This window comes from Salarias fasciatus, chromosome 2 (assembly GCF_902148845.1).
Source record: "Salarias fasciatus chromosome 2, fSalaFa1.1, whole genome shotgun sequence".
Lineage (NCBI taxonomy): Eukaryota > Metazoa > Chordata > Actinopteri > Blenniiformes > Blenniidae > Salarias > Salarias fasciatus.
In genome coordinates this window covers 11,159,431-11,229,287 of record NC_043746.1, presented here as the reverse complement: position 1 = coordinate 11,229,287, position 69,857 = coordinate 11,159,431, and the positions used below count along the sequence as shown (strand labels likewise).

The 69,857-nt window shown below is 44.6% G+C and overlaps 4 protein-coding genes across 5 annotated transcripts in view; 3 read left to right on the top strand and 1 right to left on the bottom strand.

Moving 5' to 3' along the window:
• Positions 1 to 6,527, top strand: part of sh3rf2 (SH3 domain containing ring finger 2) — a 14,399-nt gene extending 7,872 nt beyond the window's left edge. The window contains exons 6-11 of the mRNA XM_030104932.1: positions 4,078 to 4,199; positions 4,340 to 4,510; positions 4,771 to 5,045; positions 5,149 to 5,453; positions 5,537 to 5,841; positions 5,955 to 6,527. Of these exons, the coding sequence (XP_029960792.1) occupies positions 4,078 to 4,199; positions 4,340 to 4,510; positions 4,771 to 5,045; positions 5,149 to 5,453; positions 5,537 to 5,841; positions 5,955 to 6,135 (1,359 nt within the window). The 3' untranslated portion in view covers positions 6,136 to 6,527. The remainder of the gene's footprint in view (positions 1 to 4,077; positions 4,200 to 4,339; positions 4,511 to 4,770; positions 5,046 to 5,148; positions 5,454 to 5,536; positions 5,842 to 5,954) is intronic.
• Positions 6,528 to 7,499: 972 nt separating this feature from the next.
• On the top strand, positions 7,500 to 19,446 carry kif3a (kinesin family member 3A). The gene is made up of 17 exons (XM_030104941.1): positions 7,500 to 7,670; positions 9,251 to 9,524; positions 9,713 to 9,857; positions 10,015 to 10,099; positions 10,834 to 10,939; positions 11,189 to 11,328; positions 11,453 to 11,650; positions 12,599 to 12,773; positions 12,876 to 12,974; positions 15,275 to 15,431; positions 15,534 to 15,714; positions 15,914 to 16,024; positions 16,693 to 16,818; positions 16,934 to 16,987; positions 17,095 to 17,163; positions 17,261 to 17,391; positions 18,460 to 19,446. The coding sequence occupies exons 1-17, from the start codon at positions 7,665 to 7,667 to the stop codon at positions 18,506 to 18,508; spliced, it is 2,106 nt and encodes a 701-aa protein (XP_029960801.1). The 5' UTR covers positions 7,500 to 7,664; the 3' UTR covers positions 18,509 to 19,446.
• An 11,347-nt stretch (positions 19,447 to 30,793) lies between these two features.
• Positions 30,794 to 57,202, top strand: atrx (ATRX chromatin remodeler). Of its 2 annotated transcripts, none has more exons than XM_030102270.1 (34): positions 30,794 to 30,998; positions 32,242 to 32,303; positions 32,403 to 32,452; positions 32,547 to 32,668; positions 32,766 to 32,846; positions 33,002 to 33,111; positions 33,200 to 33,267; positions 33,383 to 35,556; positions 35,800 to 35,866; positions 36,033 to 36,181; positions 36,264 to 36,425; positions 36,519 to 36,633; positions 36,723 to 36,822; positions 37,114 to 37,296; positions 38,386 to 38,527; positions 38,609 to 38,718; positions 38,934 to 39,080; positions 39,188 to 39,365; positions 40,489 to 40,626; positions 40,768 to 40,943; positions 41,042 to 41,159; positions 42,019 to 42,149; positions 42,389 to 42,483; positions 42,575 to 42,711; positions 42,912 to 43,059; positions 43,139 to 43,239; positions 44,079 to 44,187; positions 44,287 to 44,464; positions 44,583 to 44,774; positions 52,463 to 52,612; positions 54,181 to 54,297; positions 55,051 to 55,146; positions 55,229 to 55,357; positions 55,496 to 57,202. In XM_030102270.1, exons 2-34 carry the CDS (start codon positions 32,247 to 32,249, stop codon positions 55,718 to 55,720), a joined length of 6,255 nt encoding a protein of 2,084 aa, XP_029958130.1. In that variant the 5' UTR covers positions 30,794 to 30,998; positions 32,242 to 32,246; the 3' UTR covers positions 55,721 to 57,202. The 2 variants fall into 2 exon arrangements, with proteins under 2 accessions (XP_029958130.1, XP_029958122.1); XM_030102262.1 differs by having other exon boundaries at positions 36,516 to 36,633.
• A 3,664-nt stretch (positions 57,203 to 60,866) lies between these two features.
• Positions 60,867 to 65,386, bottom strand: fgf16 (fibroblast growth factor 16). The gene is made up of 3 exons (XM_030109721.1): positions 64,875 to 65,386; positions 62,877 to 62,980; positions 60,867 to 61,142 (listed from the first exon to the last, which is right to left on the bottom strand). The coding sequence occupies exons 1-3, from the start codon at positions 65,176 to 65,178 to the stop codon at positions 60,897 to 60,899; spliced, it is 654 nt and encodes a 217-aa protein (XP_029965581.1). The 5' UTR covers positions 65,179 to 65,386; the 3' UTR covers positions 60,867 to 60,896.
• Positions 65,387 to 69,857: the final 4,471 nt, after the last annotated feature.

Below are 69,857 nucleotides of genomic sequence, written 5' to 3'. Positions count from 1 at the left end.
AAAAGAATATATATTTATAGTTATAGTTATAAAGATATAATGACGGAGTGCAGTGCTTCTGAAAGACTTAATAATGGCTACTGCCAAGTTTCCTGCGCTCTATCTGATGATTATTTAATTTGATTTATTTTAATTCTCATAGCGCTTTCCTGCATTTTTATATAGCCGGGCAAAAAAAAAAAGTCAAAGCTCATACAGATTTGATAAAACCAGGAGGGGAAAGGGAGGGGGGGAGTTTGAACTTGAAAACAAGACGAGGAAAGAGGAAATGGGAGGGAAAGGGCAAGAAAAGGAAAAGGTGAGAGGAAATACTGGGTGGACTGCCTGCTGTGAGGAAGAGAAGGTGAAAACAAATGTTCCAAGCTGCAAAAAATGGCAAACTGGAAGAAGGAGGAATGAGAATAAAAAATGAGAGTGGGAGGCTTGGAGAGTCCCTTAGTGTGTCTGCTTATCTCCCTCATGCTGATGATGATGAGTCACTAGTGAAGTTAGTTACATAACGGACCTCTCTCTCCCTCTCTCTCCCTCTCTCTTTTTCCTTCAAACTCCTTCCTCTTCACTAAGCAGGTAAAACTCACTTTCACATCAGTGGGCCAATAATGGCAGACGAGTCACACACTTCCCCTTTTTAAAGGAGCGCAGGGTCGTTCCCTGAAGCCGAGGCCGAGCTCCCCAGTGACCACGCCAGGGCGTGTGCTATTCTTAGTGCTGCATCGCCTCTCACCTCTGGCCACGCTGCAGCTTCTCCTCCCACTGTGGATGAAATAATGCATATTAGTGTGTATATCACCACGGTTATGTAAGTGCAAAAATAGAGGTCTCATGCTTCACTGTGAGATGAGTATATCTAAAAAAAAATATTATCAGGAACAAACAAAGCCAGGGAAGGAATGGTATTAAAGAGTTGGAGCAATTAAAGTTATTAATATAGCACCTTTAATTTGGAGAATACCACAAAGTGCTTTGCAAGAAAAAAAAATGTAAACCAAAGAAGAGATGAAAAAAAGTAACAAAGCAACTTGAAGTCAGACCAAAGTGGAGCTGCTGCCCCCAGATATCAGCCTAATGAGACCCTGAGCAGAACATCTCAGTCCTGGAGTAGAGATGAGGCAGAGCTTTAGTTTGGGATGCTGTCTGACCGAGCATATCTTTTCAACTTTCATTATCAGTTTATATTTTGTTAGATTAGAAGTCAGTATTGGTGAAAGGCATGGTGAGAAGTGCTAAATGGCGTTGTCAAGGTGGCAGTTTGCATCAGCCTCCATGGATTATACGTCAGATGAGGTCCTCCATATGGCTGAAAAATCATAATTATTATATGTTGTGCTTGATTTTTTCAGTAGACAGATTAGAAATTTTCACACATAACTCTAAAAATTAAACAGAAAATGAAGACTTCAGATAATGGGGAACAGCCAGGCTTTTCCCAACTTTTCCAGAGGTCAAGCAGTCAATAGAAAAACAACTGCAGAAAACGGCAGCGACCGTGAGACCATGGCATTAATGTCGGGATTGTCCGTGTGATGCCGCTGCGAGTCAATGTCAAGCTGAACAGAAGTTGAAATGTCACGCCGCTGCGATCGCTGCCTCTGTGCAGGGCTGGCTCACCTCAGACGAGCCTGATGTGAACAGTTCACGGCGATGGGCATGCTCAGATCATTCCAGCGTAGCCCGACTCTCTCGTTCACCAGGGTAATCAAAAACAGCTGAGAGAGAGAGAGAGTAGGGCGTTTACACCAGTAATTAACTCTGACACATTTTCTTCACGTCACTGTGTCAGAATGTTACAGACACATCATATAGTCACGCTGGCTGGTTCACAGGAAGATTCATTGCTGGCTTTGTTGTTACGAAGAGTAGATGAAATTTGATCACATGAAAAACTTGTTTAATGAAGATAAATGCAAGATCGTGTTAGTAAAATTCATAAAATCTATTGTTTAATCAGTATGTATTTTTTTAGACTAATTTTTTTTAAATTCACAATTGAAACTTGCAGATCTTTGTCGATGTGATCTAAAGCTAAAATGTGGATGATAATATATTTTTAATATATTTATATTAAGGATATTTGACACCGTAGAAACCATTTCATACCCAGTAATATTTTATACGTTTCCTGACTAAAAGCTGAGTTACTCCTTCCATTTAAATATAACCATCAGCGCTACTGATTCAGGGCACCTGGACTTTGCGTGACTGAAAACTGAAGCAGGCTCTTTGTATCTGGAGGGGGAAAGAAGAAAAAAAAAAAACACAACCCAAGAATAGATAAAAGGACTTGGATTGATGGAAAAAGCTAAATAATTGAACATGTGTAAAGAGTTACATCTTATGTTATTGTAGATCAGAAAATACAGCAATTAATAAGAAATAAAAATATTTCCGCTGCCCTCTAAAAGTAAAATGGAGACTTCTAAACAGGATAAGGCTATTCGTGGTGTAAGAAACAGGAGTACAAAAATATCGCATCCACTCGTCTCCTGTGTGATGGGAAGCTTGTGTGTCTTCAGGACGTACTGCATGCGTCCTGACTTTTTTATTTTTCCCTCACTGCACTGCTTTTGACAAGTGACACTGTGGACACAGCCCAGGATGCCTCCTAATTATCACGGTCTCCGTGTTTCCACGTTATAGTGTGAATGCAGTGTGGCGTAACAGTCAGAGAGCTGCAGGATTCACGCACATAATGAATACTATATATATATATATATTGCATGGAAAGAACCCCAGGCCAACATTAGAGCTTGAAAACAGGAGCTGAGTGGTGTTGCTGTAAAAAGAAGGAAACTGTAAGAGCGGTGCAGCAAACATAATGGATACTTGTTTCTTTCTTTTTTGAATCGACAGCAGCAAGACAACATTAGTGTGTGGGACTCCTTTGTTCCCAGGAGATACAAAGTATAATAATAAAAGAAAACCTCCTCCAGCTCCTTTTCAGTGTAGAATTAGGTAATTAGGGATCATGCTTCTTATTATATCATCAACGGTTGAAAGACACACCTTTGTGTCACTCACTGATGGTGGCTGAATCACCGTCTGCTCACTTCAAAACTGTCGGTTTCTCAGCTCTCAGCCTCAAGTGGAGACGCTTTGATCTCACATAAAACACACAAGAAGTCTCTGTAAAGTTTTTTTTAACTGTATTTTATATTGTTTGAAAGCAGAAATCTTTAAATCACCGGTGAGTGGGGAAAAAAGAGAAATCATTTTTGAAAGAAAACCCAACAAAATATATGATTATAGACCATTTTAACATTCAGTGACTGTGGCTGTGAGGAAAATCTTGTTATCATCTGCTGTGGCTCTTGTAAACATAGAGCACAACATGAATACACTATTATGAAAAATGCATTGGTCAGTGTGCTGAAGCGCTCTCTCTTCACATGAAAACACAATAATTAGCATATTTAGTGGTCATTCTGTTAGTGCCAGATATAAAGGGATCCTTTTCAGCCTGCTTTCAGTGAAGTGGATGAATCTCCATTTCTTCTGTAACTGGAAAAAAGAACAAATAAAATATATCACAGGTTAATGAAGCGTTGGATTCATTGGGCGACTGTCCACATAAATCTTTGTCCATCCAGACATTCCCTTTTATTACCTTAGTGATGGCCTTACTCATATGCTGATTGAGAAAAAGATTTGTACATCCATGGAAGTGTTTACGTGACAGTAGATATTCATTTTCATCCAATTATCTTCTAAACCTGCTTAATCCAGAGCAGGATCACAGGATCTGGACGGTCTCCCAGCTGATACTGGGTGAAAGGCAGGGTCCACCCTGGACAAGAACTGTCCGTAGAGACAAACCATCACACTGACAAAGTCATACCTGTAACGTCCATAATGTTCTTGTTTTGAGATCACAGTGAGAACTACTGAGAGGTCCTCTTTTTTCACTGACTAATCAGTTTATTTCCAGTGCTTTTTTTTGTCCGGTCGAAATGTGAGGCAGCAGCTGTAACCACGGCTCCACCGTGCTGTGTCATGTTTAATTGATGCAAATAAATAATGTGCTTTGTCTTTTGCCTTGCATATGAAGAATTGATAACCGTGTCTCCACCCTTTGCTCAGACCACAAAAAAGATGAGCAGCGAGACTCCACCCAGCATTTCGATGGCTCTGGTGAACCCCCAGATGCCCTCTGCCGCCGCGGACGGCAAAAACTCCTCCACGCAGCAGCTCTCCATCAGCGTGTGAGTCACTGTTTAAAATATTATCATAATGACATGGAAATGCGCGGCCATTTATGCAGGACACAAGCAAAACGACGACAGAAAGGCTGCATAATTGAGGATACATTGTGGAGTGTGAAAGCCTCCGTGTGACTCCCCAGGTGTGCCGTCCTGTACTCCTACAAGCCACGGCGACCGGAGGAGCTGGAGCTGAGGAAAGGAGAGATGGTGGGAGTGTACGGAAAGTTCAACGAAGGCTGGCTGCGTGGGTTATCGCTCAGAACGGGCAAAGTGGGCATTCTGCCCAGCAACTACATCACGCCTGTGCTCAGGTGAAAGGCTGTGCTCTCTGACGGCAGAAAGTGGGAGACAATTCACTTCTGGATTCCGAATGCAACTCTGTGTGGGCAGAAATACATTCAATTATGCACATATTTAAAAAATTAAAAAGGCAGGAGTCTGAACCTGTAGCGCTGGGGCTGGTGTTTCATCCAGTTCGAAGTACTCAGGTTAAAAACTTTCTTGACAGTAAATCATGATGTGGATAGATGCCTCACAAGTCATACTAATGTGCCTCTTTGTTCAACAACAGAACCTCCGCCAGACTTCTGGAGACCAAAGCTGCTAATGCGCCCTCGCACTACAACACAGTCGCTGGAAAGAAACCAACAGCTGTCAGGAGTCCCGCTGTGGTCCTTGCTCTTGATAAGGTGAACGCTGATGGAACGATACACTCAACAGGACAGGCGGCGTCTGTGCCAAACGGAGCTCAGCACGCAATGCCGGCCACTGGCACCGGAAAGCCATCCTTCCATGGGGGCTCACAAGGTTGGGAGACAGTAAGGCGTATTTTTAACCCACATAGAGGTGAGTAGTTGACATGTCGTCCCAAGAATTTGTGAAATAAATGATTATATCATGTTCTCAATTATGTCTTTTGCGGTTTTTTTTTTATTTGGTTTTTTTTTAGCATCAAGCCGATTTACACACATGTCCAATTTCAACGTCCCGTCCAACTCTCAGCACTTTGCACAAGTTCAGGCATCCGGCTTCTCACCTGCTCTGCAGAGGAAGAAACACGCCAGCATCTTGTCCAAGTCCGGTAGGCCACACGGCTGGATGACTGAGCCAGCAGCGCCCCCTACTGCTAAAATCTTGAAGGACAGAGATTTCACGGTTTTGCATGAAGCAACAGTTCAGCCTGACAAACAGCCTGCCAGTGGGCCTCATTCCATTCTGGTCAGACCAGATACGCACAAGAACATTGCAGATAAGGTAAGGTCATGCAATACACTGCTGGGTTTTTTTTTTCTCCACTGTTTGGAATTTTATACACAGTAATTTTTTGACTTCCACAGCCTGCAAAGTCGGTGCGCTTCCTCGCAGACGAAGACTCTCCACCTGCGAGACATCGCACCTCCTCTTGGTCAGGAGGGAGCCATGTTTCATCCAACTCTCGTCCCGGCCCCCCTCCTTTAGAAGTGTGGGCCCCATCGCTCACCCTGGGAAGAGATGGGCCAGGCATCATCCTCAGAGAGGGGAAAGGCCCCATTCTTAGAAAAAGCATTGAAACAGACATTCTAGAGTCCACCTCTACCCTGCAGAAACCAGCACTCGCGCAGCCGTCGCTATCGGCCATATCAGCTCAGTTCAGCCCCAGCAGGTGCGTTAAATTTGTGTCATTGATGACCATACCAGACAGGCAAGATTTGAAAAACTGCTATTGATTTTGATGGACTGCACAAAAACCTCCGGCATCTTTTTTTTATTTTCCAGACACAGAGTGACCACAACACATCTCGCCCAGACGGACTCTGAGCTCAGTCTCCTTCAAGGAGAGTTCGTCCTCGTCCACAGGCCTCGACCGGACGGACGGGTTCTTGTCACCCAGGAGAGCAGCGGGCAGACAGGCTTATTCCACAGCAGTGTCCTTCAAGCGCTTGAGAGGCTCAGCTGACTCTGTGTTTTACCTGTAGATGTGTATGTTTGTGTTTTACATGTTTTCAAACTGCCAAGTAACTTCGTTGAGCTGCCAAACAAAATGTGTACTGAGATCCAAAGGTTAATACTGCCAGAAGACAATCCTATGAAAGGTGTTTATTTTTATCCCCAGTCCAGATGAGAGTGTGCTTATACTCTCTGGAAATGTATTTTGTGTGCATGTTTGTGACACATCTGATAAAAGACTTTGCACAAAAATGACTGTTTATGGTTTCATACCCATGTTACACATTGGTGAGTGCCTTTGTCAAAACCTGTTAAATTCAAATATATTTTGTTTCTTTATTTTGTGAAATTAAGTAAAATATTGGTACTGTTTATGTGGTAATAAAGCCTACTTCCAAAGCATTATGACTTTTGGTTATTGTACCTTAAGGAAACAAAGACATTCTTGAGGATCTAAAATGTTGCTGAGTTACAAATTGCACATATGTACACGTACTGTAAGTTCAGATATAATGTTAAGTGAGTTTCCGTTGTAAGTCAAAAACAGTCAAAACTTTTTTGGGAAACCTGGGGAAGACATGCAAAGTCCACACAGATAGACCTGGCCAGTATTTGAACCCACAACCTTTTCAGGTGAGGGCAGCAACACCTGCGCCACCATGCAGCTGCAATCAGTGAATCAAAGTAGACCCGAATCCTAACCCATCAAAGTACATCCACATTTCAAGGACACAAGTAAAGAGAATTATTTTTATATTGCAACCAAATACAGCCGTTTGGCCAGTTTGCACTGTGCAAATAATAAATGTGTTACTTGTGCAAAGATTGACTGCAATGTGCATTTTTCCAATAAAAATTAATGGTCACACAAGTTTATACTTGCACAATCGATCGATCTTGGGCTTTGTATTGATTTTACATGGATGGGATGCCCTCTCATCTAAACTTTAGTAAGAATTCATTATTTGCTCTGCGCGATCAGTAGATCTCACCCATCACCCCAAAAGAAAAGGACATAAACATGTCATTCACAATGTGGGGAAGATGGTTATCAGTTGAATTTTTTATTTGGTTGCAATGAAGAGAAAATCTGATCCGAGTGACGAGAAGCCTGTTTCCACCTCTAACAGCTGATTTTTAACCAGTGATTATGCCAATCATTACACTTCATCAGCTTAGTAAGGCTAATGGCCAGTCAAGGCACTTATGTGGAGAGCAGTGATGTCTTTTCTTAACTGCACTACAATGCATCACCTGGAGTTCATTATTTACTGATATTCCCAATCGGTGCTCACATAATAGCCGTGAATAAAACGATGCATTTAGCACAGTGAAGTCAGCCCTCACGCTGTCGCTGCTGTTGCGCATGCGCGGAGCAGCAGAGACCTGGCAACCAGCTCTCCGCTGTGAGCCTTTGATGAAGGGCTCATAGCGCTGCTAATTTCATTCTTTGGATGACTTGTAGTCAAATGATAAAAGCCCCAACAACGCTACACTGTTATCTCACACCTTCTGCGACCGCCTCTCAGCGCTGTCACCATGCCGGTAAGCCGCCACGCCTTTTTTGCATTTTTTTGTTTTGTTTGCAGATCGGGTTCCTCCCTTCCTCCGCTGATGTGATGCTAACCGGTTAGCTTCGTTAGCTCGCTGTTCGGACCGTGTCGGATACTGGGGGTGAAGGGAGGGGATTAAATCCGTTCCCACGGCGGGGTTTATCCGGATTCCACGGATAGCTTCTTCGTGTGTGCTTCCGGCCTGGTTAGAATATCGCCAGTGTTTAGAGAAGCTAGTCTTCGCCTGGCTAGCAGCGGCAGACGTTCACGTAACAAACGCAAAGCCTCCCGTTAGCTCACCGTGGGGTTTAATTCAAATCAGCACGTTAGATAAACAGCGGCAGTGAGAATCTGCTGTTATTTACAGGAAACACCCGAACGGATGTGCCCATATGGATGGCCACGGATGACAGTGGCGCATCGAGGGGAGTCGCTGAGGGGGCCTGACCCGGTTTTCCTTTTATTGCTTTGATAAGGCTGATTATATTCATGTGACCCACTCTGGAGTCAGTTACAGTCAAGATATGGTTTACAACACATCAGTAAATTAATTATACATTAACCCTCTGGAGCAGACCTGGGCATCAGAAGGCCTGGTTTCATTTCTGCATAGTTTGTAGGTAACAAAACCTACAGAGCTACCAATCCTTACAATGCACATTTAAATAAAATAAAAAGGTTTTAGGTCACGGGATTAAAAAATGACAAATTACCAGATTAAACACACCACGTAAAATGGATTCAAGGTAAAAATAGCTAATCAAACTCATGAAATAATCTATTTACTGTTAAGAAATGTTATTTTACTGACCAAAATTAGTTATGGTACTTGTCATCCTCGACTACCCACAATACCCTTATTTCTCTGGAAAACAACAAAAATAATACATTGGAGCTTTATTCTGAACATGTAAAAATAAAATAATGATAGAAAAAAAAAGAGAAATTGACAGAAAAAAACATCCAAAAAAGTTAACAGTACAGAAAAGACAACAGAATCTGTGCCAGTCGTCTTCTTCATTTTCACCTCAGTTTTCATCATGAATTTTGAAGTAGGGGTTTCTGATTCTGTTCCATCACTGAAAAACCTTTGTTGTTGTGTTTGGCCTGAAGTATTACCTATGCCGTATGAAATTCCACCATATCCACGAATTTGATTCTGACATTAAAAAGAATGTGTTAGTGTGATCTGGGTAGCTATGATTCTGATCACTGTTTTCTTTTGAACAATTTGTAGATGCAATGAACTTTTACAGTTGTCCTGTTATTTTGTCTTATAGTTATGAACCCAGTTGGTGGTCCTTCTTTTTTTCTGATTCATGATGAATTCACCAACCACAGATCCTGTTTGTAGCTTCTCAAGCCGACACTTTGCACTGGAAATGATGCCAAACGTGGCTTCTTGATGGCTCAGCGACCATTTACTGTTCAAAGTCACTTTTGTGTTGATAAACTTTCCGAATATCTTTGTGTCACTCTCTCAAATTGCCAGGTCATGTTAAATTGAAATGCTGTCTTATTACTCAGTCCAGGGACTTGACCTAATTCTCCTCTCCTCTTTCCTGTTTTCAGAGTAATAAGCCTGATAAGCCAGAGGTGAGCGATAACGTAAAGGTTGTGGTGAGATGTCGTCCTCTCAACCAGAAAGAGAAGACGATGGGCCACAAACAGGCCGTAGTCGTGGATGAGATCCGTGGGACCATAACCGTCAACAAGCTGGAGACGCCCCAGGAGCCTCCCAAGACCTTCACCTTTGACACGGTGTTTGGACCAGACAGCAAGCAGCTGGATGTGTACAATCTGACAGCCCGGCCCATCATTGACTCAGTGTTAGAGGGATACAATGGTATATTTCATGCAACGTTTCCATTCATCTGTTTATAAACCATTACTATAAAATGAGTTTTACCAATGCGAGGACTCAAGCACTTGCAATATACACTTTTCTATTCATTTAATTGTAGTCAAATGAGATTCTGTGTTTCTATTAAAACTTCTGGTGATTTTTTTCTCTCTTCCTTTGGTCCATTCCAGGGACAATTTTTGCATATGGGCAAACTGGCACAGGGAAAACATTCACCATGGAAGGTGTGAGAGCCGTACCAGAACTCAGAGGGATTATCCCAAATTCCTTTGCTCATATCTTTGGTCACATAGCCAAGGCAGAGGGTGACACCAGGTAAGACAGCAGTCTATTATGTGAGCTGCCACTCGATCAGTAATCAACTAATACCTTTGTATCAGTCTAGGTATATTTGTTATATCTTGATATGGCAAATGTGTTGCTTAACTCTGGTTTCAAAGAATTCATGAACCTATGCATTTCTCCTCCTTAGATTCCTGGTGCGAGTTTCCTACCTGGAGATTTACAATGAGGAAGTGCGAGACTTACTGGGCAAGGACCAAATGCAGAGGCTGGAGGTAAGAAGATGTTTGTGGCCAAAACTGTCCTTATTTAGGAGCCATATTTCACTCATTGTTGTGTTGGTCTAAATGTGAAACCCACGCATGAAATCATTACTATTCTCTACCTCTGAAAGGTTCTAGTTAATGGTGTCAGTTGATTTTTAAAAAAAGAATTAATCGTGATTACTCACGTCATTTGTTAACTTGTAATCAGCACACAAAATCAGCAATTTAAGCCACAAATATGGCTTTGTCTGAATGTTTTAACTTAAGCAGAGCAGTTTCACATCAGAAAATGCTCACAAATGTGGAATTTGAACCATCCAACATTTTAAAGCTGAGATGCTCATTTTTTTTCTTTCAGTATTGAACAGTCCTAAAACGTAGACAGCCGCAGTAGGATATTTCTAACATTTTCAGGCTTCAAATGAAGAATCTATGCATCAATGAGTGTGGTTACATGGGTGTTTTTAATTTGGAATTGGTTTATTCTGAATGAAGTAAAAGGGTTACGGTTAAAGTTCAATATTCTATCCTATTACTTTCTTTGAGCCAGTTTCTAACCGTAACTCTACGATGAATCACAGTTTTATTAAAATTAATCAATGACAACCCTCCATTATTTTATCATAATTAATGCAATTAAAACTGACAGTCTTAGTCATAATAAAACTCTCTCTCTCTCTCTCTCTCTCTCTCTCTCTCTCTCTCTCTCTCTCTCTCTCTCTCTCTCCCTCTCCCAATGACAGGTAAAGGAAAGACCAGATGTGGGTGTGTACATCAAAGACCTGTCTGGTTACGTTGTGAACAATGCTGACGACATGGACCGGATTATGACGCTGGGCCACAAAAACCGTGAGACAAACAACTGACAGCGAGACAAAAATAGACACATAAGATCAGAAAACTGATCGTCCTACATCAGGATGTAGATCTCTGTGAAACCGCACATGTTATTCGGAAATTAACTTCTTTCTCAGAAGAAGCAGAAACTCATATTTACAATGAGGCTATAACATACAGATAAACTCAAAGCATTTAAACATTTATTAATGCTTCGTCGCCGTTATGTGCCCTGATCAAGTGCGATTTTGTCACGTTTAGGGTCCGTTGGTGCCACAAACATGAACGAACACAGCTCCCGCTCTCATGCTATCTTCACCATCACCATCGAGTGCAGTGAGAAGGGCGTTGATGGAAACCAGCACGTGCGCATGGGAAAACTGCATCTGGTTGACCTGGCAGTACGTGTCAGACTATAATTAAACCATTTCTATGACGATGAGACGATTCCGATTCTGACACGCGTTTTAATATGTGATTCATCTGGGTCATTCCAATTAATCAGCCGCTCCTCCTCCTCCACAGGGCTCTGAGCGGCAGGGGAAGACCGGAGCCACCGGTCAGCGCTTGAAGGAAGCCACAAAGATCAACCTGTCTCTTTCCACTCTGGGTAATGTGATCTCGGCCCTTGTGGACGGCAAGAGCACACACGTTCCCTACAGGAACTCCAAACTGACCCGCCTGCTGCAGGACTCGCTGGGAGGAAACTCCAAGACCATGATGGTACAGCTGTGATTTTGGAACACGTGAACCACTGCTGCTTGCTTTTTTTCTTGATGGAGGATATAGATTAGACTTCATTTTGAAGTTATTTTAGTTCACCGACTTGGTACACACACACACACACACACACACACACACACACACACACAAAAGAAATCCAGGACAGACCAAAAAATAAATAAATTACCCAACAACTTATTGAAGAACTGCCTTTTTGGTAATATCCTGAAAATCTCCTACCTGCCCCAATGTTTCTCTAATATCAGCACAAGCATGTCCTGTGCTGGAATGTTTCATCAACTTGCTGATCTCAACACATACACACATCAGTAAGCTTTCACACAGCATAAAGAGGCGTTGCTGCCATCTACTGTTGGCCTTTGGGCTGTAGCGCTGCAATAAGTAACCCACTTTCGGTGAACACTCATTGTTAATAGCAGTTGCATATTTTAAAAGTGCAGTTAATGTGTACTTTGTACTTTTTGCACTGTGCAAAGTTATGCTTTGAGCAAAACTTGACAACTCGGCAGGTCTTATTTGGCAGTTCTGAATGGTTTGTGTGTTTAATATATCCTTCATTGTGCACCTTCTCAGGTGAGCCTGTCAGAGTGCAGCCTTCAGTGCTCAGAATTTAATAACTGTGTATTTGTCTTTCCAACTGCTGTTGCATTTCTAACATTCAGAAGGATGAATTCAGTCAGTTCTCCTTATTTTGTTTTCTTAAACAATCCACTCCAGAATGTGGCTAACCAGTGTTTCTGCTTTAGTTTCTGTGAACACCCATAATGTAACGTGTCTGGAAGAAGTCTTGTTAAAAACAAGCAAAAAGAAGAATTCAAGCTAAAAAAAAAAAAAAAAAAAAAAAAAAAAAAAAACCTTCGGTAGAATAATCTCCAGTTGACCAATGTCATGATTTTCATTTGATAATAATCTCATTCTCTCCACCAGTGTGCAAACATAGGCCCTGCAGATTACAACTACGATGAGACCATCAGTACTCTGCGTTATGCCAATCGGGCTAAAAACATCAAGAACAAAGCCAGGATCAATGAAGATCCAAAAGATGCTCTGCTGCGCCAGTTCCAGAAAGAGATTGAAGAGCTGAAGAAAAAACTGGAAGAAGGTATTAAACCAGACCTAAAATGGAAAATCTGTCTTTTTATAATGTCTTGATGCTTTTTGCAGACTGATGCATGGTTCTGTGAATTGATTTGTCTGACTGCAGGTGAAGAGATATCAGGCTCTGAGGGCAGTGGATCAGAGGAGATGGAGGAAGGCGACGATGAAGGAGGCGAGCCAGGAGAAGTCCGGAGGAGACGAAGAGGCAAGATTCTGTGCTACAAGTTTAATCTTTGAGAGGGGTATGGTGTAACTGAGGATGTGTTGATGCAAGTGGGTTTGCGGTTATTAATATGTAGTGCATCTGCATCAAGTCAAATCTCTTGTCAGCATCTCAAATGTGTTATTACTCAGCATCAGGCTACTCAGATTATTTTCAAGTTGAAGTTGCTTAGCTGGTGTCGGTTTCCAGGCTTTCATGAACCTGCACAAACACTGTGGCCTTTTGGGAGCTCCCCCACACTTCTCACCTTCTTCTTTTGAACTGTTGTTGGAGCGTTCAAATACTGTTGAGCCAGCAGAAGTCAGCCATCTTACTGTTCGTTGCAGACAGTTGTTTAATGTGAGGCTGCTCTGAATTCTATTAACCAAATCATCCAGCTCCTGTGAGGAGTCTGTTGTGTCCACTGTTCATATGAACACATAGTATTGCTTCCCTATGTTTTATGAGATCAGAAATAGCCTGCTTTTTTCCCCCTTCTAACTGCCAGCGCAAAGCTTCTCCTACGTTTCATTTCTAATTCCCCACTACAACTTTGAGGTTTCTTCTTTTCACCCACTTCCTCGGTACGAGAATACACTGACGTCAAACCACAAAATAGCGACTTCAGTAGCGTTCAGTAACTCCATGGAGAACCAGTTCTCCTTAAATGACCCAGCATTACAAAACAGTGGGAAATCTCTTAAGTGCATTCAAAAAAAGAACCATGAAAACATATGAAATTAACCATCCAATCCTAGAAGAGTAGATATAAACAATACATACAGTGAACAGCAAGGACATAGCAACAGGACAGGTAATAAACTTTCCCAGCATGTGCTGTTCAGATCGTCAAGGTGCCAATCCCACGTTAAATACTTGTATAGTGCAGACTTTCTATTTATACTTTGGATGCAGTTCTCATGAATGAAAGAAAGCAGCAGGTTGTGACCTAACACAACGTCTGACGGTTACTGGGTTCGGTTCCAGTGTAATGCTCTTGCAGGTGGTTTTCTTTGGGGGATTTCCTGACACCTTGATGCCCCCTCAACAGTCTCCCAGCTGTAGTTGCTGGGTTGCCTTTTGAATGCAGTTGGACAGGAAGCTCAGTCATGTTAAATGATAGGTTGTTGGAAACAAACAAACAGAAAAAAAAGATACAACTCGAACGTTTACTGGAAAATTGTTTTCTTGTCAATTCACTCTGAACCTTTCACACCTTGCTAGGAAAGAAAACAGTCATCAGATGACATGATGCCTGGGAGCAGAGAAAAATGCGGAAAGCCTTGCAACAAAGGCCCCAGCTGTGGATGAAACGGCATCTCATCCACTCATGACTCGTCTTTCACGGCTGCTTTCAACGTGTCCGGACGAATGCTGGACGCAAATCCCAATTCAGTAGTTCCTGCGTCTAATTTTCAATCAGCTTTCCAGAATTGTGTAGTTGCACTAAATGGCAGTGTGATTGCATCAAGTGTCAAAATGTTCATCTGTTCTTGATGCATACATATACATCAATGTAAAGGTCACTTGTGCATCATACAAGGCTACAGTGTGAGTTTCTGCATGGTGATTTTTTTAATCTTGTCAGATGGCTCCTTAAATAACATTAAATGTGAATTTCTAGTTCTTGCGCTTCATGTTGCCCACATATCCTTGATTGATATTTTCTTTTTTGATCTTTATGATATCTGTTTTTTTGGCAATTGACTCCGTACTTTTTTCTCTTCTTCTTATCGTCATTCATTTTCCACTCTTTGGAGTCACAGGGCTTTCAGAATGACTTTGTAATGTCTATCTTGTTTCTCTCTTCCTTCCTCCTGCTGCAAGTTGTGCATGCCTTCACGCGTCTCAGTTCAAGAAGAGTTTGCTGTGTCAATCCGCACAGTGCCACTGTTCCATAGCAGCAGTTTCTCTACTTCTATAAATGATTATGGTTATCGCTCATATAATCACTTAATCACTTTGAGAAAAAGGGCAGCACTTTAGATATGGGAATACAGAAAAACGCACTCTCTACATTTCCATAGTCTTGAAATTTGTGTGCACCAGCAAAAAATATTCATGGCTGTGTGCAAATCAGGAGTGTGTGAAGTTAGATGTTGCTGGTGCTCACTTCGTAACGCTGTGGTTTATTTAAAATATACGCAAAGTCAGCTGTTTTTCTGCAGACTTCCGAATGAAACCACATAGCTAAACAACTCTGTTACAGTGCCAGCTACATTTAAACCTGATTACCAGCAGCAAGTGTTTGGTTTGTTGTGATTAATGTTAACCAACCTGTCGTGGCTTTTCCCTCTGCTTAGGAAGGAAGAAGGTGTCTCCAGACAAGATGGTGGAGATGCAGGCGAAGATTGAAGAAGAAAGGAAGGCTTTGGAGGCCAAGCTGGACATGGAGGAGGAGGAAAGAAACAAGGCAAGAGCAGAGCTGGAGAAGCGGGAGAAAGACCTTCTTAAAGCCCAGTGAGTCCAAGAAAATTACTTTTCTGTTAGCTTTTACCAATGTTTTTGGAATCCAAAATGAGAGGCATTCATGTGGTAACTTCAGCATACCTGACCCTTCAGACAGGAGCATCACCTCTTGCTGGAGAAATTGTCAGCCTTGGAGAAGAAGGTGATTGTGGGCGGCGTGGATCTCCTGGCCAAAGCCGAGGAGCAAGAGAAGCTCCTGGAGGAGTCCAATAACGAGCTGGAGGAGCGCCGCAGGAGAGCAGAGCAGCTGCGCAAGGAGCTGGAAGAGAAGGAGGTCAGGATACGCTGCATTATGAAGGGGTTCGCACTCTCGGTCTGACTACACACTGAGCTCATAACGGAATCTTGATCCAGCACACTGAACAAATATCAACCGTGCACTTTTGGAATTGTTGCAAAGTTGGGTTCACCTCCAGATTTGGCTGTACACGTAATTCTGCATCGTCGCTAATTTTCCTCATTCTTAAAAACAGCAAGAACGTCTGGACATAGAAGAGAAATACACCAGTCTGCAAGAAGAGGCTCAAGGAAAAACCAAGAAGCTGAAGAAAGTCTGGACGATGCTGATGGCCGCTAAATCAGAGGTAAACATTACAATGAAGGGCACTCCTGTTTGATGCTATCATGTTGGTCCGTACCTAACACAAACCTGATTACAGGACTTATTTTAGAAGCTTTGCCAATCAAATCATGAATTTTATTCTTTAAATGAATTGTATTTACCGTAATCAATGTAGACATTGATTTTAAACTGGTCTTTGGTCAGTAGGCTTAATATTTACAATACGGCCAAATGTAGATTTCAAGTGATCATAGTTTCATTAATGGACCAGGTTTGATTTTTTATTTATTTTTTTATTTTTTGCAAAACTGAACCCATGTAGGACTCTGATCTGCACTCCTATATTATATTTTACTGTCTATAAAAATGGCGCAATACAGCGAGGTGAAATGATTCACAGCAGGAGGTGTGGCGCTATTTTTAAACTGATTCTGATCTGATCATAACAGCTGAGACTTGTAATAAGTGCTAAGCTACAAAAATAAATGCGTTCTCAGTGAGTAAGAGGATGGAGAGCACAAAAATAGAGTCTGAAAAGCAAAGTGTGACAGGTAGTTCTCACAAAGAACCGTGAACTCAGAGTGACATCTGAACTGCCTGGTGTCGCCGCTCTCCTTCTGCAGTGGCTTTGGGCTGACTGGGGAAGGATGGAAATTGACCCCGTTTGGTTGTGCTGTGTGTGTGTGTTAGATGGCAGATTTACAGCAAGAGCATCACAGAGAGATTGAGGGCCTCCTGGAGAACATCCGGCAGCTGAGCCGAGAGCTCCGGCTCCAGATGCTCATCATCGACAACTTCATTCCCCAGGAATACCAGGTGGAAATGTCCGAGATGAAACCTGAACATGCTTGAATGTGAAACATAAAAACCTGCGGCTGCACCGTTTTCAGCCTGTTTCAAGGTCTTCGCTGTGTGATCGTTGTTTTTGTAGGAGATGATCGAGAACTACGTGCACTGGAACGAAGACATTGGAGAGTGGCAGCTGGTGAGCTCATTCCGCCGTTGTGCGCAGTGTGGCAAAGAAACATTTAAGCAGGGAACTCGCTGAGGAACTTTCCGGTCGCACATGTTTGGCCGCTTTGTGTCTTTCAGAAATGCGTGGCTTACACCGGCAACAACATGAGGAAGCAAACGCCCGCTCCAGACAAAAAAGAAAAAGATGTGAGCTGCAGAAAAAAACACTTCCAATATTAACCGCTCCACATGATCTGACAGCGGGATGTCGACCACACTCCTCTTTTGTCTGTGCCTCCTGCAGCCGTTTGAGGTGGATCTGTCCCATGTGTACCTCGCCTACACAGAAGAGAGCATGCGGCAGTCACTGATGAAACTCGAGAGGCCCCGAACCTCTAAAAGTAGCAAGAGCGGCCGTCCAAAAACTGGACGAAGGTAAAACACTTTGCACACAGATAAGACGTAGCGGAATCGCAGATCGTTGTACCCCTCCACCTTCTAGCTTCTTTTATCGCCTTTATGCTCTGCTTCCATCTATTATCTCTTCAGTCTCGCATACAGATACTGATTTGATACCACGTGGCTTCTTGGAGCGCTGCTAAGCTTGCCTGACTTTGCAGCCAGTTAACAATGTGGGTCAGTGTGTGTGTGTGTGTGTGTGTGTGTGTGTGTGTGTGTGTGTGTGTGTGTGTGTGTGTGTGTGTGCGTGTGTGTGTGTACCAGCCAAGCCACTCAATCGAAAGCAGTCCAGAGCCAAGCAGACAGGAAGGAGAGTTAAACATTTCTCCTTTAATTGAATTTTCCACTTTATAAAGATGCAGTCCTGGCTGGTGATCTATCATGCCCTGGTTGTGACAGTCTATGTTGCAATTGCAACCCCACCCCCACCCCCCACCCTTTTTTTTTTTTTTTTTTTTTTTTCTTTTTTTTTTTAATATTTGTTGTTATCATGTCTGTCCGGGAATGAGAGATCGTTGATTTCAGTGTAAGTTCAGTGGTACTTCAGAGGAAGTTCTTGATAACGTCCGTTTCTACAGACCGGCATACTCATATTGTGAGGGATGGTAACGACTGAGGAGACACTTCTCCCCATCTGTCCAAAGTTCCTCTCACACTTAATCTCACTGTATTTTTTTTTTTTTTATTCAGATTTTGGTTTTTTCTATTTTTATATATATTCATTTCACCATTTATTATTGTCTGATATGCCCAAGGTTGAGTTTAGTTGTGGTTTCTATAAAAAGCAAATCATGATTCTGGTGTTTCTTTTTTGCTGGTTTATCCATTTCTTTAACTTCTTTGCTTCTTTGCGTCACTTTAGGTTTTCATTTGCTCCTGATTGAAATTGCACACTGTCAAATACTTGACCTTGCTGTGTGGTTCACTCTTATATCGTATGTACAAACATAGTATTAGCTTTGATCATGATAACACCTGCTTCTGCGAAATAAGGAGGTGAAAAGTGGTTGATTAAACTTATCTTCAATCCATCTCTCAACACAGGAAAAGGTCTGCGAAGCCCGACGCCGTGATCGAGTCTCTGCTGCAGTGATGATGACAGCACTTCGCTTCGCTGCTGCACTCGTGTTACTGAAAAGAATCTGTTAGTCCACTTAATCGATGAACGTTTATTTAAAAGCTGATCTGCATACACTGTATAGCCACTAAGATCTAAATGTGAAGGAGCTTCTCCTGTGATAGGATTAACACATAAATGAGAACTGACTGAGTTTGTCTAATGTTCTGATGTTTTAGCATACGTTTCATTGGAATTGAATTGATTTGCAAAGCCACAAAATGAATCTCAAACAAATGTCTCGAGCAGCACTGCAACATTTTGACGGCTGATCCAAAAGAAGCAACAGGCTGAGTCATGATGTTGACAATCATGGTCATCACGATCAAGCTGCAAAATACTCACATCTGCTACAGTTTGCTGACTCTCTGAAATGCATAAGTGCACAGATTTAAGTCTTGACTGCTGTTTTTCCTGATTTCCTGCAATGTAACAGGCTGAGTCCGATAAAGTGATCCATCCCGATGTGGACACATCATGATTAAAGTCGAATTAAGAGTGCATTTTTACGAAAACAAAGTTATTCTTCTCTGAAAGCAAGCAAGAGCCTTTGTCTTTCTTCCAGTGGAACATGTCGAGCTGAGTCGGCACAAAGAGACAAAATTGTGTACATAAAGTGTATTAATGGAAAAAGTGTGCTTTATGTTAGTGCCATTTGCTGATTTAAGCAAGTTTCATCTCGTATTTCAGTGTAGGGACATTGATTTTACTGCGATACACCTCACATGTTGTATGCCTTAGTATAATGCACTCATCTAAGGGTTTTTTTTTTTTTTTGTTGTTGTAGAAATCAATTTTGTGATCTTCTGTAGTAGGAGCAAAGCTGCCTTTTCTTTTGTATCATATTATTTGACAGATGTTTACATCCACCAAAACCCCTGGATTTTATTTATTAAATTATTTTACATGTTTTACTTCACACTTGTGTTGTGCTCCTTCTTTCTGTGCGGTATTACAGATGATTACGGGAGCAAGAAATGAATGAGTTTCTGCAACCAAAGAACAGCGACGTGCAAAGACTTAGAAACAGATTAGTAACTAGTTACTTGAGAAAGTCTCTCCTGTATGATTTCCCTCCATCAGGCCTATCCTCACCATGTGCATTTGGCTGTTTTTGTAGTTACTGTGAGACATGAGTTGAACTGTCAGCACGGTGGATCTGTCAAAGTAAGGGTTTTCACAGGCGACGCTCTAGGAAGTGTAACTCGTTGATTACTTCTCACTATAAAGAGGTGTGATACTGTGGTTATTCACTCGAAGTAAGCAGCCGGTGTGTAACATTTTGCCCTTCAGTGTAAAATGTCTGATTCTTGTGAAACAGAATATATTTCAAAAATGAAGCGATGCTGCTGAATTAATGATTTCATGATATTCATCACATTTTATTAAACTTGAAAGTACAAAAACTTAAAAAAAAATAATGTCTCTGATAATAAATATAGCATTTCTCAATACAGTATATATTATGCCCCTGCTACAGCAGGTATATTACATGCAGAAGAATTCATGTGTTCTTGTGATGTCTTGTATTATTCAATTTGTATTCAACACACGTCTCGATATCTTTGAGAAACAGTTGTAGTTGATATTCTCCATTTGTCTCCAGAGGACAGTTGTTATTCTTGCCCTGAAACAAAACAACAACAAAACTTATTGTCTTTCAGGGTCACACACAGCCTTTTAAAACTTTGCTTCTGAAATTTGGTTTTGTAATAAGACTACAAAGAACTGGTATGTTTGTCGTTACCACGTTGTAGTCGTGCACGGAGTGATGGAGTTTCTTCAGGCTTTCTTTTTCTGGGAGGTCATCCTCAAGGTCTCTCAAGATCTTCTCAGCCCAGCAGAAGAATTCTGTCTGAAAGAAGAAAGGCTCGGGTTAGTGAAGGTATCCAATCACTTGGAGCTCGACAGAGGTCCCGTAATGGACGGTTGACTGTGATAGATCACTGTCTGCCATCATTTCCAGAAATTTAAGTTGACCTACGTACCACGCAGACTTTATGCTGCCTTGGTGTCTTCCTCACACTTTTCTCCAGTGGCTTCAGTGGAAAAACAACAATGTCAGTATGGTGAAACCAAACAATCAACAAAACAAAGTATTGTTGACAGATTTCTCACCGCATGATGCTCTGTTCGGTTGACTTGATCTTGGATGTCCTCCAGCAGCTTTCGGTCGGTCGGCCGTGCTGCACAGACCAGCAGAGTCACCGCCACCACCATGACGGCAAAGCTTTGAACAGCGAGCATCTTCATGTCTGTCAAAGGCACCTTGAGGCGGCTGCTTCAGGTTGAGCAGAAGAGTTGAATTCCCTGCTCGCTCGAAGATGTCGCTACTTATAGTGTTATCGCTCTGACACCGTGACCACAAAACATACATTCGTCAGAGGGGAAAGTCACCAAATAAGGACCACAGGATGATGTACATCCTTTCTACTATCTGATGAAGCTTCTGATGAATACATTCCAAGACTCAACCTGGTAATTCCTCGACTGCTATGTCCCAATCACCAAAGCTATCGTTATAGTTAGTTTTTTGGTTTTTCTTTGCCATAACTGTATCTGATTTCATTGAGGTCAGTTTGAATTCATCAAGTTAAAAAACCTTAGTAGACCTGATTAAATGGTTGTCCTGTCATTGTTAATATTGCTATTATTGTTATGTTTATAATTGTGCCTTCGGACTGCTTTATGTGGTGTCAAAGTGACTGTCATGTGTGGGCATATGGAAAATAATCATGAGTCAAGTTTGGTTTGTCCCCCACATTAGAACGAGGGACAAATGACATTCTCAGCTAAAAAAGAAGGCCAGTTTCATTATCGCTTTGGATCATGGGGCAGATTTTTCGAGTACCTACCTGCCTAACTGTCGTGTTTCTAAGAATTCAGTAAGAAGATAGCGAAAAAGAGGGGAAAATACAGAAAAGCTGAACTTTAAATTGTATGTATGTCCAAGATTACTTCTGCTGCCAAACTCAATTATATTTCCATTATTAACCATGTTGGCATGAAACAAAGAGTGATTCTGCTTGACTGTCTTTGGTACGACCAAAGCTGAGGCTGAACTCAATGTGCATATTTTGCCGCAGCGTGCACGTCTCGGGAAAGTCGACACTGTCCGCCCTCAGTGACTCCAGACCTGCTGCCTTCGCTCCGCAGGTGACGGCCGTGCTGGAGAGGCTGGTCCGAGCCCACATGAGGCCGTGCTGTGGAAATATCACTGGACCCGATGCTGCAGGGATGGGCACCTTTGGTCACTGTGAGCGCAATGCAACTTTTAAATTCAGTCCCAGGGGAGCAAACGCTGACTCACTGCTGTGAGAATAATGAATTCACAAGTAGTCATTTCATCTGATTTTTATTTATTTTTAATGCATTAATGTCGTCTATACACTTTACATAGCAGCAACATCTGGGAGGAGACGATCCTTTCGTCTCCCTGCTTTATTTGGTCGAAATGATTCAAATCAGTCGTCAAGATTCCACCGTGTTTTTCACGTTGTGCCTCTGTACAGTTTCAGAAGTGGTAACTTTATTTAACATGCATAACCTGACAGTGGCACAAAACAAGGATCAGTAGAAGTGAAATGGTGATGAAATACTGTGAGAACGTTGCAGATTTTCATTGAAGGCAAAAGACATGTTGAGGATCTGAATCATTTTTCCTTTTAAAACAGGAGCAAACATGTAAACATGATATCATTTCGCTGTCGGCTGACCGATAAATCTCCATGATTGCATCAGTCACAACAACCTCCAAAAAAAATCATTTGATGCTAATTAATGTTTCTGGTCAGTTTGGATTGTTAAAATACACGTTATGCCAGTGAAGCAGAAAATTCATTCACATCAACATATCTTGGTGGAGAGTACCTGTAATTCAAGTTATAGTCATGATTTGATTTTCTTACATTTTTGAATAATTGGTTACCTTCATTAAAGGAAAAAATAAATTTTACAGCCAAAAAACTAAAAAATTCACAATTAAAGTGAGTGCTTTCTTTAATTATTTACATCGACGCATTGCGTTGGAAGCCCCCACACTCTCTCGCCCTCAAACACTGGATTTTTACTTTTTTAGATGTTATTTTTATGGAGATATCAACTGGTAGAATTAATGGTGCAAAGGAATCCACACTGAACAATTGGCGAATGGCGGCCGACTCATTAAAGGTCTTATTACAATGATGGTTATTCTGAACCTGTCCAGCTATTTCTGTCCCCTGTACAAATGACTATGTGCTTAATGCTGATTCCCTCTATATACCTTAGTGTATAATATTTGGGACTTGGGTGGGTGGGAGGGAGGGAAGGTGGCACACATGTTTTTTGTTTTTTTTTGTTTGTTTTGATTTTTTTTCTTGTTTTTTTGTTTGTGCTTAAGCTTTTACTTTTGTTTGTGTTTTTGGTTAATTCAGCAGCTCTTGTGACCTGAGAAATTTTTGCAGGTCAGAGATTTTGTGTAATGTACGCTTGAGATGGACACTACTTTAAATTGTGGCTTCGATTTAGATCTTGAAAGGAGCTGAGGGATTTGCTGAGGCTGGTCCTGGCAACCCTACATACTCTAGCAAATATGTACTTATTTTCACCATATGTTGATATACTGCTGAATATATCATTATGTGGGTTCTCTGTCTTTCATATCTTTGTAATGTAAAATATGTGTTGTATCTTGTTCACTTTGAGTCATTCAATTAATAAAAATTTGATCACAAAAAAAAAAATATTTACACTGACAGCGATAGTAGTAAATTATGAAAATGAGACCAAATTAAACAGACAAATTAACAGTGTTCAGGTCTGAACAGCGATTCTCTCTCTGTGGATTTTCACACAAAATAACCCGATAGCATCACTGAAAAGGAAGCAAGAATTCCAGAAGGCTGCTTGTTGAAGTGCAGAAGTTGTCAAACCAAGATTAATAAGAATGCTTTATTTGTCATGTATACAGTGATTGATTGCAGAGAGAAATTTGGCCTCTATTGAACACATCCCCAGTGGACAGACCCCAGGGAGCATCCAGAGTCAAGTGCCTTGCTCAGGGAGATAATCTGTCGGCTGCGATATGAAAAATCTACGAACCTCTGATCACAAACTTGCTTTTCTAACTTGTGGCCAAAAACCTGACTTCTGTTTGTGATGCTAGTGTCTTTGTGTGAAGCTGAGAGTTGCTTCAGTTTCAGAGCAGTTACCTAAAGGCTCCTGTGATCCAAGACAGCCTGAACATTATCCACTGTCTGTAAAGGTCTCAAAAAATAAACACAAACTAGAAAAGCTACATATTGAACTGCTTTCTGTTCCCATTTTTCTCCTTTTTTCCTACTTATTGAAAGTCAGATTAAGTTTTTATCCTGGATTGTCTTCTACTGGCCTAAGACTGACATTTTCTGAACTGCAATGAATAGAGTACCTGTATTGACTGTGCACCATTACCAGCTGACTTTCTATAAATAAGAGCTCCATCTTCAGGCTGCGGTGTGTAACTTAATATTTAAGGTATTCAGCCCAGTCATTTTATTTTGATAAGTCACAATAAATACACTCCAAGGTGTCCTGCTTATCTTACATTCAGCTCTAGTCAAAGTTTTTTTTTTTTTGTATGAAGCTGTTAAAACTCGTGAAATTAAAATTCCGCAGTTACTGTATTAGCCATTGTTTCATAGGGAAGCCAAAACTCTGGTTCACAATCAAATAAATCAATTTATAATTCTTTAGGAAGCACATCTTAGTGGATTGAATGTGTTATCTTTTCACATCAGTCAGCGGATTTCAAAAAGTTTTCACTTCCATTCACTTTGAACAGTATGTTACATAGATCATTCCGATACAGTATAAACATCATGTAGTTGAAAACTCAGGAAAAAAATGTTTGCACGTTGTCTATGTGAAAAAAAAATCAATTAAATAAACAGTCCCAACGAGCTTCATCAGTGGACAACCCCATTAAATGCTGACAAAACATCTGAGATAGATAGATAGATAGATAGATAGATAGATAGATAGATAGATAGATAGATAGATAGATAATTCCTCTGTCCTACAATCCCCTCTTCAGATATGCATAGAAGTTGCTTATCTGCATCGTCTCATGTTTATATAAAACAGTATCTTTCACTTTTACTTGGAAGTGTAACGAGTTCATTTCTCACTATAAAGAGGTGTGATACTGTGGTTATTCACTCGAAGTAAGCAGCCGGTGTCTGACGTTTTGTCCTTCAGTGTAAAATGTCTGAGTCTTGTTAAACAGAATATATTTCAAAAATGAAGCGATGCTGCTGAGTTAATGATTTCATGACATTCATCTTATATTTTATTAAATATGAAAGTACAAAACATTTCAAATAAATAATGTCTCAGACAATAAATATAACATTTCTCAATACATTATATATTATGTACTTGATGAGCATGCAGTAGAATTCTGTCATGGGTTTATACTTTGTATTCAACACACGTCTTGATATCTTCCAAAAAATATTGTAGTTCATATGTTACATTGCTCTTCAGTGGACAGGTGATATTCTTGTCCTGAAATAAAACAACAACAAAACTTAATGCCTTTCAGGGTCACACACAGCCTTTTCAAACTTTTGTTTTCTGAAATTTGGTTTTGTGATAAGACTACAAAGAACTGGTATGTTTATCATTACCTCGTTGTAATCGTGCATGGAGCGATAGAGTCTCTTCAGGCTTTGGTTTTCTGAGAGGTCATCCTCAAAGTCTTTCAAGATCTTCTCAGCCCAGCAGAAGAATTCTGTCTGAAAGAAGAAAGGCTCGGGTTAGTGAAGGTATCCAATCACTTGGAGCTCGACAGAGGTCCCGTAATGGACGGTTGACTGTGATAGATCACTGTCTGCCATCATTTCCAGAAATTTAAGTTGACCTACGTACCACGCAGACTTCATGCTGCCTTGGTGTCTTCGGCACAAGTTTCTACAGTGGATTCAGTGGAAAGACAATAATGTCAGTATGGTGAAACCAAACAATCAACAAAACAAAGTATTGTTGACAGATTTCTCACCACACGATGCTCTATATTGTTGACTTGATCTTGGATGTCCTCCAGCAGCTCTCGGTCGGTCGGCCATGCTGCACAGACCGTCAGAGTCACCACCACCACCATGACGGCAAAGCTTTGAACGGCGAGCATCTTCATGTCTGTCAAAGGCACCTTGAGGCGGCTGCTTCAGGTTGAGCAGAAGAGTTGAATTCCCTTCTTGCTCGAAGATGCCGCTACTTATAGTGTTATCGCTCTGACACCGTGACCACAAAACATACATTCGTCAGAGGGGAAAGTCACCAAATAAGGACCACAGGATGATGTACATCCTTTCTACTATCTGATGAAGCTTCTGATGAATACATTCCAAGACTCAACCTGGTAATTCCTCGACTGCTATGTCCCAATCACCAAAGCTATCGTTATAGTTAGTTTTTTGGTTTTTCTTTGCCATAACTGTATCTGATTTCACTGAGGTCAGTTTGAATTCATCAAGTCAAAAAACCTTAGTAGACCTGATTAAATATAAGCATGTTAAAGGTTATCTTGTCATTAATAATAGTGGTATTATTATGTTAATAATTGTGCCTTCGGACTGCTTTGTGTGGTGTCAAAGTTACTGTCATGTGTGGGCATATGGAAAATAATCATGAGTCAAGTTTGGTTTGTCCCCCACATTAGAACGAGGGACAAATGACATTCTCAGCTAAAAAAAAAGGTCAGTTTCATTATCGCCTTGTGTCATGTAGCAGATTTTTCGAGTAACTACCTGTCTAACTGTCATTTTACTTTTTCTAAGAATTCAATAAGAAGATAGGTAAAAAGAGAGGAAAATACAGAAAAGCTGAACTTTAATGTGTACACATTTTCAAGATTACTTCAAATGCAGCCAAATTCAACTAAATTCATGTTATTAACCATGCTGGCATAAAACAAAGAGTGATTCTGCTTGACTGTCTTTGGTAAGACCAAAGTTGAAGCTGAACTCAATGTGCATATTTTGCCGTAGCGCGCACGTCTGCACGTCATGGATTAATGCTGTCTCTACACTTTGCACAGCAGCAACATCTGAGAGAAGATTATTTAGTCTCCTTGCTTTATTTGGAGGAAATGAGTAAAATCAGTCGTCAAGTTTCCACCAAAATTTTTCACTTTGTGCCTCTGCACAGTCAAAGAAGTGGTAACTTTTTTTTAAGATTCAAAACCTGACATTGGCACAAAACAAGGATCAGTAGAAGTAAAATGGTGATTAAACAGTGTGAGAACATTGCAGATCTTCATCGAAAGCAAAAGACATGTTGATCTGACTGTTTGGAAAAGGGAGGACTGGTGACAGAGCAGAATCCTGAAAGTACATACTTCAAAGAAGAGTGGGATGATCTCTCTGTGGATTTTCACACAAAATAACCCGAGAGCATCACTGAACAGGAAGCAAGAATTCCAGAAGGCTGCTTGTTGAAGTGCAGAAGTTGTCAAACCAAGATTAATAAGAATGCTTTATTTTGTCATAATGATTGCAGAGAGAAATTTGGCTTCTGTATTGAACACATCCCCAGTGGACAGACCCCAGGGAGCATCCAGAGTCAAGCGTCTTGCTCAGAGAGATAATCTGTCAATATGAAAAATCTACAAACCTCTGATCACAAGCTTGCTTTTCTAACTTCTGGCCAATCACCTGACTTCTGTTTGTGATGCTAGTGTCTTTGTGTGAAGCTGAGAGTTGCTTCAGTTTCAAAGCAGTTACCTAAAGGCTCCTGTGATCCAAGACAGCCTGAACAATATCCACTGTCTGTAAAGGTCTCTACAAATAAACACAAACTAGAAAAGCTGGACATGAAAAATATCAACCAGGAATTTGTCAGATCCAGTGAAAACTTGAGTTAAACAAAGCAGGTAGCAGTGAGATCATATTTGTGTGTGCAGGGTTTGGGTTTGGAATATTGATCATTCATTCAATCATTGAAAAAAACCTTCATATCAAGGAGGAAGGTGTCAGGATAAACTGGAGCAGTCGAGCTGTTGGAAATCTTTTGTTTATCTATATCGTCCAGCACTCTGTGTTTTGCTGTTATGTGCTGTATCCCTACATATTGAACTGTTTTTTTGTTCACACTTTTCTCCTTTTTCCTATTATGCAAATGCCGATTAACTTTTTATCCTGGATTGTCTTCTACTGGCCTAAGACTGACATTTTCCCAACCGGAATGAACAAAGTAGAGTACCTGTATTTACTGTGCACCATTTCCAGCTGGCATTCTATAAATAAGAGACTCACAGATAAGATCGCTGTGAGGGCGACACAACTTTCAAATTCAGTCCCAGGGGAGCAAACTCTGCCTCACTGCTGTGAGAATAATGAATTCACAAGTAGTCATTGTATCCAACTTTTAGTTATTTTTGATGGATTAATGCTGTCTCTACACTTTACATAGCAGCAACATCTGAGAGAAGATTAATCAGTCTCCCTGCTTTATTTGGAGGAAATTAGTAAAAACAGTCGTCAAGTTTCCACCATATTTTTTTTCACATTGTGCCTCTGTACAGTTTCAGAAGTGGTAACCTTTTTCAAGATGCAAAACCTGACAGTGGCACAAAACAAGGATCAGTAGAAGTGAAATGGTGATGAAATACTGTGAGAACGTTGCAGATTTTCATTGAAGGCGAAAGACATGTTGAGTATCTGAATCATTTTTCCTTTCCAACAGGAGCAAACATGTAAACATGATATCATTTCGCTGTCGGCTGACCGATAAATCTCCATGATTGCATCAGTCACAACAACCTCCAAAAATCATTTATTGCTAATTAATGTTTCTGGTCAGTTTGGATTGTTAAAATACACATTATGTCAGTGAAGCAGAAAACTCATTCACATCAACATATCTTGGTGTAGAGCACCGTTAATTAAAGTTATAGCCATGATTTGATTTTCTTACATTTTTAGATAATTGGTTACCTTCATAAAAAAAAAAAAAAAAAATTCACGGTAAAGTGAGTGCTTTAATTATTTACACTGACATCGACACTTGTAAATTTTGAAAATGAGACAAAATTAGGTATCCATTCATTTTTAATTCAGTGAACTATGCTACCACTCTGGAGAGCAAGGATGTATAAACATTTAGTTGCAAAAAATAAAACTCAGACTGTGTCAGCTGCAGTAGATAATTTGCAGTCTCCCCTTCCGGAAACGAGAAATGAAAAGAGTTCCTTTGCACTTCGCTGCAGCGTTGGAGAAGTTCGGAGAAGCACGGGGAGCACTGAGGGGAGAGAACTTGAAGTTACTGGACACCCTGCAAGTTCAGTTAGGTGACTGTTTTGAACAGGCGGAGAACGGTGACAGAGCAAAATCTTGAAATTAAGTACACATCTCAATGAAGAGTGGGATGATCTGGAACAGCGCTCAGGCCTGAACAGTGGTTCTCTCTCTGTGGATTTTCACTCAAAATATCACTGAATAGTAAGCAATGATTCCAGAAGGCTGCTTGTTGAAGTGCAGACGTTGTGACGCCAAGATGAATAAGAATGCTTTATTTGTCATGTATACAATGATTGATTGCAGAGAGAAATTTGGCCTCTATTGAACACATCCCCAGTGGACAGACCCCAGGGAGCATCCAGAGTCAAGCGTCTTGCTCAGGGAGATAATCTGTCAGGTGCAATATGAAAAATCTACGAACCTCTGATCACAAGCTTGCTTTTCTAACTTCTGGCCAAAAACCTGACTTCTGTTTGTGTGAAGCTGAGAGAAGTTTCAGTATCAGAGCAGTTACCTAAAGGCTCCTGTGATCCAAGACAGCCTGAACAATATCCACTGTCTGTAAAGGTCTCTACAAATAAACACAAGCTAGAAAAGCCGAACATGAAAAATATCGACCAGGAATTTGTCAGATCCAGTGAAAACTTGAGTTAAACAAAGCAGGTAGCAGTGAGATCATATTTGTGTGTGCAGGGTTTGGGTTAGGAATATTGATCATTCGTTCAATCATTGAAAAAGCCTTCATATCAAGGAGGAAGGTGTCAGGATAAACTTGAAGGCCAACATCAACAGGGGGAGAAGGATATTTTTTCTGAGGCAGTCGAGCTGTTGGAAATCTTTTGTTAATCTGTAACGTCCAGCACTCTGTGTTTTGCTGTTATGTGCTGTATCCCTGCATATTGAACTGTTTTCTGTTCCCATTTTTCTCCTTTTTTCCTTCTATGCCCATCAGATTAAGTCTTCTACTGGCCTGAGACTGACATTTTCTGAACTGGAATGAATTTACTGTGCACAATTTCCAGCTGACATTCTATAATTAAGAGCTCCATCTTCAGGCTGCAGTTTGTAACTTTATCTTTAAGGTATTCAGCCCAGTCATTTTATTTTGATGTCACAATAAAGATACTGAAAGGAATCCCACTTATCTTCCATTCAGCTCTATTCCAAGTTTTTTTGTTTGTTTTCATGATGGCGTTAAAACTAAAATTAAAATTTTGAAGTTCTACTCGTGGTTGTTAGTAATGTTTCTCAGGGAAGCCAAACGCTGGATCACAATCAAATACCTTAAATCCGTTTATAATTCTTTAGGGAGCACATCTTAGTGGATTAATGTGTTATCTTTTTACAATAAGTCACTGGACTTCAGAAAGTTTTCACTTCCATTGAGTTTGAACAGTATATTACATCGATAATTCCTATACAATATAAACATCACGTAGTTGTATACGATGGAAAAAAAATATTCGCATGTTGTGTAGGTGAAAAAAAATAGATTAAATAAACAGTCACAACAGGCTTCAGCAGTGGAAAACCCCATTAAATGCTGACAAAACATCTCAGAAAGTTCAATCATTTACACTGAATGTCATCCACTAGCTCTCTTTTTCACTTTTTACTGAAATCAATCGATCGATCGATCGATCGATAGATAGATAGATAGATAGATGTCTCCCACAATGCAACCCTCATCACATACGCATGGAAGTTGCTTATCTGCACAGCTCTCATGTTTAGCAGTATCTTTCACTTTTACTTTCACTTTGGTTACGAGCTACTGGATTCCACGATGGAATTCCTGTTCAGAAGTAAATATTCACTGATCTGGAGCTGCATGTGCGCGTCTGTCTGGAGCACCTCCGCTCTCCAGGATTTGACTGAATTTGCCGCGGTTCTAATGTTAATCCGTCATGCAGCAGCCTTTCGCTCTCACGTGACGGACCAATCAGAGCCGAGCTGAGCTCGTGGAGCCACCAGCCAATGAGGAGGCGCACAGGATTGAGGCTAGTGCGCCATTTTACTGCGTCCACCGCCATCCGGCAAGATGGTCCCCTCGCTTTGTCTGCCCTGACCGGAGTTGTTTCGGGATTCAGAGCTTCTTCCTACACCCCGTGCCATCGACACATCTGCGCCTCCGTTCGACCCGGGCCGTCCGCACCCCAAACGAAACGCGCCTCCATCAGTTAAGCGATGACGACGGCTGGCAGCAGGTAGGAATAGTGTTTGGTGTGTTTGTTTAGACATTGATCGCCGCGCTTCCCTCGCCGAGCGGCAAGCCGGGCCAACAGACCCTGCCGCTAGTTAGCAGGCTATGCTTTTAGCTTAGCACGGGCTTAGCCATTAGCTGCGCAGCCGGCAATGCCGAAGTTCGCACACCCACAGATTCAGGTGCGCGCACGAGTTTTACAAAGAAACCAGGCGTCATTAGCTGCAGTCGCTTACGAAATCGTGTTTTATTGATGTGTACTGCAGCTAGCGGAATAGCTAACTGTTACACGGCCACTTTGGAGACTACGAGGCAGTGCCAGGATGCGGGCAGCTCTCCGCTTTTCTGCCATGGCATCGTCAGAGGAAGGCCTGTGCATGCATCGCTGCATGCCCATGCATTGGACCTTGCATGCAACGCCGAGATTGCGAGGTTGCCAGGGCAACGTGGGAGCCGTGAAAAGAAGTAGTTGTGCATTAACTGCGCCCGTTAATCCGGCTCGTGTCAAGTCGCGAGCGTGAACTTGGCGTCCCTGATGGTCAGGAGGTCCCGTGTTGTCAAAACACGGAAACGGCTCAGAGGAGCATAAAGGAGCGGGGCTTTGAGTTCCCGACACTGAAAGTGAGAGCACGGAGCGCGTTTCCTGCACTGACACGGGGGATCTTTGTACACATCCATTGGCACGGAGGAGCGCGCGTCTAATCAGCACATTATGATGACGCAACACCGCAAAATAAACAGCGGCGCCTCTGTCTCAGCAACAATGTGCTCCCAACATCTGCACAGCTAATGCATGCATGCAGGCAACGCACAGGTTCGCGTGCTCCCACACAGACATCTTCACGGGTTTTCAGCTCATGTGATCATGCATTTTAAGATTCACTTTGTTTTATCAGCAATAAAACTAAACTTGTGCCCGGATGGCTCCACCTCCATGTACATGTAATGTAGGTCAGCGAGAGAAGATACATTCTCAGGTTGCCTGGCTTTTGTATGAATGATATGTTGCTTCTATATTTGTTGGATCGTTGCTCTTGTTACCCTACATTTGAAATGTAATGTATTTTTCGCAACATTTGGATTTTTAATGTTTGTTGTTATATTTTAGAATATGCATAAGTCTTCAGATTATCCATTCTTTCTGACACTTCGCTGAAACTACTTTTTGTTAACACAACTGTTATCATATTGCAACATCATTTCTATCTTCCAAGTTCACTCTGAAAGCAACTTAAATGTGTCTGCAGGTAAAATGAGTCTGGCTTCTTCTGAATCTCATCTGGATCAAATGGCAGATAAAGAAGAGGAGGTTAGTGTGGCACCTGCTTGGCGGTCAATGTGATTTGAGGACTGCTGCTTGAATCTTGCTTGTTTTGATTCAGTCATTAAACTCTTGTATCCCTGTCAGCCTGGCAGCTCTACAGACACCATGAAGCCGTCCTCGTCCCGCAGCAAGAGGTAAGGGAAATTCTTCCCATTGTCTTTTATTTTCTCCCATGCGCGTGTTTCCCAGTGTGAATGTTATTCTAACGTTCTGATTTATTCTTTGTAGGAAGTCCTCCGCAGTAGCTAAGCACACTGAAGTTAACGAATCGGAGTCCTCAGCTGAAAGTGACAATGAAGGTGCCACTTCTGACAATCCGTCCGATGGGAACACGGGCACCAATTCCAAAGGTGGGAAGTTGGAGAGGGCGGCTGCAGACTTTAACTGAAGCGCTGCACCGGCTGACAGTGATGCTAATATGGAAGATGCTTCTGGTTTGTTCTTCAGGCACTTTAGTGATGAGGCCAGCTGGGAATGAAAACAAAGGTGCCATGAAGCTCAGAGTGGATTTCAAACAGAAGAAATCAGGTAACTTAATTTAGAAATGTTTATATATTATATTGGTTATCACATGTAAGCAGAAGTTTGTCTGAATTTGGTTGCCTGAAGGGAATGAATAACTGACGTAGCAAGAGTTAGAAAGTGAATGGAATGAATTGTCAAGTATTGATGTCTGATCGCAGATGATACCCTGCAAAAGAAGGTAAACTGCACTGCCTGCGGGAAACAAGTCAACCAGTTTAACCGCAACTCGGTGTGTGAGCACCCTGCACTCAAAGTGCTTATCTGCAAGGTAAGAGCCTCCAGACACACGTCTTGTGTATCTTCAATAACGTTGCTGAGTGTTTACATTCTTGTTGTGTTATTTTCTCATCTTTTAGTCGTGCTACAACTTCTACACGAGTGATGATATCAGCAGAGACTCTGATGGGATGGACGAGCAATGCAGGTACTAAATCCTAACCAACATTAGGGAAAGATTGTGATGATCCGTAAGCAGTGCAGTCGAATATTTGTAATACAATGGGACAAGAACGCAACACTATCCTCACTTTCATCCTCAGGTGGTGTGCTGAAGGTGGCAAACTCATCTGCTGCGACTACTGCAACAACGCCTTCTGCAAGAAGTGCATTCTGCGCAACCTGGGTCGAAAGGAGCTGTCGGTCATCACAGACGAGAACTCCAAGTGGCACTGCTACGTCTGCCGGTCAGAACCTCTCCAGGACCTGGTCTCCAAATGCCATAGCATCATGGAAAAGCAAGAACTGAAGCAGCCGAAAACAGAGGAGCGAGACCGCAAGAGGCACAAGCTTAAAGCAGCCAAAGAGCACAAAGCAGTCGTCAATGGGAAAGAACACACTGAAGGCTCGGGGACCATGACGTTTTCCTACAAAAAGCTGCAAGTACCCAAAGAACTTATTAAAAAAACAAAAAAACTTGTGGAGACGACAACCGGTTTAAACACCACGTTCATTCAGTTCATCCAACAGTCAGTCGAAGAACAGGGAGATAAGTCTATCAGGTATCGACATTTGAAAGCCTTCAGGGCTGTGCTCTCTGACTTGAAAAAAGCCCACAGTGCTTTGGAAGAAGCATTGGAACCTGAGTTTAAAAGCATGGAGTTGCAAAACGGCAACGAAGTGCAGCACGTTGTGAAAAAGACTGCTAATTTTGTGGCTACTGCAGAAAATGATCACACTGACGATGTGGCGGGTGACGGGCCTGATGTGGCTCAAGTGGCGGAGCAGGATCTGAATGAAGATCAGGACATGGACGATGACCAGGACATGGACAACGAGCAGGAGGATGATCAAGACATGGACAACGAGCAAGACGATGACCAGGACATGGACAGTGAAAACCGTGGTGAGCCGGAGAAGGACAGTCGTGGTGAGCAGGATACAGGCCAACTGCAGCACCCCGAGGCGGACGCACAGGAGCAGTGCTTTGAAGCAGACGTCCACAACAAGCAGCCTGAGGAGCAGGATGCCAACACGGACCAAGCATCAAATGAGACCGAAACGAAAGACCACCAAACAGAAACCGATTTAACCAAAAATGTAATTAAAACTGAAGTTTGTGACGACGAGCTGGTGTCGTCCACTGAAATGTCGCTAGATCACGACATCATGTCCGTGCCTCCTTCGGTTCCCGAGGAGCTTTTCCAGATGGTGGAGAGCCTTGCGGACTCCTCCATGCTCTCACAGACCGACACCAATGCGGCTGCGGACAGTGACGCCAAGTCCAGCGAAGGCCGCGCGGACTCCCAGCGTTCTCAGCCCAAAGTGAAGAACCTCATAGTCAAACTGACTCCCGTGCCAGTTGTGAAAACATGTGGGTCACGTTCATCCAAGTCTAAAAGCAAGGAAACGGACGCGGGGACGGCGAAAAAGGGCAAGAACGAACCTGACGGGGAAGAGGAGGAGAACAAGGCTGCTTCTGGTGCCGTCGACGGTACAGAGAGTCCACCACCCAGTCGCCGCTCCAGCAGAGTGAAAACTACTCCTCTGAGGAAACAGGCCGAGAACAATGACAAGAAGGAATCCTCCGAGTCAGATTCAGAGGAGGAGAGTAAGAACAAGGTCAAATCGTCCTCCAAAACCAGAGACTCTCGGAGGAAGGATGCGGCAAAGGCGAAGTCTGAGGACAAGGTGGTGGACTCCGATTCAGATGAAGTTCCACAGGCGCTGCTGGAGAAAGCCGCAGCAGGCCAGAGCTCAGAGGAGGAGCAGGAGGAAAGCACGTCAAAGAGGGGCTCGCTCAAACACAAAGCATCGGAACAGGACTCAGAAAAATCGTCCAAGCGCAAAAGGAAGCCTGAAAACTCAGATTCAGACCAAGACGGCAAAAGCAAGAAGGTGTCCAAGAAGAAGAAGCAGAAAGAGTCGGGCTCCTCGGACTCGGACTCCGACCAGGAGAAGGAAACAAAGGGCAAGGTGCGAACGTCAAAGAGGAGGTCTAATCGTGTGAAGAAACAAGAGGGAACGAAGGAGCGGGACAAAGCCTCACCTGAGAGGAGGGGCGATCGCAAGAGGTCCTATGAAAAGAAGCGGAAGGGAAGGAGCCCCAGAGGAGCCTCCAAGCTGCAGTCTTCCTCCAGTGACGACGAAGCGGAGGAGGAGGAGGGGGGGCAGCAGGCTGAAGGAGACTCTGGAGAGGACAGCGACGTGCAGAAGATCAAACCCATCGTGGACGGTAACGTGGCCGGAGGCAGTGCACCCTTTCATCAGTCCTCAGGTAAATTACCAGAACTGCATGTGTTCAGTAAGATATAAATACTTTGTTTTGGAAGAAAGTTGTGTAGAGAAATTTTTGCTGGCAGAGCGTTTTCATCAGTAAATCAAAAGAAATGTATAATGGTAAATTCCAAAAAAAAAAAAAAACAGTGAAATATTGACTCTTTCTTGATAAAATATCTGATGAGGACATTTTTGCTTCAATTGTTTATAATGACCTTTTTTAAATGTGTATGTTATGCAGGAGATGAGGTGGACAACAAAGACGGCGGCGCTGGGGGTTGTGATGATGACGATGATCCTGAAAACAGGTGCATCTCTAAACCAGACAAGATCATGTCCATTAAGTACAGACGGCCCCTAAACACTTCATTTTTAAGTTGTAGCTCATTTGTGTGGCACAGTGTGACATTTTGGCAATACCTTTTGATGACTTACCACTTTATAACATGCAAATTTCTCATCCCGCCTCCCCAGGATTGCTAAAAAAATGCTTCTCGCCCAAATAAAATCCAACTATTCGTCTGGAGCAGAAAGCTCCTCTGATGATGAAGCAGCAGATAAAGAGGAGAAGTCATCAAAGAAAGCTAAAAAAGAAGAAGATGATGAAGAAGATGAACAGCAAGGTATCATTTCTACTAAATGCCTTCTTCCCCCCCCGCCAACCCTGCTTCACTGTTCATTTCATCGCTGTTTCCGTCTCTCCAGATGACGACTCGCAAGACTCTGGTTCGGATGTTGAAGTGAAAAAGAGCGGCAGACGCCACAAACTGCTCCGTCACAAGCTGTCACTGAGTGAGGGAGAATCAGGAGACGAGAAATCCTCCACAAAGAAGAGCAAGAAAGAAAAGAAGAAGTCGGGACGCAAAGGTTCATTTGAAATGTTTATTTCACTGTGGATGAATATCCTCAGTTTTGAAACCATGAAATGAGCCTTTTTTTTTTTTTTTTTCCTGGTAGTAGGCAGCGACGACTCTGCCGACTCCGACTTTGAAAAGTCAGCGAGCAGCCAAGAGTCGGAGGCAATGAGTGAAGAAGTTAGTGAGTCAGAGGACGACGGCAAACGCCGAAAGACCCGGTGAGCAAAGACAACAGTTTAAATCGATGGCCGTGATTGTTCAGGATGAGGATTTTCCTGCTCATGTGGAATTTCTTCTGTGTTTTTAGTTCCTCAAAGAAGAAGGATGACGAAAAACAGAGAAGCTACAAACAGAAGAAGAAGCGACGCAGGATCAAAGTTCAGGATTCCTCTTCCAGCAATGAGAAGGTGTTTAAAATGCAGTGCAGCTGGACCCCTGAACCGTACCGGACTTTCTTTTTTCATGTCAGGATTACCAGGCTGAGGAGGTGGACCCGTATGCCGTTCACCAGTCAAGTCATGCATGACTTATAAAATGTTATTTGAACTTCCCCCTGCAGTGGTTTGTGCAGATTATTGAAGGCACAAACGAGCCATCAGGTTGCTCAGCCTCTGATCATTGGAAGTGAATTTTTATTTTTTTTTTCCTTCCTGAGGGCTGAAGATCAGAGGGCTGAGCTTCATGGTTCTTTTTCACAGAGTGGGGAGGAAGATGGCGAGGATGGCGACCAAGATGGAGAGGGTCGCAAAGGCCGGAAGAAGATCCGCAAAATCCTGAAGGACGACAAACTGCGGACGGAGACGAGAGACGCTCTGAAAGAAGAGGAGGAGAGGAGGAAGCGCATCGCCGAGAGAGAAGCACTCAGGGAGAAACTACGAGAGGTAAAACTGGAATAAGATCGAAGCCCGCAGCCGTTAGTCTCCACTGAAGGTGATTCCCAATCAATAAAAATATTGAAGATTCGTTTCAAATTGCAACAGTGTTGCATAAAACCGAAATTTCAGCCTCCTAAAAAGCTTCATCAAAAAAAAAATATTTGTTTTTGTTGAGTAGTTAGTAGTTTTTTATTCCGTTTTACAGTAAAAACCCCAGAACATTATTTTGTGGGTTTACAACAAATTCTTCTGCCTTTTTATTTGATTTTACTAAATGAATTTCATTTTTTTTGTAATGCCCCCATTTGAGCCACTCACTACATTATTAGTTAAATTAGAGGACAAGTGAAACATTTGATTGGTTTGCTTCTGATTTTAGGCATATTTATTTGATGTATGTAAATTATGTCAGTTTAACAAGACAAAAATCAAAAGTTATTTTGATTGATGTATGATGTTAGATTTGAGGATATGAAGTTCGGTTCATACCAGAATGCTTTGAAAAGTGTTTAGAAAGCTGATTTCCAGGGAGGGCGATGAAATTTAAATGAAATTTCTGAAAATTCTGTGAAATGTCTGTCTGCTGAAATGATTTTAGTTGGAGTGAGGTACCTAAATGTAATTACTGTCAAGGATAAGGTGAGATTTGAATCAAATCATATCAAAACCAAACGTTCTGCTCCTGAAGAAAAAGAATCGGTAAACAGATCAGTGATTAGCTGAGAATGAATGATTGAGAATGCCTGTATCATTTCACTCTTATTGCTTGTTAAATCTGAGACTATCATATATCTGAGGAAAACACTGCTGTTTTTAGCATGAGACAAAAAGCATCGGTGTTGGATATTGACAGAGATGCCAAGAACAAAATTCACTGGGAATGTTGTACAACGAAATGATGGTGAGGGTTAAAATTGAGAAAAAGATCAATGAAATAAGTGAGACGCTGTGAGATCATGCATGTTAAGAAACGTTATTCTTTGCCGGTATCAGAAAGTCAGATTTTCATTAAATATGTAAGATTTATTCAGGTTTTCACTTTTGAACTTTGTTTTTAAAACCCTTTCTGTGCGACTCCCTCCCGTCTGTCCTCAGGTGATCGTGGTGAATGAGTCTTCCCAGGTGACCTGTCCCATCACCACCAAGCTGGTTCTGGATGAAGACGAAGAGACCAAGGAGCCTCTGGTGCAGGTGCACAGGAACCTCGTCACAAAACTCAAGCCTCACCAGGTTGACGGTAAGAACCGACGAGGGCCGCTTTGAAACACAACCCTGCGTCGTCCCAAACCGGCATCAACCCCGACTTCTTCTATTCCAGGGGTGCAGTTTATGTGGGACTGCTGCTGTGAATCGGTGAAAAAGATTCAAAAGTCCGCTGGGTCTGGATGCATCCTTGCCCACTGTATGGGTCTGGGGAAAACTCTGCAGGTAAACATGTTTTTCATGTTGCCATAAAGCCTGTTGAAGGTGTGCAGCCATAACGGGAAATGCGCCAATGTTATATAAACTCAGAAAAGGAAATATAGCTAAATGCTCTATGAGCTTTTTGTGAATATTTCAAAAGTGAGTCTCTCTTTTTTTGTTGTTGTTGTCAACGAGCTTGAGAAACTGTTTCTGACTGCAGTTCTCCTTCGGTCCTGTAGGTGGTGGCATTCCTTCACACGTTGCTGCTCTGCGAGAAGCTGGACTTCAGCACAGCCCTCGTGGTCTGTCCCCTCAACACCGTCCTCAACTGGCTCAACGAGTTCGAGAAGTGGCAGGAGGGGATGGAAGATGACGAGAGCCTGGAGGTGATCAGTCGCTCCCGTGACGTGTCCGCCTCTCTTCATCCGACCACTCAACTCAGATTAATTGACCTGTTTTTGTGTGTGTGTGTGTGTGTGTGTGTGTTTAACAGGTGACTGAGCTGGCCACAGTGAAGAGGGCACAGGACCGAGCGTACGCTCTCCAGCGGTGGCAAGAGGACGGCGGGGTGATGATCATCGGCTACGAAATGTATCGGAACCTGACGACAGGCCGGAACATCAAGAGCAAGAAGCTGAAAGAGACGTTCCAGAAGACGCTGGTAAATCCAGGTATGATGCTGAAATAAACGGGATGACGTTACCGTGTCAGAACTTTATTTTTTTGTATTGCGGGCTTGTAATCTATTTTGTGACTAAAAGACGTCCGCCTTTGCAGTCCAACATGTATGTTTCTAGAGTTTTATCCTCTAGATTCACCCTGTTCAGCATATAAAGTGTGGCGAGGAGCTTTTGTCTCGTATGCTCTGTGGACAGTTTCTTCAATAGACGTTAGGTCGCAGACAAAATTACGTCAGCGTCGCTCTGATTGCCGTCCCTGAGAAAGTTTCCAGTAAGGTCTGAAAGCAACCATCGTGCCACGGGATAGGTGCTATTAAACACAGAAGCTTTTTATTGGTATTGTGTTGGTAAATATGAATCGAATTTCAGAATCTTCTATACTTTGTACTTAAAGATAGGGTGGGGAAAAAAAGGTTTTTGGTCATCGTGCTAACATTTCATCGAGCTCAATCATGGACGTCTGTGGCCCCTGAACTAAAATTGTTTTCACTCTGGTTTGTTTTGATCAGGAAGACAAGTAAACATTGGCAAAATTGAATCTGCTGGAAATGCCTCAGAGTGAAGTTTCTTCAGGAACGGACGGTTCAAAACTCTAGATGCTTCAAATAGTTTGGCTTTCTACAAATTGTTGTATTTTTCTTCTTAGAACTAAAAAACATGATCTTCAAGTGCTGTAAATGGCAATAAAAGCAATCCAGTAATTGGTAAATAACACATTGTTAAGGTCACCTCAGTAACTTAGAAAATCTCAACCAGACTGCAAAACTCATGAACACGCCAGCGTTTGTACCGACAGACTTTTATGACCCTTCACTCAGTCTTTCAGTCTTCTCTTTTTTTCATTTTACACCCCGGCAGAACACTGCGTTGTTCAAAGAAGATCCATTTTAAAACTGCTGTATTAAGGAGTGATCTCTGGATGAATATTTACCAAGTAATCTTATCTGACACCATGTTCAGCATCGCTTTGGCACATTAATAGATTTACAGAGTAATGCTCACAATCGGTGATGTCTTGTTTCTTCTGGACGTCTTTTCATATGTTTGACCCGTTGACATTCCCCTCTTTATACCTTCTCCTGTGTGTGTTTTTTTTTTTTTTTTTTCCCATCAGGTCCAGACTTGGTGATTTGTGACGAAGGTCACATCCTGAAGAACGAGGCGTCCGCTGTGTCCAAAGCGATGAACGCCATCAGGACGCGGCGGAGGGTCGTACTGACCGGAACTCCTCTGCAAAACAACCTTGTTGAATGTGAGCTTTTTCTTTTCTTCTGTGTAATACGTCAATTTGAAAAAAGAAGGAAAAAAAACTGTCCTTCATGTGATTTGGGATTAAAAAAAAAAAAAAAAAAGTTACCGTCAAAATAACACCCGACCTCTTCCTCCTCTTCAGACCACTGCATGGTCAACTTCATCAAAGAAAACCTGCTCGGGTCGGTGAAGGAGTTCAGGAACCGTTTTATTAACCCCATTCAGAACGGCCAGTGCGCCGACTCCACTCTCCACGACGTGCGGATCATGAAGAAGAGGGCTCACATCCTCTATGAGATGCTGGCCGGCTGCGTCCAGGTAGGGGAAGAGGATTTGAGGCGGTCGACTTGTCTTCTACTTTATTTTTCATACCAAATTCCCAAATTCACCGATTTATTTATTTATTTTATTTACAGAGAAAAGATTACACAGCACTCACCAAGTTCCTGCCTCCCAAACATGAGTACGTTTTATCAATCCGAGTGACTCCGATTCAGTGTCTCCTGTACAGATACTACCTGGAGCACTTCACAGGTGAGAAGCTCGCTCAAACAGCAGCGCTCTTTTATGTCTGGCTTTCCCCTAAATTGTACATATGTTGTCCAGTACTTGGTTAAATCTTTCTGCAGGAGTCACGTTTCCCTGAGAAGCAGTTTTATTCCTGCGCGTCAGTCGCTGAAACGGTTTTTTTAGATAAATGAAAGCGCCAGGTCGTTCACTTTTTTTTTTTTTTTTTTTCTCTCCCCTGTCCTGCATTGTTAAGTCATTCAGTGGACGTTACTCCCAGAATATGGCCCGGGATCGGTGTGTGTGTGTGTGTGTGTGTGTGTAAGAGTGGCAGCTGGCACTGTGCCGCAGGCAGGGTTTTAAGCCCAGTTTCCCACGTCTCCCTAATGAAGAGCTCTGGGAGAGAGGGAAGAGAGGGTGTGGGTGAAAGGGGGGGGCGGTGTGAGGGCATAAAGGAAATTCAGGAGGGAGCAGGGGCCAGAGGTTTTACACCAAAACTGAAAACAAAGAACAGGAGACCTGGTATGTAAGAACGCAAGTGGCGATGGGGGGATTGGTGGTATGCGCCGTGGTTCATTAGGCCGGGCTGTCCACAGTCCTCATGTTGTGACTGTGGCTCCAGACCTCCATCGTGGAGCCTTTGGACCAAAGAGCAGCAGTCAGTTGGTCTGCAGTGTGGGAACGGCAGTAAAAGTCGAGTACTTCTGCTGCTGCTAAAGCAAAACCCAGGATAACTTTTGACCTCCCGATGTTAAATAAAAAAATCATAGGAACGGCGTGCGAAGCAGATAGCATTTGGTGTGTCTGTATTTATCTAAATGAATCACTCAAACTGTTTTATTTTGCTTTCTCTCTCTCCCTCCCTCCCTCTTCCTCTTTTGTGCAGGTGTGGGGAACGCTATGGAAGGGGGCCGGGGTCGCTCCGGGACGAAACTCTTCCAGGATTTCCAGGTGCTCAGCAGAATCTGGACCCATCCCTGGTGCCTTCAGCTGGACTACATCAGCAAAGAAAACAGGGTAGGGCTGGGGAAGATGAGAGACTAAACACAAACTGAAAATTGAGCACAAATAACACACGCTTGAGGGGAAAAAACCGAAGCCTGCTGCTGGCGGGTCGTGTACCAGATGATCACGTGTTTATTGCCACCACAGCAGAAATTTCTCCTCATGTCATCATTTCACTGAGCCACAGTGCAGGAATGTTTGGTGGACCTTCACCGTTCTGCCGGACCTCACGAACTCATCTCTTCGTCCAGGGTTTCTTTGATGAGGACAGTATGGACGAGTTCATCGCTTCAGAAACAGAAGAATCCTCTATGAGTGTGACCTCTGAAGACGAGAAAGCGAAGAAGTAAAGCCTCTCATTTCTGATCAGGTTTCATCGCCCTCCTCCCTGTGATCCGGTAGCCATGCTCTCCTCTTCTGCCGTTCTTCCCAAACAGGAAAAAGAAAGGAAAGGGGAAACGGCGGGGATCTGAGGACTCGGACAGTGACGAGGTGGAGGTTATCAAGGAGTGGAACACGAGCTCTCGAGGTCGGAACGGAGAGGGCCGAAGCAGACCGGAGCCTGTCGAAGAACGTGAGTTTGTAAACACTTGTTGCAGATAGAAGATTTTAAAGTTAGGCACAGAAGTATCTGGATTGAATTTGTTCTGCTCAACTCTCAACGCTAGATAGTTACTGATAGTTGTGAGAGCAAGGAGGGCAACAAAATCTGACATTTTATTGGGAGTCGTAGCGTCTGCGTGGCCTCTGACCTGTAGAAATGCCTCTGAACAGCTCGGACCACCAGCCCCAGCGGGGGCCCCACTGCCGACTGGCACAAGGAGTTTGTCACCGAGGCCGACGCCGAGGTCCTGGAGCATTCTGGGAAGATGACCATCCTCTTTGAGATCCTGCGCATGGCGGAGGAAGTGGATGATAAAGTGTGAGTGTGTGTGTGTTGTGTGCGAGAGTGACGTGTAGCAGCACTGAAATAACAAACGCCTGGTTTTCTCCGTCCTCAGTTTGGTGTTCAGCCAGTCCCTCATCTCTCTGGACCTGATCGAAGATTTTCTGGAGCTGTCCTGCAGAGCTAAGGATGAAGATAAAGTCTCTCCATACAAAGGTTGGTCCTCGGCGCTTTTAATCAAAGACGCGCCGTCGACTTGCCTGCTGGCCTTTAGCCTCCTGTGATCTGCGTTGTGCGTCTGCTCTCGGTTATATGATGTGCTAAAATGACAGAGCAGGGTTTCATGTAAATGAGCACCATACTGAGGGATGTTTAGGTTGTTTTTTTTTTTTTTGTCGTGTTCTCATGGCTCGTGTTTGCGGTTTTGCAATGTGCTTTTTTTTTTAAAGAGGCTTAACTGTCTGTGGGACATAAAGACACGTTAACGTGAAGTTGAAGAGGGCTGCCGTGTTTTCACAGAGATGGAGCGCTCTCGGACTCGTAAGACAGCCAGCGTGCAACATGTAATCTTGTACACGCCGGCGTGCCTATTACCCTTAAACACACACAGACCCACACACATAACGCATTGCCGCTGGTGTAAGGTCATGTTCCTAATTAAACTCCAGCAGCTGTTTTTGCTTTCATTTTGAAAATGATTAGACCTTGACTTTTTATTCCTCAAAAAATGTTTGCTCAAGGGTTTGTAATTTGTAATGAAAAGATCACAGTGCCGTAATTGGAAACATGCTGAAATGTTGGTTGTGAAGGCTGGTGCGGAGGGGAGGGGGCGGGGCGGCCATCTTGAAGGCTAAACGCGGCTGGCCTCTCACCAACACAGGCATCTATCTGCTGTCTAATACCCAAACTTGGTGTTTTTGACAGAAGAGAGGCTTAGTTGATGGAAACACGCGTTTTTTTTGGGAGATTTATTTTTTTCTGGATCTTAGATGGTGACAAGTACTTTAAGCAGACTCTCTCGCTGTCCCGTGCTTGTCCCCCCCCCCCCCGCGAAGGTGAAGGCAAGTGGTTTAGAAACATTGACTACTACCGTCTGGACGGCTCCACCAACGCCACCACCAGGAAGAAGTGGGCCGAGGAGTTCAACGACACCAGTAACGTGAGGTGAGATGCTGATAATACGCCGAGACGGGAATTATCTTAGATTTCTTTGCACAACTTCAAATAAGTCATTTTGGGACTGATGATTTCCTCCCGACACAGAGGCCGCTTGTTCCTCATCTCGACGCGAGCGGGCTCTCTCGGCATCAACCTGGTGGCCGCCAACAGGGTCATTATCTTTGACGCCTCCTGGAATCCGTCCTACGACATCCAGAGTATCTTCAGAGTGTACCGTTTTGGTCAGATTAAGACGGTCTATGTCTACAGGTTCCTGGCCCAGGTGAGCTCTTCTCTCGTTATCGTCTCGGTGTTCGTTCGCCCCCGCTCACTGCGTGCATGTTCTCCGACAGAACTGGTTCACCCGAGTCTAAAAATGGATTTCTTTCTCGGTCTTTCAGGGCACTATGGAGGAGAAGATCTACGACCGGCAGGTCACCAAGCAGTCTCTGTCGTATCGGGTGGTGGACCAGCAGCAGATTGAGAGGCACTTTACCATGAACGAGCTGGCCGAACTCTACACCTTCGAGCCGGACCTGCTGGACGACCCCTCAGGGAAGAAGAGCAAGAAGGCCACGCCCATGCTCCCCAAGGTACACCATGCACACCCCGCATGCATGCACTCTCCCTGCTCCGGTATCCCCCAGAGCCGAGCCAAGAATCCTTTGCACAAATTAAATTTAGTCCAAATCGGACATGTAATTGAGCTTTGAGAAACCATCCACCAAGATTTCATGGTTTCATTTCCTAACAGAAATGCAGGGAAACAAGCTGAAACCTATTAACAGTAGTGCACTAGTTTGTTGTTTTTTTTTATTTCCTCCTGCAAACATGGCAAACAATGCCATTTTAAATGCCAAGCTTGTTTTTCCCAAACTTGCTACAAATACGATGTTCTTTCTTTTGAAGTTTAGCACTTGAGTGATAAACTGTTATTGAGACACAATGCCAGCTTGTATCCTGCTTGGCCTTTCCCGGATCTTTCTAGTTCTCCCTGTTTCCTTTCGTAATCGCTTCTTCTCCTCTTAATGCAGGTGCTGTGTCACTATTTAAGCCTCCTGGGGTTTAATAAGAACACAGAGCCCTCAGATAGGCCATCCAGCTCTGTACAGCTGCAGAGATCTCTGTTTACAGCTATTTACTAAATAGTCTTCTCATTGCAACACTACTGCTGCCCTGCTATAAACCAGCACTCCTCTTTTTTTTTTTTTTAATTCATTCCTCGCTGTCTTTTACATCTCTGTTGATCTTTGAATTGCTCCCATCTTTTCCCACTCCTTCCCGTTATGCGGTCTCCAGGTTTATTCAGCTCTGTTACTGAAGTGGGTTTACGTCCTGTTTTGATTGTCCTGGTTTACGTGACAGAAACCTGTAAACAGAATCGATAGTTGAAGCATTGCATCCCCGCCTTACCTGTCCGAACTCGACAGAAGATCTTTAAGGAAAGATTTTTTTTCTTTTTCTTTTAAATATCTGAGCTATCAAAGAACTCTGGTATTGATGTCCCCCTTTGTGAGTATTAACAGTGAGAGCACAGCATGAACCCGCTCAGTGGACAGCTGATAACCTCGCCCTGGCCCTCCCCATTCCTCCCAAGCCGGCCCGAAGTGCCGTGGAGCACAGCTTGAGGTTTTGAAGAGGAAAGATGTGTTCACTGCGCCGCAGCCCGTCGGATGTGTATGATCTTTAATGAGCCCAGTGACATTTATGTGACACCGCATTAAAAGACGGAGAGGCTGACAGGCTCTTTAACAAGCCCGATCTGCTTTTGACCGGGGGGGGGGGGTTAAAACTGTGATGTGGCAGCCGGACTGCAGTATTTCGGAAGGAATTTGCCGCCTGGAATGATGTGAAGATGAGTCAGACGGCGGCCGCAACTTCCAGCCAACACCGCTGTGCACAGGAGAGGAGTGAAACCACAAAAGGCAGCGTTTGTCCTTCTTCCTCCGCCTCTTCGCACCACGAGGTGCCATTTTCTCAGCCGCAGAGGCCACGTCGCTTCCAGGTCCAGGTCAAATGGGCACGGGGGCAGGTGTCGACGCACAAGACTTCTTCTTGAAAAGTAGAAAAAAAATGGTTCATATGTCTCTGCTGACACTCCCACCTGCCTGAGGTTTACTCACCTTTCATATTCTGCCAGCTGAAGTATCATTTCTACTCCTTTCTTACCTTTGTTTCACCCGTCCTCCCATATGTCTTTACTCGAGCCTCCGCTCTCCCCTCACATCGTGTTTTCGCGGCCGTCGCCGCCGCCATCTGTTGCCATGACTCGTCACTTTGCCCCCAAATGTTCAAAGCGAGCTCGGTCTGGTTGTTTTTCCCCCCGTTCTGCCTCTGGCCTGCCTCGCATGATGAAGGGTCATTATTCAAACCCCTCTCTTAAAGACGTCTCTCTGCTCTTTAGAAGGGAAAAGAAGAAGAGAAAAAAAAAACCTAATTGGAGACAAAGGAAGAAGGCGCACTTCCTGGTAATGACAAAGAAGGTCCTCGCAGCCCAGACATGAAATATTTCCCTCTCAAACCCCCCCACCCCCCCGCCCTGCAGACACTCTCCGTCCACTGCGCTCAGATCACCAGTCCCGGGTCAGTTTCAGTCAAACTCATTCCAGCAGCGTCCTCCGTCCGCGTCGCTTCGTTGTGCCGCTCTGGGTCAAGCTGGCATTCGGAGGACTTCCCTCGGCGCATTTTCTCCCAGCAGGCGACGGCTGGACTGGTCATTAGGCCCTGGAGAGGAGTGAGAAGGCTGCGCTGGTGCAGCGTGCAGACCGGGGCAATAAACCAGGCCATGCTCGTCTCATTAGCGATAGGAAGTCACTTTGACCTTCAAGGGAAATCTTTTGTGTTATGTCCTTTTTGCACATTATATCAGTGGATTACAGGAATTATTTTGTGAAAGTAGGGTCATAAATTATTTTATATGTATCCCACAGTTAAATCATTTGGGTTAAATACTTTTTTTTTTTTTTTTTTTTTTTTTTTTTTGCCCAGTCTTCAGAAAGCGCTCTTCAGCCAAAAAAGAATCATGGACAATCTGTTTTCTGCACATTGGTCTGAATCCTCTCTCTCCCTGGTCTCTGATTTTGGAGTGAGGCCTTACCGTTTGTTGTTTGAAGAGCACAGACAGCGCGATGAAGACAGTTAATCTTTTGTCTTTGCAGACTCTGTCCTGACAGTGGCTGCGGTGTCCTCACACTGACTTCTGTCTCTTTATGACTAGCTGTAATGAATGTGATCTCCGATCACTGGGAAATGTCTTCATAGCTGTTTCGAAAAGGCTCCTCAATCATTTATAGCTGTATAAACAAAAGTGACAAACGGTACAAGAGAAGGTTATAAATGAGAGCTTCAGTCGTTTCCAGGGGTCATCGGCCTGATTCACATTGGTTCACAACACCGCCATGTTATTCCATCTGGTATTCACTTTTTTTAATAGTTGTTTTTCTACAAACAGTTTTTTGATTTGTTAACGACACACAAAGTAAGTGCAGAGATGTGAACTGCGTGACTCTGCTGCTCCTGCAGTTTGTCTCAGACTGTTAACCAGCTGATCTGTCGTCTCCAGTTTGTTCAGAAACCTTTGTTTTTTTTTTTTTGCTTGAACGAAAGTTCTTCATACTTTCATGAGATGTGTTCCCAGCTTAGTGGAGACACTTTTACTTAACTGGAGTCACATTTGCTACCGGTTTGATTTATTTCCACACGCTTCAGATGGCCTTTTCAGCACCCGCTTATCTGCAGCCGACCCGGGAAACATACACTGATTTGCATGTTGCCATTTAATTGCCCTCTTCAGCTAATATTCATTTAAAAAGGCTAATAAAGTAGGAGTAACACAGATGGGGACGGTATTTTCCGTTAGCATTAAATAACCCCCTCTTCCACCTGTCCAGTTCTAATACGTATAGTCTATACTGGGCTTGTCGTATGGAAAACCAGAAATGTAAGTGAAGCCCACCCACGCCTTCCCACGAACAGGAAGAGGATCAGTCGCTGTCCTCCGAAGCCTCTGCCCCAGCTGTCTGTGTGCCGTAAAGGGCTTTTGTCGAAGTAACCCTCCCCTCGATGCCGCGGCTAGCCGAGGCTTGTTTGTATAGGAATGTGCTGTGTTTATTGTTTTTGTTAGCCCTTTGTGGCACGCTTGATTTTTCGCTTTGTTATTAGACTGACAGCTCGATAAACCCTCGGCCGTACCCCGGAGGGCACCAAGGCCCTCTGGTCGTGAGGACAGGGGCGGCCTCCTCATGTCGGGTTCAGTGTCCTTACCTAAGTGCATATCTGTGGAGAAGCTGCTCAGGGCGGCCCGGCGCAGATATGCGTATCGCCGGTGTGCAGCTGGGGCCAGAGAGTTTTGACTGGCTATGTTTAGGTATTAGAAATATCTTAGACGCTTGCATTCCTGCTGTCGGGATCCTGTCTCGGCCCCCTCAGTTGCTATGGTTTAAGCACCTGTGCGTCAGAGGCGGTTTCTGGCAGACACCGCCGTTTTGACTGCATTCAAACCCTCCTGACGGACTTCAAACAAAGCTGCTGCAACCCAACAGCTGAGAAATTCTGTCACCTTCAAGGTTTATTTTCCCCCCATGTTTTTTTTTTTTTTTTCTTTTGTCTTTCACGTTTATTCAACATTGTGCCTTCTTGTGTTGACGTCGTCTAATCAGAAGTGCAGTAAATCTGAGCTTTCGTCTCACCTCCTGCACATTTTATAGCTTGTAAGTCATGTTTTCCTCCTGGTTTGAGCAGAGGTCTACCGTTGTGGCAACGACAGAAATAAACCGGGACCGTAGAAGCACGGTTAACACATTCTCAGCGCATTAAATGGTCATTTAAGGTGCAGGAAATTGGGTTAACGCTGTCGAATGTTTTGCAGTTGGAGAAAGTTCTCTGATAATGCGGCCAAGAGCGCTGCCTCTTAATGCAGGCCCGTGTTTGATTGCACCGTTCTTTTTGCAGTTAATCGCCACCTAAACTCTATTGGTGAAGTACATGAGAGCGCGCCGTGCCAAGTAGTAAAGTCTACATGAGGCCCGCTGATGCGGACTCCCAGGTTTTCGTCTCCGAGATGTGAGAGCTGCCGGGTTTGATGGCTTTACATCGCCGCTGGCAGCAAAGCGGCTTTCATACATGTACAAGCTCTTGGCTTAAAGGAGGCATACATTTTTCTCTCTCTGTCAAAAGAACAGGATTTTCATCCAGTGCGAATTGTAATGCATGCGGAATATTCCATCAGCCAAACTTCACTTCAGAAGCGATGTTTTCTTTGTCTCGCCCTTTGTTTCAGCTACACACTGCGTCAGGTGAAGCCGCTTTCTGCATAAGAGGGCCGTTTCTAATCAAAAACTCAACATCTCAGACTTTTTGTGCAATTGAAGACTTTTTATGGCAAACTTGGGGAAAAAAAAAAAAAAAAGACAAAACAATGCAAAAATACTTGCCAGTGAATATTTCACATCAAAACAGTTTATACTGGTCCTGTTGTGAATTTGGAACACATGTTGGTTCATTAGGGGAAAACAAACAATGGACTCCATCATCACACAGTCATGATCGTATCTTCTTTACTTGGAAAAAGGAGTTTTGTGCTTTGCTGACTTTGCAAACTAAATACCGGGGAGCTCGACTGCATTTCTCAAAGCTGATTTAGGTTCTGAACTTCTTTCCCTGCATCCAAAGGGAGAAAAACTCAAGCGGGTTACATGAGTTAAAGATTACCTGACCTTCTGTCTGTTGAGATTGATTTTAGTTTTTTTTTTTTTTTTTTTTTTTTTTTTTGCTATGCGAGTCATCTTTGCCCTGGTTCGTTTTTCACCTTCAGTGTGAAAGTTTTCTCGATAATGGAGCAAATTCATATCCAAGGCCTTCAAAACATGAAAGAAGTTTTGTCTTCTTTGAAGAAAGTCAAAGCACGCTGCCGATGTGACCTGCTGACTAGATTCATGTGTCTGAACGACGTTCTTGGTGCCAAATGTCAGCTTCCACATCATTCTCCTTGTCTGCATTTTTTTTTTTTTTTTTTTTTTAATTTACTCAAACTGCCGAAACGTGCCAGTTCAGTTGACTCGCACGATTCACCTCCTTCCCACTGAGCATCTGCCCACCCAGCGCCGTCCACCCCCCCCAAAAAAACGGTAAAATGATAGGCTTCCTCGTGCAGCTCCGCCAGGATGACAGTGGTGTGGGTCAGGTTACCTGCAATCATTAGTGCTACCTCAGGATGGACACACACACACACACACACACACACACACACACACACACACACACACACACACACACGGAGTGCAGTGGGATGGGAGATGGCCCAGACCACCCCAGAGGCATTGCTGGTAGGGATTACTCTAGTATCCCAGAATGCACCGTGATCCAGAGGGGACGTCTGTGGTGTCGTTTGACCTGCAGCTCCACTGACCCGTCTGCCAGGCAGAGCTGTTGTTGTTGTTTTAATGAATTTAGAAACAAGCAACCCACACTTGACACACTAACAGACTTCTTTCAGAATAGTCTAAACTTCAGATGTGGTTCTGAATATGGTAACAAAATTATGTTGGTTTTTTTTCCCTTGCATAATACGAGGAGCAGAACAGTTTTCTGTTGATGCCAGAAAACAAAACAAGCTGCCCGCTGTTTTTTTTTTTTTTTCACTTCATGAGTGTTGAAAGCGGACCTGCTCGAGCTGATGAGACAGAAATGATCTAGAAGTGACTTCAAAATATGGCCGGAGCTCACTTGTCAGCTTTAAGTAATTCACGCGAAGCGGAGGATAAACTGTTTGCTTTAGAGTTGCCGCCGCACTCCTACCACAAGGCGAGAGCCCGGTGAGAACGTTCAGACCCATGACATCTGCAAACAGCAGCTCCGGATCGCTCTCTGGAAGCCGCCGCTACCGTCCCCACTCAACCAAATTTGGTTTTCAGATCTGCAGGATGCCTCAGCCAGGCGTGGCGCATCTGCGTAGGTGTCCGCGGCAGCGTTCGACTTGTGACCTTTATTCGACCTCGTGCTCACTTACTCTGGCAGAACAAACCGCAATGGATGCGTTTTATCAGAGTCGGGCCAGCAGGGCTCTTTTTGTGCTTTTATGTCCTAATTAGAGGGTAAAGCAGCAGCAGCAGCAGGCTGCGCCGCTGCTCCCTCATGCCTGGCTGTTCAGGTGTGGCCCGCTTTAGTCCCGATTAAGTGTGATGCTGGAAAACGTAAACACATGTCGGTGAGGAGCAGCGCGGCGTGTGCAGGTGAGAAGCCCTTCCACTGGTTTCACGCTCGTTGTCTGTCGCTCCCTGAAGTTTGAACGTTAAGAAAGAAGCCGGCTCTGAACGCTCTCACAGGTTCACTCAGGCTCGTCTGTTTACTTTTTCATTATTCAGTACAGCTTTGTAATCACTGCCTAATTTCATGGTTTGATCTTTCTTTTTTTTTTTTTCGTCCAATCCTTAATTACAGTGACTTGTAGGATTAATATTGTTTGCACTTTCACACTCATTGTCACCGTTGAGAGACAGAGTGGGGAGGGGAGGGGGGACGTGGGGGCAGGAGAGCTGAGCCCCTCGGTGAATTGGCCCCGGCGGAGGTGAATGATGCAACTCCTGCATGACGTCGTTTCCAGATCGCAAAGTTCCAGTTCAATGTAAAGCCGAGTCGAGACAAAGAAAAGCAAACGTGCTGCGCAGAGGCTAATTCAAACCACGTTTGGCCGAGCAGCGCCTGGCCCAGCTCTGAATTTTACTCAGGTATTGTTTTCCACAACAATGTAGCCATGGCAACCCGGATCCCAAAAAGCCTAATTTATTTATGTATTTGTTGTCGGAGCGGCCTGCCCACGTTGTTTTTGGAGATGCAGTTGGAGCGCTGTGTTCAGGCCTTATTGGCCTGTTTTTGTTGCATGACATTTGAACATATGCTCGCCGGCGCTGCGGTTTCCCAACATGAATACATAACGGCCAGCTGCAGGCGAGCCTGTGAATGAAGAAGTAACCCCGGCTCTTCATAACAAAGCAGCGCTTATCTTCAGCGCAGTTCCTCCGATAAAGAGGCCATTTGATCCGCACGGACTACTTTATATTCGGAATATTTGAGTCATTAAGAAAGCGCACCTTAGAGTCTTGAGGTTCTGTCGATCTGGATGAGTGCCAGACTGAAGAACATGTGTCCTTGAAAGCTTTTTTCACACGACTCCAATGGTTTAGTGTTTATTTTGAAAATGTTCTTTCTTTTTTTTTCTTAAGTATTGCGTCCTTTGTATTTTTGACAATTACTGATGATGCCTTATTTCTCCCGTTTTCTGCAGGATCCCATCCTGGCCGAGCTGCTACAAAACAATAAGGACCAGATCGCGTGTTACCACGAGCACGACTCCCTGCTGGACCACAAAGAGGAGGAAGCGCTGAGCGAGGAGGATCGCAAGGCTGCATGGGCCGAGTACGAAGCAGAGAAGAAGGTAAGGCAAGCGGAGGGACTGCTGACACATCACCTCCAGCCCAAAACACACACACACTCACACACACTCTCAACTCTTGTCTCCATCAGTCTTAAAAGAACTGACATCAAAGTATAAGGCGAGCCGAGCAAGGCTCCTGCTTCTGTTGGTCATGATGTTTGAGTTATTGTTGGATCCGTCCAATACTTCTGATCAGCTGCAGGAAGCAGAGGACAGGCTGTCCTCCTCACTGGACCGATGGCCGTCCTGACAGGTCAGGGATCTGCTCTATAAATCACTGAGGCGGCCTGAGCGGTATCGGTGCTTCTCAGTGTGAGTGTGCCGGTCCGTAGAGGCCTGAACTCTCCTCCTCTGCAGACACGCACCGTTGTCTCCTTCTCCCTGTCCGATCTTGTAGGGCAATTAGTTCGGTTTATTTGGAGAAGTGTGTGCAGGGGGAGGCGGGGTGATGCTGTAAGAGAGCAGGAGCAGGTCTCTTCTCCCCCCCCCCTCCTCCCGTGTAATCCTAGATTCTAATTCACTCTAATGATTATTTTTCCAACGCACTCTCCCTCTTCTGCCCTCTGTCTTAAGCGGCTTTTCCCTCCGAGCTGGTCTGCTTTGCGAAGGAACAGCGGGTTCCCGAGTCGCTGGAACAACAGTGGCGCTGAGGTCAAACGTGAGACTTGAGTTGCCTTCGCACCGGCCCCGGTTGTAGAAGATGCAGGATTGTTGGTTGTTATCCACAAGAGGCAGCACGGTATCATGTTGTATACTCCGCGCTTTGTCGGAGAAACAGCTGGAACGAAACCCAACCTCTGCTAATGTCTTCACAACTTAAGGGCTGGCGGGCGGCGGCCAGGAAAAGCTATGCGTGTGAATATCAGATTTGCAACTCGGGGGAAATGGGAAAAACTGAGAACGCCATCGGGTGCCCAAAGCGAAACCGAGCCCAGGAGCCCTCGGTCTCGCGGGGACGACTTGAGTGTGCTGCAGAGCTTAGCGGGGCTCATGTCATAAATTCATATTTCAGACGTCGAGCGTTGGAACTGAGGCCAGGTCCAGACCCCGCGTCCGTCCGCCCGACGGTGCAGGAAGGCTCGCAGAGCGTCCGAGGACGCAGCTGAAGCCTTGAAGAGCTGCCGCGCGTGTTTGTGTACACCCACCGCCGCTGCGCTCTCGCAGTTGTTTTGAGGTTTTTTTTGCACTGTTTGGGTTTGCACACCTGTCTCTGGCCAGGTCCAAAGACCCCCTGCCGGCCCCCCGACACACACACAGACACACGCACACCCCCACATACCGGATGGCCAGATTACAGGGCACGAGAAAACCATCTGCAGCCGAGACTCAATTACATACAAACATCGGCATCCTGCTGGCCTTTACAGGAACAGGACTGTTTACTTCAGGTCACTCCTCGCAGCCGGTACAACGGGAGCAGCCTGATCATAAACAGCTCCAGAACGGAGCCGAGTGCGGCTCGTCGAATCCGTTCAACCGCAGCGACTGTTTACGCGCCCTCCCATCATGCCTTCGCCGGCTCCTCACACCTGCCTGATTGCCCCCCCCCCCCCGTTTTCATCCCTCAGGGTCTGTCCATGAGGACCAACTACCAGATGCCCTACGCTCAGATGGACATGGGCACCTCCAACTACTTCTCATACAACGTGGCGGCTTTGGCCTCCATGAGTAACCAGCAGCTGGAGGTAAGTAATGAGCTCCACATGCCGCCGCCCCCCCCCCCCCCCCCACAGCACACGGCGCCCCACATTCCTCAGACCCCACTGCTAATTGTGACAACAGTCTAGTAGCGGACGGGCGCTGCCCTGCTCGTCCGATACAGCCGCTATTTATAAGGCGAGGGAGACAACAGAAGCCCCGAGAGGCAGTTCGAGTTCTTCAATAAAGAGATTTGAAAAAACGCGGCACGCCCTCTTGGATTCTTGTGATTATCGCATGTGAGATATTCATCCGTCGGCATTGCTGTAAACAGACTCGGCGCACATCTTTGAGGTCAATATCAAAGGAATTTTTTCGCGACGGCGGAGCAGGATTAGCTGGTGGCTAACGCTGTCTGTCCGTCTGCTGTTTTTTTGGTGCCGAGCAGAGTTAATCAGTTGCAGCTTCATTTTTTTTTTTTTTTTTTTTTCTTTGGTAGTTGCTGGAAGTGGTGAAACTGAACAACACCGTAAATATGCGGGCAGTAAAAATGAAAATAATGAGCTGAAAGAATTTCTTCAGAGCCGCGCAGGTGGAGATAGTTCAGCCCGGGTCTGTCACAATGAGCGATCGCTTCTCGTTCGATTTCACTTTAATCTCTAAAATACCCATTATCACCGCTTTAAAATCATCTGTGTGGCACATGAGTGATAATGGAGAATGCATTTGCCAGTGATTACCCACAATGCATTGCTCATGGTGAATAATGTCTTCTTTTTACCCCCCCCCCCCCCCTTCAGGACCTGATAAACCAGGGACGACAGAAAGTCATCGAAGCAACAAACGCTCTAAAAACTTTGGGACGGGAGTCACTCGAAGACACGATCGCCTCAGTGGTGGGTTTCACCTGCACACTCTTCGGTGGGGGACGAAAGTGAGACTTTGGCTTAACGTGTGGACTTTGTTCTGTGCCCCCAGTGGAAGGAGAACCCGGCACTCACAGAGAACCAGGTCCAGGCGATGGCCCTGGGACGGCAGGCCAGCCTGGAGCTGGAGCTCAAACGCAGAGAAGCGGTTTACAGAGACGTTCTCACCAGGCAGCAGACGGTAAGGGACGCCCAGTTGCCCGTTTTCACTTCCAAATTAGACTCTTTCTGGCGAGGCAGCGACGGAGGGGCGGTTTCAAGGAGCCTCAGCTGGCCGTCCTGCGGCCGCTCATCGCGCCTCTTGTTTGTGTTTCCGCAGCTGATGATGTTCGTGCAGAAGCTGATCACGAACAGGAAGGTGCAGGAGCAGCAGCTGGCCATGGCCAACCAAGCCACCTACCTGAACCAGCTGGCCATGCAGAACGGCATGATGGGAGGCGGCGGGCTCAGCCAGATGGACCTGCTGGGCCTCTACCAGCAGCTCCACGGCCAGGGCTCCCATCAGGGCATGGGCAAGAACCCCGGCCCCTCCAAGGGCCACTAAGTGGGACGGAGCCCCTGCCGCTCCCCGCTCGGCCGGCCGGCTCCCGCCGGCCCGGATCTCCGGAAGAAAGCCGCACTGTGAGACTGCTCAGCGCTCGCAAACACACACACACACACACACACACACACACACACACACACACACACACACACACACCAGTGCGCCAAGCAGAGTAGTTTTCAGACCAGGCTGCTGTCGTCTGGGGCCTCAGGTGGGAGAGGCTCCCACTCTGTAATCCACTGACAGACGATGGGATTCGATGTATAAACGACGGTGTGAGAAGTCTGTTAGGAAATTCAGCAGAAGAAGAAAAAAAAAGTAATGTATATATCGCCTTAATGTTATTCAATTCTATATCTTCATTTTTCATGTATTTAAGGACAAACAGTTCCCTCCGATGCTCTAAGCATTGGATTTGTTTTCCCCTTAAACAAAGGTTTCCTTATTATTTAAACTCACTTAGTTTTTTTATACTGTTTTAAAAGCCTAACGACACCTGAGTGGGACCAGTATCATTGGTGACAGGACTTTATGATGTAAAGCTCTTTGTGGTTATTAGCCCCAGTAGACTCCTCCACCATTATCTAGCAAAGCAGTCGGTGCTGCAGTGTCCTGCTCTTTTTTTTTTTTTTTTTTTGGAAACTAATAAGTCGAAACAAAAAAAATCTATAAAAAAAAGAAGAAAAAAAACCAACAAAAAATGGCCTTATATTCATTTCCTAAAAAAAAAAAAAAGAAAAAAGAAAGCTCTGTAAAGATTTGAGATTATGTTGAGGATCTTTTTTATTATACTTTTAAGTGTTTACATTAGTTGTTGCTGAACATGGTAATGGAATGCTTGTGTTGTTCAAAACTGCCTGCCGGTTCCTAAAGGCCCTCCTGTAACATGGCTCTCATTGTCACGTGTTGTCTAGCATAGCACTGTGCGTCCTGTCCATCGTTTCTTTGTGTTCGTCCCCGGCCCGGGGGAATTCCTCGGCCTCGCAGAGCGGCCCGCGCAAGTCCGGGTCGGAGTCACGGGGGTCAAAAAAAAAAAAAAAAAAAACCTGATCCCGGACCCGGCGATGCACAGTTGTAGAGGGAGTTGACGGGTGGCGAGCACGTGCGTGCGGCGTCCTGCCCCCCCCCCCCCCCCTCCTCGACACTGTAGTTACATCAGGCAGCCCCCCCCCTCCTCCTCCAGACTACTTCTACTCTACTTTGGCACATTCTTGCTTCTCGATGCTTTGCTGTCAGACGTGAGGAGCAGTTCTTTCTCACGCGGAGACGTCCTCGGTCTCCGCTCGACTCCTGTTTGCACAAGGTTTATTTCATAAATGTAGGTTTTTTTTGTTCGTTCGGTTTGTTTGTTTGTTTTTTTTTTTTTTTTTGCTCTCCTCTAATGTTATTAGCAAATACCCCAACACATGATTTGCCATGAATCTGATCTGCTATTATCTTGATAAGTATTTAATAGAACATTTAATAAAGTGACCAAAAGGATGAGCAGCTCCTGTGTTTGTCATTTCTTTATTTCATTAGAGGACATATGGTTGAATGCTGGATTTTCTTTTTTTTTCCACTTAGTATTACTGTTAACGGCTGTAGGAATCCATCAGTCAATAAATAATAACTCTTCTTGTGCAAGTCAGATTTTTTTTTGACTAAAATCTTCTAAGTCTTAATGTAAAGTCTGCATCTGTCAAAATGTGACACTCATGGTTTTGTACTAAAGCTTGTTTAAAAGTTCTTTTTTTTCTCGATTCTACATATTCAGTAATAAAAACATGTTTTAAAAAATGATCAGTTACATATTTTTCCATGATTTCTTTTCGAACATCAAATGGGAGTAACTCTTTGACTCGCTGTTCCGGGGAATGCAGAGCGTCCGTTCATTCCTTCCTGTTCCTGCAAGATGTTTAGATTTACTTTTGATGTCTGAATGAACTTTTTTTTTTTTTCCATTTATTTACTGTACTTTTAATCATTTTGTCTTGACAAACTGTCCACACGCCCCCATTGACCCCATCAGGCATGTCTTTAGCCCCGGACAGGTCGGTTAAATCTTCGCGATTCCTCCGTAACCTCTCATTTAACCTGATTTGAAGGAGTTTCTCAGAGGAAAATTTCTCACAGATCTGTTTTTTATGACACTTCACAAATCACCACGTCGGCAGGCCTTGGCCCATACGTCACTGTTTATCAGGGGACACGGGTGTTGCGAGGAAATCTGAGTCATGAGCGAAGCCTTGACCAGAAATCCACTTTCAGCCGTCCGAGCTTGTTAAAAGTAGCGTTTGATTCTCCTGCTTAGCATCTTTCATATCGTCTTTCCCTTCATGCTTTTCTCGTCCAAATCGAGGAAGACGAACTAAGATGGTGAGAAATGACACTCGTCTGAAGACAACAAAAAAAGAAAAGGGACCGTGTGACTTTCGGAAACAGACATGACATGATGGGAATCTGTCTTTTGTCTGGATTAGTTTTGTTTGAATGTCAGTATTAATACCACTCTTAATTCTCTGTTAAACACAGCACAGAGCTGCTTGCTTGGCAAGACACACAAAAAAAGAAGGAAAAGTAAACAAATAAGGTTAACTAGACTGTGTAAAACTAGCAAAAAAAAAAAGTATTTGCTATTTAACCATCGGGCTCACAGCTAATAAACAATTCCTTGTAAAACCGCAATGTCCCTGTTTTTGTTAATATATCTGGGGTTTTTCAAAGCTTGAGCAAGTTTCGACATGTTAACCTGTGATGGTTTTTAACCTCACATCACCAGTTCAAATGTTTTTCTTTTATCTCGAAGCTCAAGGCTTCATCTCAACCTGAGTGGCTCCAGTTATATATTAAAGTTGTCAATCTTCTTATCTAATTTCCAGCGAGAAATGTTAAAAGCTCCGAAATCCTTCACCTGAGACGTCCTGCCAGTGTCGCTGTGTTTCACACACTAAGTGCCTTTTGTCTCTCCTTCTCTTGTCTCCCTTCGATCTTTCATCTTTTTTCCCCTCTCCTGGTATTGTTTTCATTTTTCGGTCTGCCAGGGTTTTCCCCTGCACGTCTTTGACTTTTCCATTCCCTTCCCTCCCCCCCCCCCTGGGGGAGCTTGCTCTCACAGCTTACAGATATCTGCCAGTGGAGAAACATTACAACTATTGCAGATGTTGAAATGTTGATCCCGTCGCCTCTTAGCCCCAGATTACCAGCGCTCCGGGTCCGAGGCACATCCCGCTGGCTCTGCCTCCGGCAGGCAGCTGTTTCTGTCCGTCGCGGCGACGGGGCCCGCCGCCGTCCGGGGCCGTGGAGGCCGTGAGGCCCCTGCAGTGAGCGGCCAATCGCTGCTCCTAATCCACGCCGATGTGTAAAGCCAATTAGGAGTCGGGATCCAGTTGCATAAGGAATCAGATTTTGTACGGTGGATGTAGGGCGACTAAGACCTCATGGAGACACAGAGAGAGAGAGAGACACTGTGCACATTACTTGAATAATGTAACCCTGACTCGCTTGGGGGGGGGTTTAGGAGGGCAAAATCGGCATGAGATTGTTGGGGTTGTTCTCCTCTGGGAAACAATCTGCCGTATCTTTTCAAATAAAGCTGTCTCCACTTTCTCCACTGTCTCCAACATTAAACATGAAACACTGATTTTCAAAACTCTTTACTCACTGCTGGGTGAGTAACTTGTTATAACAAGTTTCTAGCTCCTCTTAAAGTTAGATATGTTAGAGTCACATGGGACAAAGAAAAAGGGCTTTTATTGCTGCAACAGTGTGTTTAGGAAGTTACTACTGTCCAAGTTTTTTTTTTTTTTTATGCCCCTCACAGCTTCACGCCGTTTCCCCTGGATGAAAAGTCAAAGGAAAGACATGCCACGTTCACATATAATATATATCTGGCTTTAATTGGTACATCAGACTTTAATTCAGGCAAAAATAGTCTCTCACAATGAGCTCTCGATAGCAAGACAATTTTATTGTCATGTTCATTGCAGTTCTTCATATTTTTTTTTTTTTTGTTTGCTTTTTTTTTTTTTTGGTGTCATTTCAGTAGAATCTGCAGTCCAGATAACTTCAAGTTCATTACAAAATAAAGTCTTTGCAATAAATAAATATATAGATTTACATTTATACTTTATATGTAGAAAATAAATATATTGTACATCTCATAAATAGGATCACCCATATGTACACCTCAGCTGCTTGCATTTTTAATAATGTTCCTGACACTCTGAACATTACAAGTCGCCGTCCATTATTTATATATATATATAAAAAAATCCCATTGCTCAGTCTTTACAACAACAGTCAGAGAAGTGCTTTCATCCCCAGCTTAATCACTTGTTTTGCATATAATTCCTGCAAGACACTGTTTGATATTTCCTCTGCTTCGACGTGATGGATGTAGTGTTTGGACCAGGTGGGACTCTGAATGTGCAGTAAGTGCTCGTCTGACGGATCCGATATTCACCACAGAGATGTTACTCCCCTCATTCATCTTGAAGAAACCTTGAAGTCCAGTTTGTCTTGCAGTAGTTTGCTCTCCGCCTCGCAGACTTTCTTCCCGCACGTTTTGTGGTACTCGACCATCCGAAGCTCTCGGCGCACCTCCGACTCCTACCTTCCCTCTGCTGATTACTGCAAATGTGGAATGTGCCGTCTTTCTTACACTGTGTATTTGTGTGTGTGTGTGTAGTGGTTGAAGTGTGTTTTCTGCAGTGCTCTCTGTCAGTGAAAGCTCCCCAGAGTCTCTTCTTGGTCAAATGTTTTTTTCCTCTCCCAGGAGTTTCGTGCCGCTCAGAGCCACGACTCGTTTGGCGAAACTTCAGTACCCACGAGTGAGGAGCGCCGAGACGACGAGGCACCTGATGTCGTTCATCGGCCCGCGGTCGGGGCAGTCGCTGTGCGCCCCCTCCGTCTCTCGGTGGTTTTAGAGGAAAAGCTTCCCCTCCGCTGCAGAGGCGAAGGAGCGACATCCAGGAACAATGTTTATGTCGCTGCCGTGCGTGCTTTGGCAGCGGGCCGAGGTGCAAACACAGTGACCTCAGGGGGAGTCCAGGGTAAACAGTTCTGTCCCGGGTCGAAAATATCCACAACACTCCTACCCGTCCCCACCCCCCCCTTCCTCCTCCTCCTCCTCCTCCTCTTCTTTGTTTATTTCTGTGCCTCTGAATGTAACCAGTCCTCCCAGTGTGAGTGCTGGTCACCTGTACTGGAATAAATCCCTGTAGGCCTGGGGGATCTTCTCGATCTCCACCGGCCTGGGTAAGAAGTGGGTGAGCTTCTGGTGTTTCTTAGTCCTGCCGCCCTCCCTGGGCGAGCCGTCCTTGTTCAGGGCCACGTAGTAAAAGCGTCCCGTGTCCGTGTGCTTGTACAGGGTCGACGCGTAGGTGTTGTACCAGTTCTCCTCAAACTGCTCCCTGAACACACACTCTGCGGTCAGCTTCTTCTGCGGGAGAGGAAACCAACAGGTTAGTCTGAGCAAAAGGTGCACTTTGACTGGATTACAGACTCGCATCAGTGCAGGTGGAGATGCAGGCAGGGGTTTAACTATCCTGGACTGCAGCTCGGCGCTGAAACCTTTTTTTTTGTGCAGGTGCTCATTATGTCAAGAGAGGGGAAGTCATTATGAGCAGCTTTTACGCTCCACACTCACTCTTTAGACTTGTTAACCTCTCCTCGCGCACGGGGAGTTATTTCTCCTCCCTGTGATGCAACGAAAACGGTAAGCAAGCTCTCTCTCTCTCTCTCCCTCTCTCTCTCTGTGGGTTCAGCAGGTGAGAGAGCGTGTTGGCTGAGTGAGCGTGCGAGAACAATGAGACGCATCGAGGTTACAACTATTCTCCTGCCAAGAACGTTGGGTCTCTGCTGATCTGCGAGGCCCGGGACTCAAATAGAGAAGGTGTCACCGAGGACTCGCAGCCAAAACTGCAAATCACGTCTCAGGGGTGTCCCAGCAAAAGTTTCTACCTCCCACTCTCCGCTCGGCTGTCCCTCCCGTGTTCTGGCAGGGAAGACATCCATCTGTTTGTCAATCTCTGCTCTTAACACACTTGACTGCCCCGGCAAGTGTTTGTGCAAGAGTGTTGTGTTTAATTCCAGGGGCAATTTTGTTGATTGGCTGTCAGGTTCTGCTTGGCTGCGGCTGTGTGGTGAAGCTGTTGTCTGTAAACACAGCCCAGAGGGCACATGACTGGGCCAGCTCCATCCCGACACACACATATGCACGCGTGCACGCACGCACACACACACACAAACCTCATCGGATCAAAAGCTTGTCAAGGTCTGGTGGTTATGGGACGGAAGTACCCGTCTCCCTGTTATCCTCCCCCTCTTCCTTCCAGCCTCTCGCATTCAGACAGATATGCCTGCATCTCTCCTCGTCAGTCAGGTGACTCAGTCAGGTGTGCAATTACCCCCACACCCCTAAATCACCACTTCCCACCATCTGCTCCCCCCTTCCCCTCCCCGTCTTCCTCCCACAGAGTCAAAGCTCCACAATGGAAGACTCTGATCGCTCGCAGTAACAATATCTGCACTTTCAACATAATGGCCACTCTTAAGAGCAGCTTCTGTTCAAAATGTTGGGAGCCATGGGGGAGCGAGAGGCCGGGGAGGCCCTCAGGTAATGCCCTGGGACACCCGATACAGGCTGCCCTCACATACTTCCCCCTTCATTGTCTGCATCTCTTCCCTCTCCTCTGTGTCCGTCTTCCCACCGACTGTGAGAGGAACTCATTCAGGATGCCGGAGCTGCTCTCATAAATCTAGAGTGCAAACTTTTTGCAAACATTGCAGTTCAAGCAAGGTGATCTCCACCAAAAATCACCCACAGCTCACGTCCAAAGTGACTCAAAACCTTCCTGCCTCCACTTTGGGAAAATATGTAAATATTTCTGCATATCTCAAAGCTAAAGGAAGAGGTGGGTTTGCTCTCTGAAAGGCTGCTTTTCCTTGAATCCTCTCACATGAAAAAAAAGCATGAGGCATGAAAATTGGTTTAATATCTGCCACGTGTCCGATAGCACAGTACTGACATACGAAGAACGGTTTCATCTTCTGGGAACAGTGAGACGATCGAGAAGACTCTGAAAGAAGTTGTGCGTATTAAGTTCTTGCAGAATCTGGCGACTGGCGCCCTGAGCTGCGTGGTGTGGGCAGGATGGAGGCGTCTTCGACTCACCGACCCATAGAGCTCTCCTTTCTCGTTCATGCCGAGGTAGAGTCCGGCATCCACCCCTCTGATGCTGACCAGACTCACTGCCAGACTGATGAACTCCAGGATACCTGAGGTCAAACACACACACACAGGGTGCCCAACTGGTCAAGAAAACACACACACGGTGGAGGAATCGGCTGCAGGTGGCCTGCTTCTGACTGACTCTACTGTGCATAAGCCATAGTCAAGGTAGAGCCAGTATTTTCTTGCTCCTACATGTTTTATTAGAAAAGTTACACTTCTAACGCTACATTATCACTAATGAAAAGAGAGAGAGAGGAAAAAAACAATTAGACTGACAGAAACCGGCAGTAGCTCTCTGTTGAGTCTTGTCTCACTACCATATATCATTGTCGTCTCATCATAATGGCTTGTGGTCGTCTATAAAAGCGTTCGTTCTGACTTTGGGATTTTCCCCACTGGCTACTAGAACAAACCGAGGAGTCGTTGGGAAGTGGGCAACAAGTTCGGCGAACTGCTGACTTACAGGAAGCTGCAAGCAAAGCGAGCATCCACTTCAAAGGCCCGTAAACAAGTGGTCAAATTAAAAGCCGTCGGCTGTTGTGATGCGGGAGGTTAGTCAGAGAGGATCCAGCTGGCTGCGCTGACTGGCAGAGGCCGGCCTGCAGCCACCTGGTCCCCATCTCCCCGACCTCATCTGGTGCCGGAGGACGACGGAGAAGATCCCTCTAATTTTTTGTGGGGTGAAAAGTGTGTTTCATATCCCTCTAATCAAAGCCATGTCCTCCTCGCAGCTTTGACAAAAGACCTTGTTTTTTTAAAGCTAAGTGAAGCCAGAGACAAACAGGCGGACCACCCATCCCTGTAAACCGGCTCGTTTTGGCCCGGGCCTGAATATTAAACCTTCTTTGAATTCCGCAGTGGTCATGCTTTAATCTAGAGCTATTCTGCTTTTTTTTTTTGCCACGGCGTGCGAGCCAGGCCTGCACCTGCAGCGTGACCGCCTGGATATGAGACGTGTGCGTGTCTACCCCCCTGACCTCGTCCGCTCGACCTGGCAGTCTCTCACGAGCTGAACATCACTTCGGACGCACACCTCCAGGCTGTGTCCGTGACGGACACACTTTTATCACACTTGTTCGGGTGTTTTAAGAAGAGTTTTAGGTTGCAGGAGGCGGCGTGTTGGTGAGCCTGCCGAGCGCGCTGAGATTTAAAATGCAGAGCGCTCCATCATCAGTGACACTCCACTGATCTTCAGCTCAATCACCCAGAGATCAGCGCCTGAATATGTCTAAACTACGGCCTCAGTCCAGCATGGCATTACTCAGCGTCAACCGTCACAGATGGAGCTCCGGTCTGGAGAATATCTGCAGAGTTTGCATGTTCTCTCTGTGCACAAAAAAACAAAACAAAAAAAAACCCCTGTGGCTCTCCAGCTGCCTTTAGGTGTGTGTCACTATCCCTCTGTGTTGGACCTGCGTCCAGGTTGCACCCTGCTTCGGATAGATCTGTTTCTGTTCACACGCACGCTCCTTGTTGCTGGGGGCCGCCGGGACGAGCACGCGCCGCTTGTTTGCAGCCGAGCAGAGACACCTGCGCCCCACGCGCAGCGGGGATTGCCGGGAAGAAAAAAAAAAAAAAAAAAAAAAAAAGGTGTGTGGCTGCGCTTTCTTGCGCGCCAGGTGACAGTGACGCACGAGCGAGTATTCACCGGGGATGTCGGAGGAAAAAGCTTCCTAATTGTCGAGTGCAGGTAACAGCTGCAAAAATACTAAACTGATAAACGACACGTTACATAAGAGTATTTATAACATTTAAAAAAAACATAAAACATGGACTAGGTAGAATAACTGATCTCAAGGAAGCAATCTAGTCTCTTTTCTCATTGGAAACAACTAAATAAAAATATAAATCTGATTTTGATAAATATGCCAGAATTCTAAAAGTTTCAAAAGTTCACTGGGGGAAAAAAAAAGTTGAAGAATGAAGGAGTAAACTCACCAAATCTGCTGTGGTCCTGCCTTGTCCCGTGCACGGTGCCATTGGGGAATATCTCCAGCTGAAAGCCGGTCCTGCAGTAGAGCTGCCGCCGCCTCAGGATTCCTTTCAGGTGCCCGAAATCGGTGGGCGACCCCCGCTGCAGCCTGCCCTCGATCTGCCCCAGCCGCTCGTTCAGCCCGACGGGAGTCTCCGGTAAGGGAATATTCCCCAGCGCAGGAAAGCTTTGTAAATCCAAGTCGAGCGTCCCCAGAAAAGTCCCGACCTCTGCCATTGTGTGCACAGCTGTCAAATTAAGCGACGGCATTTAGGATGTACGGTGCGTAAAGGAGGTAGAAAAAGTTCGCACAAGTCCGGTCCATGCACGCACAAAGCCGTACCCAGCGCGCCGAGCTCCCCCACGAAACCAAGCCGAGTCCTCTCAGTTTATTGACAGTCCTTTGCTATAATCATGAGTTTGATATCTGTGTTTATCAAATGGAAAGACTCTATTATATACATGCTCCCCACGCATTCTCACATTGGATATTCAGGCACAAGCCACGCCTGGCTGGCATCCCTTCTTACGCGCATCAGTTTGCTTCACTTAACTCGCACTTTCAGCCCAACTTTTCACGACTGACGGTGCCGCTGTCTGTACTATACGTCCATGTCGCTTTTTCTTCTCAGAGAGCCCTGTCTACTCGCAGATCATCGCAATAATCCGGGTCCGGGAGTCCCTCCGCGCGCGGCTGCCGTCCTCCCGGCGCGCCCCGTGGCTGTCTGATAAAACCGCATGGCCTGTCCTCCTCGACAAGGAAACTCTGGCAACAGTTTGCGGCGGATTAAAATGCGACACAGATGCAGGAGCAAAGACCATCATCGTCAAACCGTGAATATCAGCTGACATAAAGCCGAAAAAAAAAAAACTACATTGTCCATAAAATGCTGTCCGACTGACTGGTTTTTGGTCACACCACAAACTCCTGGAGTTAAAAAAAAAAAAAAAAGAAGCAACGTGCACCCTAGAAGATTATGAAAATACCCTGTGTATAATCTGAGAGTAATCCAACCTCCTGCACACGTTTCAGTGCCAACCACTGCAGTTGGACCTTTTCATGAGAGCATTTTCTCCACCTCCTCGTTGGAAGCAGGTGCTTCCTCGCCCCTCTGCACAACGTTTTGCAATGTGCTCCAGCAAACCAGCAGCTTAGCCACTCACACTGCTGGCAAGGAGGGGGAAAAGGGAAAATCCAAAACGCCGATGACGCGTGGTATTATATCTGGTGCGCTGGTGGAGAGATAAATTATCTTCTGCGGTCATCGGGGACACTTTGAAGGAAGTGTTTCAGACGTGTTTTTCAGCCTCTTCGACATTAAACATCTGTTGGAGTTTGTGGAAAGAGTGGGGGGAGAAAAGAAAAAAGAAGAAGTTGCTCTAAGAAAATGCGCAATATGCAGCACAGGCTGAGATAAGAACATTTAATCAGCTATTTTAGCTCATAAAGTTATTTTTTCTCTATTGCACTTCATTTTGCAGAAGCTTCACTTTGCACGATGAAAAACTCACAAATGCAGTTGTGAAACAAAGTGAAAGTTCTTGATGATGATTTAATGATGCACATGAAAAAGTGCAGAGGGAAAGCCACAACAGGACTAATGAATAATGAGTGTAATTTATGACTGGATGGGGATTTTGCATCTCCACTGTGCACAATGGTGCAGCAGGTCCCAACTTGTGGCAGTGCAAGAGAAAAAAAGAAAAAGACAAACGCAGCTGTTTGGTGAAGACTTTATTTCTGTGTGAAGATGGAAATGAAAACAAACTCCAGGAGTGTTTTAATTAGTTCACTGTTCTTGAGATATCAGTGACAGCAGGCTGGGTGGGTTGGGAGGGCGTGATTACATCAATAACACCGTTTAACTGGGAGGCGTTTTTATTTTGGACCTCCTTGCTTGCAGAAAGCCCCGTCCTGAGGGGGAGTCCTCACCTCAGAGCAGCTCATCCCAGGCGGCGGCGGCGGCAGCAGCAGCAGCAGCAGCAGCAGCTTCCCCGTGGAGAAACAGGATTTATGACAGGGCCTGGCCTCCAGTGAATGGTGACAAATATCCTGCTGAAATCACGCAAAGTGTGTATGATTGTTTTGATGTCACCGTCAGGCCCTCGATGAATTTCTTGGCTTCTTGTTTTCGGCTAATTTATCAAGCTCCGTGGCGGCGGCGGCGGCGCAATCTATCCTGAAGCAGATGTTTCTGGCTTTGGGAGTTCCTCTGAGCGGGATACAGTATGATTGACCTCCCAAAGCACGCAGGCCCTTTTCACTGCTACTAATTATGCCACTATAAATCTTACGGGTGTGTCACGGCCGCATTGAAGTCAGAGGAGGGACAGTGGCTTTCAGCTGGTGCGGGATATGAAAGGTGGTGGGGGTGATGAATGCCCGTGGGCCTCCGCTTGATGAATTGGGCAAGGGGTTGACGAGGAGTCACTGATGGCCGGGCTTTGTGCGAACAGACACCAGGGCCCTCGCTGGAGAGGAGGATGAAAGGGGAATTCGTCTCAGCTAAAGGGTGGAAGGAGAGGGATTAAAAGAAAAGAGAGACAAGCAGAAAGGAAGAAGTGAAGCAGAGTAACAGAAAATTAAAAGGAAACACCCAATCCTCCTTTCTCCCTTCCTTTAGGAGTGCGCTCCCGAGTCGCGCTCACTGTGCATCTCCTCTACACAAAACGGAAATCAATCTTAGAGTTACAATAAAAATCTAGCGGTGGTAAATTTTGATCTCTTTTTTTTGGTAGCTATTAGAGCTACATCTGTTGCTGGTCAGCCATATTTTATAGTTGACATGGCAGATTTATGGCTGCAGATGCAAAAAAAAAAAAGAAAAGAAAAGAAAAAGAAAGAAAGAAAAAGAAATCCAGAGTTAAAATGTTCCCATATGCTGAGAACCTGCAGAGGATATAGAAATGAAGATAATGACCTCAAGTGCATTGCTGCAGCTTTGAAGTCACTCTCCCATGAGTCATGGCGAGAGAGTCAAAATTGAAAATGAAGTTACACTTGTGTTTGGAACTTGGGGGCTAATAAGTGCCTCACCTGTTTATTTGGATTAGACAAACTTCATATGCGTCCCCCTCGGAGGGGCTGCAAAGGTCCGGTCAGACAAATAAAGCCAACATGATCTACAGACTGAGATGTGTTTGATTCGATTACGCTGGAGGTGGCTGGGTGCGATTCTCACAGTTCCTGTTGAAGTTTAAGGATTCGGTTCAGTGGTTTGTGGGAAACGCGGGTTTCTTGGCGAGGGGAAGGTGTTGATGCAGCTTTTTATGTCCGTACAGAAAATCATGAACGCAGCTGCCGAGCTCAGTGTGGAAGACTGGAAACGCCGCGCGCCAACCGGCGTCTCAATCAGTAACATGTTGCGTCTTGTTTGCTTAATCTCTACAAAAACCTAAAAACAGTTTTACAGGAGAGCATGGGCTGGACTCTTTCTTGGCCCGGACCGAAATCTTCCCTGGAGGCCTCGGTTTTCTTGTACCAGAGCCCACCCCTCCACCCTCGCACCGGTCATGATGGAGCCAGTTGCAGCTTCTCTTCCTGGTGCCCGGTTTCGAAGAAGATCTCCTGCCGCTCCTCCAAACCCTTCTTAACCTCAAGCAAAGCGAGAGCAAGTAAAAAAAAAAAAAAAAAAAAAAAAAATGGCTGACTCAGTGTCAGCGGCTACCAGGGATGAGGCCTTGTATCTCATAGCAGCCGGTTAACAAGGCCACTAAAGAGGTCAAACCCCGTGTCTGCCTGTAAGCAGAGCTGCGCCGCCGGGCTCGCAGGCCGCCGAGCGCAAGCTGCAGAGCGGCGCTGCAAACTCCCAGAGCGGGGCGAGGGGAGAGGATATCATCTGTTCTTATTTTACCTTTTGTCAAGCAGCATGTGGAAAATGATCTTCACTGTGAGTTATTTGCAGAGCTGGATTCCATGTTATTTCATTCCCTAGCAGAGACATAACAGAGAGGGTCTCCTCTTTCACGCAGGTGGTCCTTCGGCCTTGTTCAAGGGCGCTGTGTGTGCCGGGGCAGGGTTGGGAGGGTACACTGGGGTGGGGGTGTTTCTGGGGTGGGGGGGACAGACAGATGCATGCGAATTTAGGTAATGGTGTAACATTTCAGCGCCTGCTTTCCTTGGCCTCGCCGTGTGGAGATAGTGTTAATTAATTTGTTTGCTTTGCTTTCAAGCAGTAACGAATGGAGCCCTCCAGGTTTTAAGGAGCCACTTGTATACAAGGAACGCGGTCTAAAACCAACATTTGTTGTACAAATTGCTTGCATATGTTCTGGGCAGAGCGGGGGGAAAAAAAAAAAAAGATCCTTGTCATGACACCAACAGAGATGTCCCACCACTTTCTTCACTCACAGGGAACCGTGGAAGGAATATCTTGGGTTTGTTTCCAACATGTTGGTTTAACAGTTAATTATCCGTACTCCAAACTTGTGGTTTTGCTGTTTTCATGAGACGGCTTCAACTGGAACCCTGGAAGCCATTTTTCATGGCTTAACCTTCCTATTTGTCCATGATATAAGTGAGATTTTAATGCTTTTCTTTTATATATATATATACATTACTCTTTGAAGCTACACTCAAAGAGCCACCGGTTGAGTCATAAAAACACGTTTACAGTGTTATACAGGCACTTGACTCACGCTAATTACAGTCTCATATTAGTCTGCTCTTGTTTTATGGGCTCTCTTTATCTGAGCGATGTTCCACCTGTGTGTCCGCGCCGGCCGCCGAGGAGCCGTGCAGCAGCGGCAGCGGCAGCAGCAGCAGCAGCCATTACAGGCCGGCCTGTTTCTCAGCTCGGCGGGGCCGCAGCCTGACGTTACAGAGTGTATATGCGTGATCATGATCCCGTCTGATGAGGGAACAGGCCCTCAGAGCGAGACTATTATTCTTACTACAACACAGAGCAGGAATCTACCCTCAAACAGATGTTAGGAGCCCTTTGTAGAGC

Coding starts and splice junctions, on each gene's coding strand:
- kif3a (XM_030104941.1), top strand. Junction 12,774..12,875: donor GAAGAAAAAACTGGAAGAAG/GTATTAAACCAG, acceptor GTCTGACTGCAG/GTGAAGAGATATCAGGCTCT. Junction 15,432..15,533: donor AAAGACCTTCTTAAAGCCCA/GTGAGTCCAAGA, acceptor CTGACCCTTCAG/ACAGGAGCATCACCTCTTGC.
- atrx (XM_030102262.1), top strand. CDS start 32,247: ATGAGTCTGGCTTCTTCTGAATCTCATCTGGATCAAATGGCAGATAAA. Junction 36,182..36,263: donor TGAAGAAGATGAACAGCAAG/GTATCATTTCTA, acceptor CCGTCTCTCCAG/ATGACGACTCGCAAGACTCT. Junction 36,823..37,113: donor CCTCTTCCAGCAATGAGAAG/GTGTTTAAAATG, acceptor TCTTTTTCACAG/AGTGGGGAGGAAGATGGCGA.
- fgf16 (XM_030109721.1), bottom strand. CDS start 65,178: ATGCCGTCGCTTAATTTGACAGCTGTGCACACAATGGCAGAGGTCGGG. Junction 62,981..64,874: donor GCAGGACCACAGCAGATTTG/GTGAGTTTACTC, acceptor GTTTGACCTCAG/GTATCCTGGAGTTCATCAGT. Junction 61,143..62,876: donor AAGGAGAGCTCTATGGGTCG/GTGAGTCGAAGA, acceptor CCTCTCCCGCAG/AAGAAGCTGACCGCAGAGTG.